Source organism: Vanellus vanellus (genome assembly GCF_965231255.1).
Source record: "Vanellus vanellus genome assembly, chromosome: 26".
Lineage (NCBI taxonomy): Eukaryota > Metazoa > Chordata > Aves > Charadriiformes > Charadriidae > Vanellus > Vanellus vanellus.
Window position 1 is genome coordinate 2,365,255 of NC_138931.1, and position 64,428 is coordinate 2,429,682.

The following is a 64,428-nucleotide window of genomic DNA, read 5'->3' on the forward strand; positions in this document are numbered from 1 at the left end:
ACGCTTCACCCCGCTCCGGTGGGGACAGACGCTTGGGGGGATGTCAGGGGGAGATGGCAGCCATGCCATCCGGGGCTCAGCCCCCTCCCCCCCCCCCCCAGTTGCCAGCGTAGCCCCGCACCCCTTCCCTGGGGGGGGACCACGGCCGCGGCCGGGTGAGCTCAGCTCAGGTCAGCCACGTAATTGCTGGGCTGGGGCGCTGCCAGGCGAGGGAGATTACGGCTTTGCTGACTGCAGCCTGGCACAGACCCGCGAGCTGACACAGCTGGGATCAGCGCTGGCACCGGAGGGGGCTGCCTCGGCCCCGGGGACGGGCTGCACCACCCCAGGCAGCTTTTGTCCCCTCCTTGGGTTTCTCTCCCTGGGGGTATACACAGGGCTCTTGCCAAAACAGGAGTCGGGCGCCAGGACTGCTGGTTCCCTTCCCAGCTGTGTCTTAGAAGTCGCCGGTGCTCGTGCCTCAGTTTCCCCACGCTGAGAAACACAGCGCTCCCCACTGACCTTCCGTCCTGGGGACGGGCGATGCTCAGGCTCCGATGCAAGGCCAAGTGCGGGGTCCTGCACGTGGGTCGGGGCAATCCCCAGCACAGCTCCAGGCCGGGTGGAGAACGGATGGAGAGCAGCCCTGAGATGGACCTGGGGGTGTTGGTGGGTGAGAAGCCCCCCCATGAGCCGGCAATGTGCCATCGCAGCCCAGCGAGCCCCCGGCACCCCGGGCTGCATCCCCCGCCGCGTGGCCAGCAGGGCCGGGGGGGACTGTGCCCCTCTGCTGCGCTCTGCTCTGGGGAGACCCCCCCGCAGCGCTGCCTCCGGCTCGGGGGGTCCCCACAGCAGAAGGACACAGAGCTGTTGGAGCGGGGCCAGAGGGGGCCCTGGAGATGCTGGGAGGGCTGGAGCCCCTCTGCTGGGAGGACAGGCTGGGAGAGGTGGGGGGGTCAGCCTGGAGAGGAGAAGGCTCCGGGGAGACCTCAGAGCCCCTTCCAGTGCCTAAAGGGGCTCCGGGAGAGCTGGGGGGGGACTCTGGGTCAGGGAGGGGGTCCATGGGATGAGGGGGAATGGTTTTACGTTGGAAGAGGGGAGATTGAGATGAGATATTAGGAAGAAATTTTTCCCTGTGCGGGCGGTGAGCCCCCGGCGCAGGGTGCCCCGAGGAGCTGTGGCTGCCCCATCCCTGGAGGGGTTCAAGGCCGGGTTGGACGGGGCTGGGAGCGACCTGGGCTGGGGGGGGTGGCCCTGCCCAGGGCAGGGGGGTGGCACTGGGTGGTCTTCAAGCTCCCTCCCAACCCAAACCATTCTGCGATGCTATGCTGCTGCCACCTCCCTGCCAGCACACCCCGCACCCCCCATCCTGAGGAAAGCCCCCCGCCCAGCTCAGCATCCCAGCCCCGGTACCCAGGGCGGGCAGGCAGCCCCAGCAGCCTCCCAGAGCTGTATCCTTGGAGGAACCGCGCTCCTTAAGCGGCTTTGGGGGGATTACGGGCAGACCCCTGGCCCTTGCGCTGTCCCCACCCAGCCTTCCTTCTCCGCTGCTTTAAGTAATCGTCTCTGAGACAGTTTTACAGGGCTAATCCAGCCACCTCCACCTAATCTGCTCCAACACCCCTGCGTGCCCCGGGCCACCCCCCTGGCCAGGCTGCATGGGGCCAGGGGGGGACACGGCTGCCTCCCCCGGGAAGGGGGGCTGCAGGCAGGGACAGACGCTCTACCTGCCCTGGGAAGACACCCCCCACCCCCCCCCCCAAAAAAAAAAAAGGGCAGAAAGCAGCCAGGGGCTAAAAATAAAAGCTGGCCCGAGGGGCGAGGGCAGGAAGGATTGGGAGCGAGGGGATTGATGCCAGAGAGGAGGGCACTGGGGGACAGGAGGGCTCCCGGGGGCACAGGGATGGGAGAGGCAACACGAGTGGCATTGTCACCTTGTGCCTGCCCCACAGAGGCTTCGTGCCCCGCGTCCTCCACCGGGACAGGGGATAAATCCCCGAGGGACAGAGCAAAGGGATCCCCCGGCTTGAGATGGGGGACCCCCGGCAGGGAGAGGGAAGCTGCCCATGGCCGGGACGGTCAGGACAAGCCACAAGCCGGGGCTGGTGGCCAGGATGGGGACATGCGCCTGCAGCCCTGGCTGCGTGCCGGGGGGGGGGGGGGGGGAACCTGGGTGTCCCAGCGGGGACACGGCTGCTGCTGCCACGCCGTGGGGGAGGCGGCTACTGCAAGGAGGGGGCTGAGATGCATCCCCACACCCCAAAGCCCACCTTCCTGCACCCTCAGCCCTGCTCTGCCCCACAGGAGACCGCGCACTGCCCCCCTCCCCACAGCCCCACGGAGCCCCAGAGGGTCCCACGCAGCTCCCACAGCTCTCGGCGGGGGCGAAGGGGATGACTCCTGTTTGTGAAAGTCTGAAATGAAATTTATTTTTTCCATGTACAAAAAAAAAAAAAAAAAAAAAAGCCCCCGTCTGGGAGGGGAGAACATTAAAAGCCGTGTGGTGCCAGGCAGGGCACGGTCGGGCACCGGTGCCCCGGTTTCAAGTATGGGGGTGTCAGCCTATAGCTGGTGGGGGTGGGGGGGAAGCCCCCTGGCCAGGGGCTGTGTCTTTGGCTTCAGAGGACAGATGGGACAAGGCACGTCCCCTCGCTGGCTCCCAGGGGAGGGGGGATGGGGGGAGTTAAGGCATCATGGCAGTAGGAGAAGGATGGGAGGAGGAAAGAGGGGGGGTGCAGACCCCACGGGAGAGGTGCCGACCTGCAGCAGCGGGGTCTGGGAGGGGGTATGGCCGGGAGCAGCGTGGGGGCCGAGCTGCCCACCCCTCCGTGAGACAGCCGGGAGGTGCACAGTGCAGCCGGGCAGGCACAGAGGTCAGAGAAGGTATTTACAGTGTAATGCAGGGGGGAAGGGGGGGTGGGGGGAAAAGCCCCATCCCCAGGACCAGGGATGCACGAACCGTCGCTCCCTCCCCGGTGCTGCAGCAGCAAACTCGTGTTAAGACTTGTGGCAGAGGGTTTCCCCGGCGTCATTAGCTGTCCTGCTCCGGCGCAGCCGCCTTCTTCCTGACGCGGCTGCGCAAGAGCCGGGAAGAGCCCTGGGCAGGGAGAGAGGGATGGGTCATGGCCCCCTGCCCCCAGCCCCACGCCATCGCGTTTAACCACACACACACGGTACCTCTTTGCCTGGCGCAGTCTTCCTCGCTGCGCGCAGGCTCTGGCTGCGGGAGAGGGGTTTGGAGTCCCGTCCGCGGGGCGGTTTGGGTGAGACCTGCGAGTCCGACCAGAGCTCCTCCTCATCCTCCGTCTCGCTCTCGTACTGCCGGCCGGCCAAGGGCAAGGACGAGCCGTAGGCTGGGGACAGGGAGGGGGGGGCACACGACAGCTCCCGGCACAGCCCATTCGCCCACGGACCTCATTTGGGGCCCCCCCCAACACTGTGATTCCCCCCCCCATCCCCAGCTCACCCAGCAGCTGCCTGCGGCTCTCCTGCTCCTCCAGGTAGAGGGGGTCGCGGTAGTGCACGGGGGCTTCGTCGGGGATGGAGCGCAGGTCCTGCATGCTGAAGCTGCGGAGCCGCCCGGCCAGCACGCCCTGGCTCTGGGGAGGAGGAGGAGGAGGAGGAGGAGGAGGAGGAGGAGGAGGAGGAGGAGGAAGGGAACACAACAGAAAGGATGGAATTCAGCCCCACAACACAAACCCCAAAAGCAGCGGGGCACCCAAATTTTGGGCCAGGGCAATGGAATCCCACCAGGCAGCGCTCTGCGCCCAGAGACCCCTCTCCTGCCACCCGAGGCCACCCACATCAGGGTGGGAGTTTTCTCCCGGCTTCCCTGGGGGGTGAAGCATCCTCAGGGAAGCGGAGGAGCCTTCCCCCGTTCCCGGTACCTTGGCGGCCGCCTGGACCGCGGCGGTGGCTGCCATGTTGAGGCCCCTCTTGCCGAAGCGCACCATCGTCTCGTAGCTGCGCTCCCTGGCCTGGATGATGTACGCATCGATCTCCTGCCGAGACAACCGCAGCGGTGCTGAGCGGTGCACAGCACCACGTCCTGGGGCATCACCAACCTGGGGTCCTCAGAGGGCTGAGCATCCCTCCCCCCGCCAAGGGGCACATGGGACCCCCCCAACCCAGAACCAGGGTTACCTTCTCCTTGCGGGACAACGTGGGGTGGATGAATTTGCGGTAGAGCAGACTGGCCCCCCGGGTGTAGGGGGAGAGCAGCCACACGACAAAGGCCATCTTAATCTCGTAATAGAAGGGAAACCTGCCGGAGAAGGTGGGGGGAGAAGATGGGGGTGAGGAGATGGCGGGAGAGGATCCAAGGACACGTCCTGCTCCCTTGTAGGGGGGACGGTGCCCCTCACCCAGGAGATGTGGGTCTGCCCAGAGGTGGGTGGGCAGTGGGGCAGCCCGTGCCCCTCTCCGTGTAGGCAGGGCAGGGGGGGGGGATGCCCTTTCCTCCCCCCCAGGGCACGGGGACCCCGACAGACCCGCAGCCCAGCCTCACCAGGAGATGAGCAGGTCGGTGAAGGTCTCCGTGGCCATGAAGAGCGCAAAGACGATCCAATACATCATCCAACGGACCTGTGGGGAGCGGGTGAGCCCGTCAGCCTGGGGCTGGAACACGGGGAAAAGAGTCGCCTGGACACCCTACTCACATATTCCCGGATGTTTTTGGTCTTCACAGCCTTGTAGGAAGCGTAAGCGGGGTACAGCATCCCAAAAACCAGCCTGTAACGGAGAGGGGGGGTGAGGCAGGCGGGCCACCCCGCATAGAGCAGCAGCAGCGTGGAGTAGCAGAGCTGTTTGCCCCAACGCCGCAGTTTGGCCTTGAGCCCTTCCAGCGTCATGCCGGCCCCAAATCCGCCGTGGCGGGGGCGGGGGGGGGATAAAAAAAAGGCACTGCGATCACGGCGCCGCTGCCACCAATTTGCCCACCTTCGCGGGGACTGGCCCGACCTGTCGAGGCGGTGGCAGCAGCGGCAGCAGCGGAAGGCACGGCGCAGGCTCGGTTCCCTCCGAGGGATGGATCAGCCCTGCCGGAGCGCCACCGAGTACCAACCTGCCCGCTGCCCGTGGGCGATGGGCCACCCCGCACACCCACTTGGTGGCCCGGTGGCTCAGGCTGCGGGCCACGGGCAGGGAAACGGCCTGCCTGCAGCACAGCATCCCTCCTGCCTTCATCCCCCCCCACTCACATCAAGCCCACCCGGGGACAGGGCCGTGGGTGCGCCCACACCTCCCTCTCTCCCCACGGGGCACGCTTGGCCACCGGCCACCCAGCCCAGCTGGCCACAGCGTGGGAGCCAGGCAAGCAAGCGGGGCTGGGTGGCAAGGATCCAAGGCCAAGCTCGCCCTCCCCCGGGACGGGCTGGGGGGCCAGCAGCGACTCCGGGATACTTGCCCATCTCCGACGGGGCGGGGTGGGGGGCGGACTAGTCGCCCCCATACAAGCGCATCCCGGGTCGCCCACCATCAGCCCCCCCCCCCCCCCCGCCGGGGCAGCTCCGCTAAAGCGGGACCGGCACAGGGACCCCCGCGGAAAGGCGGGGGGGGGGGGGGGGGGCTGCCCGTTAACGGGGGACCCCCGGGGGGGCGTGGCTGCTCGTTAAACGGAGACCCCCGGGGAGGGGGGGGGGGGGGCTGCCCGTTAAGCAAAGACCCCCGGTGGGGGGTCTCGGCTCAATTCCCGCAGCCCATCCCCGCAACGGGCACAGCCCCCTCCATCAGGGACGCCCCCCCCGGTGGTACCGGGACACTCCCCCCCCCTCCGGGCCCCCACTCACACGATCACCCGGCTCAGCATCCAGGACACCATGGTGCGGGCGGGCCCGCAGCCCCGCGCCGTGCCGGGCAGCCCCGGGACGGCAGATCCGCGTTATCCTCCCTCCCCTCCCCGGGTCCCCCCCGGTTCCCCCCGACGGCGGCGGCGGCAGCGAACGTAACGAACGACTTGAATACTGCAGCCACCGGTTCTGCGCATGCGCCCTCTAGAGCCCCACCGCTCTTAAAAGGGCGACGACGAGTCTTAAAAGGGCGACGGCTACTCTTAAAAGGGCGACGACGGCTCTTAAAAGGGCGACGGCCGCTATTAAAAGGGCGACGGCCGCTATTAAAAGGGGTGCGCCCCACAAGCGGCTCCCAGCGTTTTGTGTCCTTGACCACCAAAATCGTAGGATTGTGTAGGTTGGAAGGGATCTGTAAGATCATCGAGTCCAACCATGAACCTTGACACTGCCCAAACCACCACTAAACCGTGTCCCTCAGCACCACGTCTACCCAGTTTTTAAATCCCTCCAGGGATGGCGACTCCACCACGTCCCTGGGCAGCCTGTTCCAAAGTTTGATAGCTCTTTCAGGAAGAAAATTTTCCTAATAACCATCCTAACTCCCCCCCGGTGCACCTTGAGGCTGTTTCCTCTTGTCCTTGGGAGAAGAGACCAACCCCCCCTTGCTCCAACCCCCACTCAGAGAGCGAAAATCGTTGGGTTTGCATCATTGCTTTTTTTTTAGAGGCAGGGAAAGGAGGGAAAAACCCTTAACGTGATGCTGGGGACTTCATTTGGGTTTTGGAGGGGGTGTTTTTGTCGTGCTCAAGCGGGGCACATGAGCAGCGTAGGGTGTGCCGATCCCCCCCACTGCCATACCGGGGGTGCAGGAGGGCAGGGAGGGAAGGGCTGCGGGAACCGAGGGGGGGGGCGGTGGGTTGGGCTGCAGTGGGAGCGCTGCTGGGTCATGCCAAGGCAGTCAGATGTGCTGGCAATCACCCCGAGGTGTTGATTCAGCGGGGTTTACCCTCAGCTGCTGCAAAATCCCCTCCCTGGCGCTCCTCACCTGGGTTTACATGTGCGCTTAACCTTAAGCACCCGCCGAGGCGTGTTGCTGAACTGGGGCCAGGGCTCTGCGGCGGGTGTGGATCCCTGGGCAGAAAATAGAAGCTGCTGCTTCTTCCCGGAACAAGAGCAGGGCTCAAAGTCCTCTCCGGTGGACCTGGCATCGCCTCTCTGGGCTACCTTCCCCTTGGCTGTGTGTCCCCAGCAGTGGTCCAGGGCAGCCCAGCTCCCCTATCCCGCTTGCGGCCACTGTCGGGGTGCCAGCATCCCTCTGCACCGCTCCCTGTGCATCCCACCTGGATTTAAAATCTGCCCTTTCCCTGCAGGGAAACTGAGGCAGAGAAGCATGGCAATGCCCTGCTGTGGCACCAGACATGTGGCACTCACGGCAGCGCCGGATCCGGCTGCGGGGCCACGTCAGGGAAGGAACCGGGTTCAGGCTCTGTAGCCGCCGAGGTCAAACCCTGCTCCCAAAAGCCGGCTGTGCCCCGGAGGTGCCTGTTACCTTTGAGAGGATCTTTATTTGTGAGCTTAATTGGTGGTTTTTCGCATGCATATTTATACACCTTGGGGGACAGGGAAACGCTCCCCTGGAAAACCAGCCGGGCGGCTGCCGGGGGCTGGCGCAGCTCGGGGTGCAGCTCGGGATCCAGCTGGGACACCCCTCCCTGGGGAAACACCTCCTGCTTCCCCTTCCCAGCCATGGGCTGAGGCATCTGCGGCAAAAAAAGAGCAGGCAAGCCATGTGCAGGGCCTGGAGGACCCTAAAACAAAGGGTTCCCTCCTCCTGTGCTCAGTGGGGCTTGTGCAGCGGGACCCCAGCTGGAGTGGGACCCCCGGGCAGGGGGATGCCAGCCGTGGCCGGACGCAGGGCGGCCGTGGGCAGACGCAGGCAGGGTGGGATGTCACAGTGTGTTTATTGTGGGGAGCGTTTCGGCGGGCGCGTACACCTCGGGTACGGCTGGCACGCTGGGTCCTGCCCGGCAGCGGGACCTCAGGGAGCCATGGGCAGAGGGAGCCGCTGGACATGCACGGAGGGGGACGGGAGCAGGCCAGCCCTGCTTCTGGGGGTGGTGGCACCGCCTCGGCAGCATCCCACCAGCCTGGAGCATCCCACTGGCCTCGAGCATCCCATCCTCCTCAGGGCATCCCATCCGCATCCTTGGAGCACCCTTCTGGCCTTGAGCATCCCATCCTCCTCAGGGCATCCCATCCGCATCCTTGGAGCATCCCTTTGGCCTCAAGCATCCCATCCACCTCTGGCAATCCACCCACCCTGGAGCATCCTATCAGCCTGGGAGCACCCCAGTGTCCTGGGAGCATCCCATCCAGCCCTGTAGGTCTGTCTCCGCCTGTGCACATCCCTGCCTGCCCCCCCGCTCTCCCGTGCCCCCAAACCTCCCCGCCCCAAGCCTCCAGCCCATTTCCCAAGCGGGCAGAGGCACCCATGCCCCCCCAATGCCCCCCCAGTTGGTCAGTGCCACAGAGCAGGTACCCAAGGGCATCGGTCTGCAGAACAAGGAGTGTCCCACCCTCCTGCCCGCATCCCACGGGCTGCTGGATGGGGTGGCTGTGGGTACCAGGGGGAAACTGAGGCCCGTGGCATCCCCCCGCAGTGGGGCCGTGGGGCTGAGTGCTGCCCCGGGGGCACTTGGAGGGGTGGGTGAAGGTGGGGGGCGGGGAGGGGTGCTGGCGCCGGGCTGTGAGCGCGGGGCAGAGTGGGCTGCAGGCAGCAGGAAGGGGCTGGTGGGCGCATGCGTGTCCTCGGGTGGGAGCAGGCAGCTCTCGGGGGAGGCGAGAGCCATGCCGGGGCTACACGGGCAGCCCGGGCTCTGCCTCCTTTGCTAGAGGCTGAGGTCCACCACCACGTGCCGGTAGACCAGCGTGTTGGCTTTGAAGCTGGGAGCCAGGAGGAGCTGCACGTCGGCAGCCGGCACGTAGCGGAAAGCCCGCGGCGCCTGCACCGACAGCTCCTGAAACTTGACGAATTTCTGCTTCTCCTCTTCCCACAGGTAGACGTGGGTGAAGGAGAAGTCACTGCCCAGGGCCAGGTACTGCCGGTGCTCCACCGAGAAGGGCTGCATCACCATGGAGCCGCGGGACGGCAGCGTCTGGAGCTCGATGAAGCGCTGCCCTTCCCATCGCACCACCTTGGAGTCGCCGATGTAGCGGCTGAGGCAGAGGAACTGGTCCCGCTTCACCCTGAAGTGCTTCACCATCTGCACGTCCAGCATCTCCCCCACCTCCCCCTGGGGCGCGAATTGCTTCTGCGCCCGGTTCCACTGGTAGATGACGGGGGCTTGGGAGCTGCTGGAGATGATCAGCCGGGGTTTGCCGTCGTTCTCCACGTATTCCACATCGGTGTCGCGGTGCCAGGCGTGGAGGGCTTGGTGGGAGTAGAAGCCGTTCTGGTTGAGGCGGTAGAGGCTGGTGGAGCCCGCCTTGGAGCTGTCGGCGATGACAAAGTACCAGTCGCCTTCGATCTGGAAGGCCTCGATGTCGTTGGGCTTGCGGGTCTTCTGGCTGTCGATGTCCTGGATCTTGATGAACTTGTCCACGGCGGTGTCCCAGCGGTAGATGTAGGAGCCGCCGAAGAGCTGGGCCACCACCACGTACAGCTGGTCCTGCGCCACGATGGGCTTGCAGTGCACCGCCGAGTGAGCTGCCGGGCAGGACCACGTCACGCCGGGACCGTGTCCTTCCCCGGTCACCCAAAATGGGGGTCCCAAGCGGGGAGAGGACCCCAGCCCGCGTGCCTTACCGGGGATGCGGTCGAAGTCACGCAGCTTGCGCTCCACGTAGTCCCACTTGAGGATGGCGCAGCTGCTGGCGCCGGGCTGTGCCAGGGCGACATACAGGTCGCTGGCGTAGGTGAAGGGCTCAGCCGACACCGACTGGACGGGCAGGACCTGGTGCACCACGAAGTCTGTGGGGAGAGGTGGCGGTGAGGGTCCGGGCACCCAGGAGAGGGGGTGATGGGCGGCCGCGGTCCCTTACCCGTGGTGATGCACTGGAAGTCACCCAGCGCCAAGTCCCGGATCCTCTGGCCCTCGAACTGCCCGGGGCTGCTGCAGAAGACGGCGGGGACCGTGGTGTTGGTGTTCTCCAGCCACTCCACCAACCACTTGATCTTGCAGTCGCAGGCCAGCGTGTTGCCCCGCAGGTCCCTACCGAGGACGGCACCCGGTCACCCCCAGCACCCGGTCACCCCCAGCACCGAGCGCCCAGCCTGAAGCCAGCACAGCACCCTGCCCCAACCCCGAGCGCCAGGATGTCACCCTCTCCCCAGCCCCGTGTCCTGGGCATCCCCGGTGCCACACGGTGCAGCCTCACAGGTCACTCAGGATGTCCAACGGCTTGAAGAGGTCCCGGGGCAACGTCTGCAGGTTGTTGTTGGCCAAGGACCTGGAGGGGAGAAAGAGGAGCCCTGGCCACAGTGAAGGGGCAAGAGCCACCCCGGGTGTCCCCGGGGAACGCAGGACCCCCCCGGTACTCACAGGTGGGTCAGGGACTTGAGCCCGCGGAAAGTGGCCTTGGAGAGCGCCTGGATGTCGTTGTTCTCGATGAACCTGAGATGATGGGGTGAGTCCCCCACGGTCCCTGTGGATACCCCTCACCCTCCCCATGCCGCCCCCATCCCCGTGTCCCCATCCCCATCCCACGCACAGGTACTGGAGGTGCGAGAGGCCGGCGAAGGCGTTGTCCCCGATCAGCGTGAACTTGTTGGAGTTGAGCAGGCTGCAAAAAGAGGGGGAGGGGGAGGCATCAGCACCGGGATGGGGCACGGTGGGCACCGGGGGGCACCGGGATACCCGGCGGCGGGCGCAGGAGACCTACAGGAACTGCAGCGAGGGGATGTGGGCGAAGGCTGCCTCGCGGATCTCCGTGAAGGCTGCGTTCACCATCGTCCTGCCGGCGAGACGAAGCTTTAGGGGCTATGCGGGAGAGGGGACAGCAGCGGGGGGGCGAGGGGGGGCTTCGCCACCCCTGTGCCCCTCGGCACTGTCCCTGCTGTCACCCGCTGCGTGGCAGCGCAGCCCCCCACAGCCCCCCACTCACCCAGGGAAGGGTGCTGTGTGGGGGGGGAGGGGGGGCAGCCCCAGCACCAATCCTGCCCGCTGGGGGTGGCACGGAGGGGACGAGGCAGGCATCTGGGGCTGGCACCCACCCCACACATGCCCATCCCGCAGCCCGAGTGCACACGCGCACACACACATGTACACACATACACACGCATGCATCCACCACGCACACGCTCGCATGTCCGCACGAGGCTGGGGGTGTCCCGCTGCGTCCCCGCAATCATGCGCAGGACCCTCCAGCCGTGTCCCCTTGGGGCTCTGGTCCCCAAGGTCACGGCAGACGGGGAGCGCAGCAGGGACGGGCTGCAGCCCTGCTCCATCCATCACTGACGGGCGGCCGCCTGAGCAAGGAGACCTGCCACCGCCGCAGGACGCGGGGACCAGTCCCGGGGTGTCCCCAGGATGCTCTGTCCCCCCTAGAGACACCCCACCCTGCCCGTACCCCCACACTGCCACGTGTTTGCCCCCCATGCAGCACAAAGAAAGAGGCTGTCCCTGCCACCCCCAGCCAGCCCTGCACCCTGGGGACGTGACCTGCTCCCTGTCCCCATCCCCATCCCCGTCCCCATCCCCATCCCCATCCCCATCCCCATCCCCATCCCCATCCCCATCCCCATCCCCATCCCGCTGCCTGGGTACTCACAGCGAGATGACCTCGGGGGGCAGGTTCCTGGGCACGGCCTTGGAGTCCACGCAGAAAGCTGTGTCCCGGGTGCAGGAGCAGCTCGGTGGGCAAGGGGGTGGCCGGGGGGGCCGCCGACCCCCCGCCGGCAGCCAGAGCCAGGCCAAGGCGAGGAAGAGGAGCAGAGCAGAGAGCTGGCCCCTCGGCATCCTCCTCCCGCGCTGCAGCTCCATCATTCCCTGGCCTAACCCTGCTCTTTTCCCCGGAGCTGGTCCTTCTCCTCCTGCTGTGCCCGGGAGCGGCGGTGAAATCTTTTCCTCTCCTTCCCGGGAGATTTCAGCATGGAGGGGAAGCGGCGGTGGCGGCGGAGGCTGCCGGCATCCGACCCGCTGCTCTGCAGCGCACCATGCTCCTGTGCTGCGGGAAGGAGGGAGGGAGGGAGGGAGGGATGCGGCTGAGTGGCAGCACGAGCATCCTCCGTGGCCGCGTGTCCTCATCAGCGTGCGGGCGTGCAAACGCGGGGGTGCACGCCGCGGCAAAGTGGTGGTGGTGGGGGGAGATCGGCCACTGGGTGCTCTCGGGGTGCACGGGGATGGGGGGCCAGGAGGGGGTTGCAGGGGTGATGCCACCGCGGCTCTCCCGCCCCGTAGCTTCACCCGGGGCGCCCGTGCTGCAGCGCTGCCCATGCCAGCTCCCAGCCCGGCCTGGCAGCAAGCGCTGCCGGGTGGTGGGAGGCACCGGGTGCCCGTCCGTCCCGTCCCAGGCACGGCTCTCCCGGCCAACAATGAGCCCAGCCAGCTCCTTCCCCACACCGGGGTGGGGGGGGGCACAGCTGCCCGTGCACGGGGCTGCAGGGATGGAACAGGGGCGCAGCACCCCCGAGACGGTGTGCTAAGGGTGCTGGGTTCTCGGCCAGAGCTTGGGGCTGGGTGCGGAGGGCAGACACGCTCTCCCTACCCGCTGTTTGCCTTGATCCCCCCCCCCACCCCACGCTGCCAGCCAAATGCCGGGAAAGGGCCCTCAGAAGCTTCACACCCCCTCCTCGGCTCCTCTCCCGGGCTCAGCAAACAGAGCACAAGTGGCACCTTGGCAGCCGGGGTGGCCCCAGCCTCCTCCCCCCCACCCCGGGGTCCCTATAAATGCCCCCGGCTCCAGCTGGCAAAGGGACAGGAGCCACGCAGCCAGGGAGGACGAGATGGACGGCAACTCCAAAGAGGCGCTGATGGAGGAGGCACCTCCGGTAAGGAGCAGCCATCACCCAGCCCGGGGAGCTGGCGTTGGAGCTGAGCACCGGCTGCCTCCCCCGGCCCCGCGCCGGCAGCTCAGCCGGGTGCTCCCCTGTGTCCCCAGAGGTACACGGCCTCCCCCCGCCTGCCCTGCATCCCCCACCAGCTCAAGTGCCTCCTGATCGTGGTGGTGGTGGTGGTCATCCTCGTGGTGGTCATCGTTGCCTTCCTCCTCCTGGGGCTGCACATCACCGAGACACACGCCGAAACGGTGAGGCGGTGCCGGGGGGGGGGGGGAACCACGGTGCCACCGGCTCCGGTGATGGATTTGGGAACGGCACCGGCTGCCGGCACTTTGCAGGGATGGGGTTTAGACCCCACAAAGCTCCCTGATCCCCTCCCCTCCTGGCAGGTCTTGCGAATGACCATCCATGGTCTGGATGGTGAAGGGACCCCCCAGCACCTCTCCATGAGCAAGAAGGAAAGGACCGGGACGTTCGCCGTGCGGGATGGGCTCAACGCCTCCGCCATGGTGGTGTACGACTACAGCAAGGTAGATGGGGATGGGGCGCCGTGGGGCGGGCGGTGGCGGCGGGGACGGGGCTGAGCTGACCCGGGTCTGTCTGCAAACAGCTGCTGGTCGGCTACAGGTCCTGGCGTCACCGCGCCTGCTACATCACCCGTGTGGATAAGGACAACATCCCGGGGCTGGACGCCGTCACCGAGACCTTCCAGCGCCGGCAGGTGAGTGGTGGCCACCCTGTTCGGATGGGATGGGGGTGAGCCCAGCCGAACCCCCGCGTACTGGGCAGCCGGGACCAAGCGGGGGGCTGCTGGGCTTGCGGCAAGCATCTGCTGGAGGGGAGGATGCCGGCAGCCGAGGAAGACAGCCCCCTCTCCATCTCTCTCCTGCAGGCTGAGGTGAAGGAGGCTGGGGACACCGCCGTCCCCTTGGCCGACCGCTCCATCCTGGGCACCACCGTTAACATCCTCTGCAGCACCGTCCCCGTATACTGGGCGTAGTTGGCTCCCGGGGGGGTTACGGGATGGTGAGATGGGGATGTCACTGTCCCCGTGCCCCCCGCATTGCCTTCCAGGCGGGATGCCCGGGCATCTCTCCTCCTCCACGGCTCCATCCCACCTGCGGCACAAGGGGTAGCTCCGTCCACAGCCGCGGCTTTCCCGCAGCACTTGCAATAAACAAGTGGGATTTGCTTTGGGATTCGCGCTTCTGTCTGCCAAGTAAAGCCTGTCCCCCTGCCTCCGCGTGCTGCTCTCCTCCTTCCCCACCCCGTGCCAGCCAGACACCCCTTTCCCGGGGTACTGGGCGGAGGTCCGCGATGCCCCACGCATGTCTCCGGCGTGGGTGGACGCATCCCTCGTGTCGGTGTGCTCAGGGGAAAATCCCGGTGCAGACCCAACCAAGGAGCACCCACCTCCCGGGGCGGCAGCGCACACCCCCACGCCACACACGGGGCTCTGGGGCTGCGTGGCCGTTGTGTCCCCCCCCCGCCACCCTGTGCCCTCCCGGTTTGAATGGGGGGAGGACGAGATGGCGGGAGCAACCTCCGTGTCTCCTGCCCACAGGCACAGGCAGCCCCGGCACCCCCGTGGGGTGTGGGCCACCCCTCTGGGAAAGGTCTCCGTCCCCGTCCCCTCCTGGTGCAGATGGGGACAGAGGGGACCGCGTGGCACATCCCCAATGAGCACCGAGCCCTGGGCTGAGCCGGGCATCCACGCGCACTGCGACGCGCTCGCTCCCGGCTCCCCTCTGCCCCCCGGCCCCATCAGCTCCAGCTCCTCTGCCCCAAAGCAGCATCCCTGGGGGGGGCACCTCCAAGTGCTGCACCCCAGAACAGCACTGGGAGGGAGAAGAGAGACCCCAGGAGGACTCGAACCAGCCCCCCCCCAGGAGCCCAGCAGTGCCGGGCAGTGTGATTTAATCTTCCAAGGGGTGAGAACTCAGGGTCGTCCCTGCGGCCACCGACACGGGCAGCGAGGAGGGGTGATGCTTTGGCCGGGAACGGGAGAGAAACTGCACATTGCCATGTTTCGACATGGGGGTGCCGGCAGCTCTGCTCCCCAAAATGCCCTGACCCCCCCCCCCCTTTACCCTGGCAAGGAGGAGGGTACGTACAGCTGAGGATGGTGACAAAGGTTCCCGGGGTGTCGGAGAGCAAAGAGCCAGGAGCCACTCGAGGGTCTCCTCGACACCCTGGGACAGGAGACAGTGGGCAACAGGGGGGGGCGCACCCTCACCCCCGCACCCAGCTGCAAACATCTGGGTTCCCGGGGGGCTGAGGAGGGGGTCCGGAGGTGGCCGGAGATGTCCCAGCCTGAGCCCAACTGCAGGAGAAACTCTTGTCCCGGCAAAACCAAAGCACAGCGGTGTCACCCCGTCGAGAGACATTAGTTGTTTAGCTTAAATAAGTAAGTTTTAATCAGAATAAATTACTCAGGGTGTAATAGGGCGTGATTCACGCCGTTCGCCTCGCTTTGCTCAGCGCGAGCCCCTGCATTTGCTGAAGCCTTTTAGGCCACGGTAGTTTTCTTAGCGATTTTCCCAGCAGCCGGCACAGGGCTGCGTTTAGTATTTTAGCGTAAGAAAAAACGTTGATAACACGCTGATGGTTTTAGGCAGTGTTTTTTCCCTAAGTCCGGGACTTTTCGGTTCCCCACGTTCTGCCAGCGGGCGCAGGTGCACAGGACGGGTAAACCAGAAGATAAGGGGGCTCCAACCCTCAGCTGAGGCTGCGAATCCACGAGATAAGAGCAGCCGACGGCCGGCCCGGGGGCGGGAAAAGAGTCCAAGAAGGTGTTAGAAGACCAAAAAATCACCGCTGGGCTAAAAGATGCGGGAGCAGCGCGTGAGGGGCAGGCGTGGGGATGGCAAGGGGCTAATTTCCCCCGGGGGATTTCTTTATTCCCTCCCTTGTCGGAAGCACCCAGCCCAGGGCTGACCTTGCTGCTGTACCTTTTGATTAAATTACTTATTTTTATAAAATCTGACACCTGAAGCTCTGCTGCGGAAAACCCAGAGTCGAGCCTGAGGAAGGAGGGACTGTGCCTGAGATAAGTGTGTGTGTGTGTGTGTGTGTGTGTGTGTGTGTGAGGAGTGGGAAGGGGCACCCATGGGCTCCCCGGGGGTCTCCCGCGGCGAAGAGACCCCTCTCCTGGCAGTGACAGAGTCGGGTGGTGCGTGTGGCTCCTCGGATGGGGTGTGAATGCTCGGGGACAGCTTCTCCTTCTCTCCAGCCGGCATCGCTGCCGGCCCCGAAAGCCCCAGAACCGGTAACACCAAGCCCCCACGATGCCCGAGCATCCTCAGGACCGAGGTTGCGGAGCACCCAGCCCATCCACGGTCTGGGAATATGTTCCCCACCCCATAGCGACCCCGCTCCCCCCCCCCCCCCCAGCCTTGTGGTTTGTGGGAAAGCTTTGATGTCCCGTTCACATTTCGCCCACCTCGAGCGGCTCCAGGTGCCCGAGCTGGCGAAGGGACGCGGGCACCGAGCCCGGTCTCGCCTTGACCGTGGCCGTCACCGGATGCTCCACCCTGGAGAGCCGCTCTAACCCACACAGGAGGGTTTGCTTTGGCCCTGACACCTCGCTCCGGGGCAGCAGAGAGGTCCCCGTGCTCAGGGACAAGTGCCCTCAGAGCCTCTTGACCAGCGGGTTCCCAGGAGAATCCAGCCCCGGGGAAGGGGGTCAGCAAACACAAGTGAAGTGGACTGCACACCCGGAGCCTGATTGCACACCGGGGCCACCTTCACAGGGGCCGCCCCGTTCCCCCACCCCAGCACCCCAGTATAAAGCTGGAGAAGCCCGGGGTTGGGAGGAGGAGGAGGAGGAGGAGGCGGCGGTGGTGGTGGCCATGGAGAGCAGCGAGAAGCAAGTGGTGGTGGTTGAAGAGCCGCTGGTGAGTCCCTGCGACCCGCAGCGGGGTGGCACGGTCACGCTGGGGGTGTCCCTGTGCCCAGCGGAGACGCTCAGCACAGGGTTTTGCCCGGTTTATCCCGGCCAGGCACCGAGGCACGCGTGACGGAGCGAGATCCCGCAGGGGATGCTGCGTCCCCCTGCCCGCCCGCATCCCCCGCCTCCCACCTCCTTCCCGTTCACCCCAGTTCTCCACCTTTCCCGTATCCGCAGGACCCGGAGAAGTGCTGCGGCTCCGGCTGCTGCCCCCAGGGCTGCTGCAAGCTGGGCTGCTGCTGCCGGCCCTGCGCCCTTTGCTGCGCCAAATGCTGCATGCCCCGCTGCTGCAAATGCCCCAGCTGCCCCGGCTGCGGCTGCATCAAGCGGTCCCTCTGCTTCGTGCCTCGCCTGCTCTGCTACCTGCCCCGCAAGCTCCTCAGCTGCCACCACCTCAAGTGCCTCCTCATCGTGGTGGTGGTGGTGGTCCTGCTGGTGGTCATCATCGCCGGCGCCCTGCTGATGTGGCTGCGCGCCGACCAGCGGCACGCCGACGCCGTAAGTAGGGACACCCCCCCCCCCCCCCCCCCACCGCCACCCCCCGGGGGAGGACTGCAGAAGGCGGTGGGGTCCCTCTCCACCCTGTGTGTGTGTGTGTCTCCCCTCTCCAGGTCCTGCGGATGGGGCTGCAGAGAGGATTGGCTTGGGAAGAGGACACCGCCACTTTCTACCTGGATGGTGGGGATGGAAACCCGGCCACGGTCATCTATGATTACAAGAATGTAAGCGGGGAGCCCTGCGGGGCTGGAGGGGGGGGGGGGGGGACAGGGAAAGGGGTGATGGGGCTGAGCTGATGAGGGTCTGTCTGCAAACAGCTGCTGGTGAGCTACAGGTCCTGGCGTCACCGCGCCTGCTACGTCACCCGCGTGGACAAGGACAACATCCCGGGGCTGGACGCCGTCGCCAAAACCTTCCAGCGCCGGCAGGTGAGTGGTGACCGTCCTGCTCGTCTGGGCTGGGGCAGGATGGGGTCTGGGGGGGACACGGCAATGCCCCGGGCACGGTGCCTCGTGCAGCGCCCCCACCCCCCACCCTGATGAAGAATTGGGGTGCAGCGCTGCGCCGCTGCTGCCTTGTTTTCCCTTCTCTCCCCTCGCCAGGCTGAGAAGAGGCTCGCCGTGCCCCTGGCTGATCGCTCCCTCCTGGGCACCGCGGCGAGCATCCTCTGCAGCATCGTCCCCGTCTACTGGGCTTAGCCTCGCTGGGTGAGCGCAAAGGCTCCCGCTGCCCGCAAAGGGGCGGGCGGGGGGCTGGCAGGGAGGGCTGGGGGTCTCCGACCCACCCAGCGGCACCCTCACGCTGCCAGCTTTGCCTTGCAGCATCCCCGACGGACGCGGCGTTGCCGCAGCCCCTCCGGGAGCATCATCACCGACACCTCCGCAGCCGCCCCCGAGAGCAGCCACCCACTCACCCCAATTTCGGGAGGTGCCGGGGCCCACGCGACGCCGTGGGGCTGAGCGAGGGGTTGTAGGGTCGGGGGGGGTGGGGGGTGGTGTTGGAGGGGTGTGGGGGGGTGGGGGGGGTGTCTGCTTTGCCATGCAGCGCCGCATCCCTGCTGCGACGGCGGTGCTGGGGGGGGTGTGGGGGGGGGGGTTGGAGGCGGTGGGTGGGTGTCTGCTTGGGCGAGCGCCACGCCGCGCCGGGGGACAGCTGGTTTGTCACTTAAGTCTTCTCAGCTTCGCCAAACCCAAGTGCAAAAATGAGCTTAAAAAAACATGACATTTAAAGAAACAAAAATTCTCCGTTCCAGTTCTTCGCTCCCTGCCTGCCCGGCTGCCGGCAGCTTCCTTTGCCTTAAAAAAAAAACGCATTTTAGGGGCTCTGAACGGCGTTTAGGTGAATTTTTGCTGCAGCCACAGCCTGGGGGCTCACGGGAGGCACCCCCTGAGCATCGCTCAGCGCTGGGGCACGGGACCGACCTGAGCTGCCCTCTCCTCCTGCCAGAGCCAAGGCTGTCCTGAAAAATGTATCTGTCCTCTCCCGCACTGCAGAGCTGAATAAAGGATAAGGGGAAGAATCAGGTCTCGGATCTATTCCTGGTGATAGCCCGTGCCGGAGGCGGCCACGGCTAACGGCTGCTGCCTGAGGACAAGGATTATTAGGATATTAGGACCGGGATGCTGCTGTTATTAGGATTGGGTGTTATTAGGACCAGGATGCTGCTGTTACTAGGATCAGGCATTATTAGGTCCGGGGTGATGGTGTTATTAGGATTGGGCATTATTAGGACTGGGATGCTGCTGTTATTAGGACCGGGCATTATTAGGACCGGGATAACAGTGTTATTAGGATTGGGTGTTATTAAGACCACAATGCTACTGTTATTAGGATCAGGTGTTATTAGGACCACAATGCTGCCGTTATTAAGATCAGGTGTTATTAGGACCAGGATGCTGCTGCCATTAGGATCAGGCATTATTAGGACTGGGATGCTGCTGTTATTAGGATCAGGTGTTTTTAGGACCAGGATGCTGCTGTTATTAGGATCAGGTGTTTTTAGGACCAGGATGCTGCTGTCATTAGGATCAGGCTTTATTAGGACTGGGATGCTGCTGTTATTAAGATCAGGAGTTATTAGGGCTGGAATGCTGACCTGGGGCTGAGCATCCAGAGCAGAGGGGGGGCGTGTGGAGCAGCACAGCCGCAGCCCCCCCCCAGGGACAGAAGCCCGCCAGCAGCACAGCTGCCTCCCGCCGGTGCCGCGGCCATCCCGGGGTGGGGGGCCACAAGCACCCCGCCACCCCCGCGCCTGGATCCGGCCCCCGCTCCTGGCGGCCGGGGAAGCTGCTCCCCGCAGGGAGCGCGCAGCTGCGGCTGGATGGGATGCGGGGCGCCCGTCCAGTGCCTCCCGTGGCTCCGGAGCATCCACCCCCAAATTGTCATCCTTCTGCAGCCCAGCTGCACCAGCGAGTGTGAAAAGTGGTGTGTTTTTTATTTAAAGGTCTCCCAGGCTGAGCAGCCAGCCCTGGGTACCAGCATCCTCCTGGAGCGGCGGATGGCGGTGGCGTGCGCAGAGTTTTGCAAGGGCTCAGCCCTCCCCCCCCGCCGCCCCTCACCCCGTGACGGAGCAGCAGCTGAAGATGAGCTGTCAGGAACTTGGCAGGACCTTGAGGTCCTTGTGCAATAATCCCGGTGTCCTCGTTTCTCCAGCCTGCGCAGCCGGGGGCGGGCGAGGTTAGGGGAGGGCGAGCGCCGCACCTCCGGGTACGGCATCCCAAGGGAGCGGGGGGCACCCTGGACCCCCATTAGGGGGTCGGATGTCAACCCCGGCAGCCGGGCGCAGGGATGCAGGCAGAGACGTTGGCAGGGCGAGGGGCTGGGGGGCTCACCCTGCCCGGGGGCAGGCAGGCAGCTTCGCACTGCTCCCGGCTCTCGAAGCGGTTACGGCTGCCGCCGCAGCCCCCGTACCAAAACAGCGAGCAGCGGGGGGGTTGGCGGCCCTCGAAGAACCACTTGGGTGAGAAGGAGCGGCAGGGCCCCGCGTCCCGCGCCTCCAAGCAGGCGGCTGCAAAGGCGGGTGGCACGGCACGCTCGTGGCACGGCCAGAGTGCCGTGGCATGGTTGCGTGCCGGGAAACGCACCCCACCACCCAGCCAGTACATGAGCCGGCAGCCCTGCCTGCCTCCCTGCCTGCTCTCTGCTCACAACTCACACCCCCCACCCCCACCCCCCTCGAAGAAAAAACCACCAATCGACCCCCCTTTGCATGCTTCTCACCCTGCGTCACGTTGCCCTCGCCCACGCCGGCTCCGTCGAGACCTGCCCGGGATGGTCACGGCATCACCGAAACACCTGCCCAGGCTGGGGGCACCCCATGGTACCCCCCCAGGTCCCCGAGGGATGCTCAGCCTCACCTACCCGGGTCCACGCAGGCACGGATGCAGTCCCGCTCGCTGCTGAAGCGGTTGGCGTTGCCCCCGCAGCCCCCGTACCAGAAGCGCTCGCAGGACCCCGTCTCCCGCCGGTGGTACCACATGACGGAGAAGCGGGCGCAGGCGCTGCCGGGGTCCTTGTCCAGGGCGCACGGTCCAGGGACAGCCACAGCCCTCCGGCCCTTGCCGGGGCCATGGGATGCCACGGGCATCCCGGTGGGTGGCACGGTGGGGACCTCTGGGGTCCTGGGGATGGGGGGGGGAATCAAAGCAAACCCCCCAATACGTGCTGGGGCAGATGACCCCATCCCCGGGAAGAGGAGGTGCAGCCCCCCTTGGCCCCCCAACTGGTGTCACAGGGGATGGAGGGATGCGCACGCAGGGGGCAGCCCCGGTGCCGCTCACTCACTGCGCAGGGGTCCCTGGGGGGGGCTCGCTGGTGCCGGCGTTGAGGGGGGGCAGCTCCCGGGGGCACCCCGGTGTGCCGGGGCGCTGGCTGCTCTCCACTGCGGAGCAGAAGGAATAGCAGAGGTGTGATGGAGGTGCCGGCAAGGAGGTTTTGGGGATCTAAAGCCGTCTACCCCTGGAGCAGTCAGGGATGGGACCTGGAGGTGCTGCAGCCCCCCGAGACCCCCCCCACCCCGCTCACCCCGCAGCCTCCTGAGGAATGCCAGCGCCGTCCTCTCCGCGTACCCCATCTCGGGCGGGTGGACCGAGCCCAGGCGCAGGCAGTGGTACCGCCACGCCGGCAGCATCTCGGGCACGGCTGCCTCCGGTTGCTCCGTCCCGGCTCGCCCCAGGGAGAGCACCAAGACGCCGAAATCCTCGCACCGGGCGAAGGGGGCCAGCGCCTGCCGCGCCTCCTCGTCCCACAGCACCGCCGTCCCCATCCCCACCACGAAGAGGACGCGGAGCCGGTTGCCGGAGCTCTGTGGGAAGACGTGCCGGAGGGTCCACGCCACCGTGCCGCCGGCCGATGCCGCGGCCGTCCTGGGAACCAGCGCGAGGCGGAGGCGCTGCCAGAGCTGCTCCCCGGAGCCGAGCATCCCAAAGGGGACCTCGGCCAAGCCCTGCCCGGGGGCAGAGGGACCCGTCAGCACCAGGGCGATGCGGGTGCCGTGCTGTGCCGGATCCGGTCCTGCGAGCTGCAGGTGCCCCAGGAGGCGGTGGAAGAGTTCGCCGACAGCCTCCAGCTGCTCTGCTGGCATCCCTGGGGTTGCGTTGTCCACCACCAAGGCCAAGTCCACGTCCAGCGGGTCAGGGGATGGCACAGCCGCGGCGCAGCCCTCGGGGTGGCAGAGGTCTGGGCACGGGGACAGATGGAAGCTGAGCCCCGGAGGTGGCCGGTACCCATTCCCGCTGCCACCCCAGGACTGCCTACCAAAGCAGAGGACGCAGGGCAGCACCGCATCCCGCAGCACTGCCGCATCCCCAGACGGCTCTGCCGCGGAGAGCTGGACCACTCGGAAGAGGCTGTTGACCTGGAGAGGAGGGGGGAGGCAGACCCAGGGGGTGGGGGTTGAGGGCTGGGGGGGGGGGGACAGGGGGAGCAGCCGCCGGCCCCGGGGCTCACCTGGAAAGCCCGCACCACCTCGGGCAGCGGGCTGAAGGTGAGCACCGCCGGCACGATGCCCAGGGCTTCGTACTGCAGAGCAGCCTCCCCGATGCCCTCCAGGTCCTGGCTCTGGCCGCTGGTGACAAAGAGGACCACCATCCTACCCAGGGTGGCCGGCCGGACCCTCTTGAGCACATGGTGACCCACGAAGCGCATGGCAGCGGCCAAGCGGCCGCGCCGGGAGGAGCGGGTGGGCGAGAGGCGGCGGAGGTGCCGCAGCAGCGCGGCACTGCTTCCCGCCTCCCCGGCACGCAGCAGGTATGTGGGGGTGGCCGCATAGGCAAGCACGGCCACCCGGGCCCCCGCCGGGCAACCCAGCGGGGAGACCTGCACGTCCCGCAGCAGCAGGGCCAGCAGCTCCTTCATGCGGGAGAAGAGGGCTGGCGGCACCGTGGATGAGGTTTCCAGCACCAGAACCAGCTCGGTGGGGAAGAGAGGGCAGGAGGGCGAAGCGGTGACTGCGAGGGGATGGTGGCATCTCAGGGGCTGCTGGAAAAGCCCCCCTGGGACACCCCATGCTCGTGGTACCCATGCCCACCCATCCACCACAGCATCCCTCCGGGCATCCTCCAGGCATCCTCTGCGCCCCCGCCATCCAACCATCCCTCTGTCCCCTCCACTGCAGTCCCCCCCCCCGAGCTGGTCCCCGTCCCCTCCCTGCCGTCCCCGTCACTGTCCCAGGCGCTCACCGCAGCTCCGGCGGATGAAAGCCTTGAGCTCGCATGGCTGGAGGGATGCACAAAGCGGCGTCAGTCCCAGCTCTCCCACCCAGCTCTTCCCAGCACACCCAGCACAGCTTGCTGGGGCCAGGCAGCCACCGAGCTCCTCGAGGACACCCCTTGAAGCCATGTCCCCATCCCCATCCGGCCCTACACCAGCACCCCGTACCGTGGAGGGGGGAATGCCTGGAGAGCCTTTCGGGCCCTGGAGCAGCAGGAAAAGAGAGAAATTAAGAGGAAATCGGAACAAGGAACACGTCCCCGAGCAGCGGGGCTGGTTGCAGGTGGAAATGTGGCAGCAAAAGGGGAATTTGCAGGGAGTCACCATCTCTCCTGGAGGTCCCACGCTGCCGCGGTCGCCCGCTTCTCCTGTGCTCCCGGGGTGGCCCTGGAAAACCCCGTGGAGTTGAGGCGGTGGGCACGGTGCAGGGGGGAGCGGGGAGGGGGCCGCACCGTACTCACCCTGCGCCCGGGCAGCCCTCGCGCGCCCTTGTCCCCCGGTGGTCCTCTCTCGCCCCCATCACCCTGAGGGGGGACACTCGGAGGATATCGACCCCGTCCTTCCCAACGCCCCACAGCGTGGACGGGCTGAGAGGTCCCTGTGCCCCCTCCTGCCCCCCCACGCACTCACCTGAGCCCCCGGGTGTCCTGGCAGGCCCCCAGCGCCCTGGGGGAAGCAGCACACGTGAGCGGGGCCGGGACCCCCGGCAGCCCCATGGGCTCTGCCCCACGCTCATCCCACCCGCCCCCATCCCCGCTCCCTGCTGCCAGTACCTTGGCACCCTTCCTCCCCGGAGCACCCCTCCGGTCACAGCCGTTCTCACCCTGGGAGGGGAGAAAAATCCCAAAGCAGTTTATTGTAGGACCTACACAAACATCCCTCTTCCCAAAGCTTCCTTGGCCACGGCTTTTCCATGCCTTCCCCTGCTGCAGTGCCCCTGGGGAGGATGCTGCGTCCCCGAGGGACACCGCCTTACCGGGGCACCTTTGGGTCCCCGCTGTCCCCCGTTCCCCTTCTTGCCCCCGGCTCCCGCCTGTCCCTGGAAGAGAAAGCAGGGCTGCAGGCTGGGGTGCACTGGGGGGGGGGGGGGGGGGCACTGTGAAATGCCACATCACGGGGTCACCCACCTTCTCCCCTTTGGGACCGACTGGTCCAGCTGCTCCCTGGGAGCCCTTGGCTCCGGGCAGACCCTGGGTAAAAGGGAAAGGAGGATGAAGGATGCTTGGGAGCACCGGTGGGGTGGGCAACCCACCGGCACGGCCACCAGCTGGAGGTGGCCACCGGCACCCACCGGGTACCCCAGCACAAGGAGGGGGACGGCACCTGAAGTCCTCTGCTCCCCGGGCGGCCGGTGACACCCTTCATCCCGCGCGGCCCTGGCAGCCCCTACAAAGGGAGAGCGGGGAGGGGGCAGTGGGGACACCCGTGGGGGTCCCGGGGCTGGCAGGGGGTTCCCTGGCCTCACCTGGGCACCTCCATAGCCCTTCTGTCCCCCGGGACCGGGGCTGCCGCGGTTCCCCTTCTTGCCCTGTGAGAAGACGGGATGGCTCAGGCTCCAGTGGGGAAATGTCCCCAGTCCCCGGGACAGACGGACGGACCCCCGTGTCCTCGAGCGCTGCCAGCCCTACCTGCACTCCCCGCTGCCCTTTCTGGCACGAGGTCTGCGGAGGGAAGCGCCATCAGCAGCCACATCCCCAGCATGGGGACACGTGGCACAGGGTCACCCAGCGCGGACCCTGGTGCCCCCCCTGCTCATGGCACCTACCGGGTGAGCGGGTGGTCCCGGGGGTCCCATTGGCCCCGGGGGACCATCCTGGCCAGGGTCTCCCTGGAAATCACGGGTGTTGAGAGAGGGGCAGAGCTCCTGGCTGTCCTCCCCGCACATCTCATCCCCAAAAAGGGTCCTGCCAACCGGCTGCTCCACCGCCGGGCACAGTCCCGACCCCTGCCGGCCCTTACCTGGGGACCCCCATCTCCTCTCCACCCTGGGGTGCCGGGCTCGGGACTTCTCCTCCCGGGTGGCCCCTGGGGAGCAGAGAGGGGGCTCAGCGAGCCCCCCCAGCACACCGTGGAGCCCTGGGGCTGTAAGCCTGTACTCACCACCTCTCCGCGAGGGCCTGGGGGTCCCTTCTGCCCCCGGGCACCCCGGGAGCCTTTCTGCCCCTAGGTGAAGGCAGGAGGAAGAGATTTAGCAACAGGGCAGCGGGCGAAGGAGGCAGCGCTTTGCCGAGGCTCAGCCGTGCAGTGCCACACCTGCCGCCCCCGGGACCCCTTCTCTCCGGGGGGGCCGGGGGTTCCCGCTTCACCCTGGGGAGGAGAAAGGAGGCTGTGCCCATGACGGTGCCCGTGCCAGGCTGTGCCGGGATGGAGGGGTGATGCACCGGCTGGTTGGTGCCATGCCCCGCTGCGCAGCTCACCTGCTCCCCATCCACGCCGTCGTAGCCGGCTTCTCCGGGAGGTCCCTGCAGGGAGGTGACTCGGTCTGATGCCAAGTCATGCCCCATTTCCCCCAGCACCCCCAGCCACCCCATCATGACCATCTCCCATTCCCCTCCCCGGATCCCTCTCTTCCCTGCCCATCCTCGAGGTCTCCCCGCCACCGCTAGCTGCCCATGGCCTCGGCCACCATCGGTGCCTGCGGGAGCCACGGGATAAACCACAAGGCAGGGACATACCTGCTCCCCGGGGTGACCCACGGAGCCCTGCAAAGAGACGGAGGAGAGCAGCCAGGGAGCGGTGGGCGCCCACGCTGCGGGACAGAGCCACGTCGGGTTGGGACAGCCCCTCACCTTCGGTCCACACTGTCCTGGACATCCCTGCATCCCTTGGTTGCCATGGAGACCTCGCGGTCCCTGCTCCCCCTGCGCTCAGGAGGGGAGAGGGGGGTGTCAGAGGACGTGGTGACAAGGATCCCCTCGCCCATGGGGCCACCCTCTCCCACCCCCAGGTGGCCCATGGCTACTCACACTGTGTCCGTGCTCGCCCTCGTCTCCAGCGCGTCCCGGGCTGCCTGTCACCCCCTAGGGCAGAGAGACCCTGGGAATGGCAACCGTGACCCCCCCGGCCCGATGCTGGACCCCGGGCTGGGAGCCAGCGCGGTTGGGCTCCCTTCCCAGCTAGGGGAGGAAGGGCTTGAGCCGAGCCGAGCTCCCAGGGCTCCTCTTGGCCCTGGGAAAGGGATCCGGGGCTGTGCATGCAGCACGGGGGTGCAATTCAAATGGGGGAGCATGGTGAGACACACACACACACACACACACACACACACACACACACACACACCATTCCCTTAGGTTTCCCCCTGCTTTGCTCAGCGCTTCGACACCGCGGCATCAGGGCGGGCACAGCCCAGCCTCAAGGTTTGCGCTGGCAGCCCGGCTGGGCGATGCTGAGCCCACACATCCGTCCCGGCAGAGGGGGACGGGAAGGATGGGACCTCTCTCCTGCGATCGTGGTCGGGGGGGGAACCTGGGGAAATATCCCCTCTGGCTGGGAAGGGAAAGGTCTCAGCCCCGCTCCGGGCTGTCTGCAGGGCTGGGCATCCCTCCCGCATCCCCCCGCATCCCTGGCCCCTTACCTTGCCCCCCCGGGGACCGCCGGGACCTCGCGGACCTGGCAGCCCCACGCAGGTGCAGGGACACATCTGGCAGCACGTCCGCTCTGCCAAGGCCAGCTGTGGGAGACGTGGAATCCCCACTCAGAGCCTGCGGGGACCCCACCACCCACCCCAGCACAGCCCGTCCTCACCAGCTCCTGCGCCACGTGCCCGCCGGCCTCCGGCATGTCCACGGCGAGCTGCTGCCCTCTGCCCAGCCATCGCCCGAATTCCACCAGCCGCAGGTCCCCCAGCCCCGTGGAGTTGTTCACCGCCACCGTCACCAGCAGGTCAGCCTGGTCTGGAGGGGACGGGGGGCTGTGGGGTGTCGCACCGTGCTGGGTGGCCCCCAGCTTTCCCCGCTCGCAGTCCCACCTTGCAACCAAGCCGACGTTGCCACCTCCTTCATCTTCCCTGCGTCATCGTCCAGCCCATCCGTGAACACCAGCAGCACCTGGGCGAGGAGGGGGGGTCTCCAGCCATGCCCGGTCTCCCCCCAGCCTCACGGGGAGCGATGGGCACGGCTGTGCCGGTGCCATACCTTGGCATCGGCCGCCTGCTGTGCCAGGGTGCCGAGGAAGCTCCGCAGGGCGGGCTGGTTGAAGTAGGAGCGCTGGAAGGCGTGCGCCCGCGCCAGGCGTTGCAGCACGTCCGGCCACGGCTCCTGCAGCCGCTCCTGGAAGAGGATGTCCCCGTCCCGCTGCGTGCTCTGCAGGCTGAAGCTCAGGACAAGCGGGCTGCAGGTGAGGTGGTCCAGCGCCGCCAGGTCCCGCAGGACCCGCTGCAGGTAGGGCTGCAGGTTGGACTGGTGGTAATCGGTGACATCCAGGGCCACCAGCACGTGGAGGGCACACGGTCCTGCGGGGCAGAGCAAGGAGACCCAGCCGGGTTACGTGGGATCCCAGCGGCGTGGGCTGGAGCGTGGCATCATCCCCCCTCCAACGGGGACACGCGTGCCCCACAGTGGGACACCTCCCCGGCACGGCCATGCACAGGGACGTCCTCACTCACCCGCCTCCCGGCTCCGGACCCCTGCGGCTGCGAGGATGAGCAGAACCGCGGGGAAGCAGACCCCGCACGGCCCCATGGCCACGGCACGGCTCGGTGGGACACCGGTGGTCACCAGCGAGGAACCGGCTCCTCCCGTGCCCGGCGGCTGCAAGGCGTGAAGGCAGGGCTGCGGCAGCGGCCAGGCGGCAACGGGCAGCGGCGAGAGTGGAGCACCGGCCTCGGCGAGGCGGCGGGCCCAGAGCTGCCTCCAGCTCTCCATCCATCACTGCTGACAGGTCCTCCATGGAGCGCAGCCCAGCCCGGGGCCACTGCGGCCATCCCAGCCGAGCCAGCGCTGGCCTCATCCTGCCCGCCTGCTTGGCCGCTTGCAGACGGCGCCGGGCGCGTTTTGCTCGCCGGGGCTGTGAGTGCTCGCTCCCGCTGAGCTGCGGGGCGGCTGGAGAGGGTGCGGGGACGACACGGGGCAGGACACGGGGGTGCCGAGCTCCTGATGGAGCTGAACCCCTCCTGTTAGGGCTTTGGGATGGGTTTTGCACCTGGAGCTGCGAGGACACCCATGCAGCCCACTGTCGTCCCCCCCCCCCCAGTTCAGCCTTTGGGGTTGTGCCTCGGGCAGCACCGCTGCGGAGATGCAGCTTTTCCGAGAGTTTTGGGGATGCCCGTCGGAGCTGGGGCGGCAGCCGTCCCCCCGCCGTGCCGCAGGCAGGGAGCGGAGGCACGGAGCGATGGAGCAAGGATGGGGCCATGCCTGCCCGTCCTGCCGCACCGGGTGACCTGCCCGCTTTGCCGATGAGCCGGACACAACCCACCCCACGGCCTGGCTGTGCCGGAGCAAGAGGGGAAAAGGCGGCCGGAGCCCAGACCCTTTGGGAATGACCAAAGTGAGGGACCAAAGAGCTCAGTAGGGGTCAAACCTACGGCATCGCCACAACCCCACAGCGATGGGGGACAGGGGAAACCCCCTTACCTCTCCTGCGCCTTGACCAGTGCGGGGGGGTCCGCGGTGCGCAGCCGGGGCAGTGCCGGACGGTGCAGCTGACCGCGGGCTGCCGGAGCTGGCCGCCTGCGTGGGAGGATGTGCGTTTGGGGGCTTATTTATTCCAGGGCTCAAGAAAACATCATATGTCCGACACGTCAGGGGGAGCTGCCTTGCAGGCAGGGAAGAGGCTCCGGGGCTCCGTGGGGCTGGACCTGCCGGAGCAGGCAGCTGCCCACCGTGGGGCACAGGACCACGGCACCCCACGGCCGCCACCGCCTCCTGGGAAGGTGCAAGGAGCTCGTGGGGCAGGAGACCGTCGATGGTCAAGGGAGATGGTGGTGCTTGGAAAACCACATCTGCAAGGGAGCCGGGTCCCAGCGTGGGAAAGCCGGGCTGGTGCAGGGAGGGGGGGGGGGGGGGGGGGGGGGAAACTCCACCGAGAGCCCCGGGTCCGTGAGAAAGGGGCGATATCAGGGTGGAAAGCAGCGGCCAGATCCTGACATAATGGTTTTACATCATCCGGGGACTCAGCCCTCAAACATCCTTCCCAGCAGAGGGGTGGAAACAGAAAGTATTTCAAAGCCCGGCTTGTTTTTCGCGGGGGATCTGTTTGTTTTCTCCGGAGACCGGCTAGGGGTTGGAGCCGAATGAGGCGGTCGCTCCCCACGTTCCCATCCCGGGGCTGCGCCGTGTGGGCTGGGGACGGCGTGGGGAAGCAGAGCGAGACCAGTTTTCAGGAGTTTATTTATCTGCGTGAAGGGGGAAAGGTTTACTGGATGCGGGTTTGGCAATGCCGGGCTAAGGAGCAAAACACATCCCGAGACGATCCGCTGTCCGGGGGAGGAAAATAACAACCCGAGATAAGGCGCGAAGGAGATTTCCCCACGATCTGCCCGTGCCTGGTGGGAACCAGCCAGGCCCTGAGCGCGGGAGGTCCCTGAAAGCAAAAGGGAAAGAGGATTTGGGGGGGGGGGGGTCAGCGGGCAGGGGAGGGAGCGGAGCCCGGATGCCTGTGTGCATCCAGCGTGTCCCCGAGGCAGGAATTGTACGCAGTAACACGGAACACTTAAAAAAATAATGTTAAGGCAAGTTATGAGAATATCGTAAGTAAGACGATGGGGTTGTGTTTATCCGGGAGCAGCGAGAGCGGGCTGCGCCGCACGGGACGATGAGCCAGGAGCCGGAGGGGGCCCCCCCTCCTGGGGCTGGGACGTGCAGGAGGGACACTGCAAGGGGACAAGGGACGTGCACGGGGGACAGGCAAGGGGACAAGGCTTTGCCCCCCCCGGGCAAAGCAAAGCTGAGCTCGGAGGTGTCTTTAGTGGCAAGCGGGCGGCTGGACCCCGCTTCCCTCCCTGGGCTGGGGGCACCCACACCCCGACCTGGGGGGGACGCAGCCACCCCGACCCCCGGCACCGGCTCGCCGGGGTGGGCAGCTGGGAGCTGGCAGAGGGCAGTGAGCGCGGTGGCATCCCTCGGAGCACCGCGGTCACATCCCACCCTGTGTCCCATCACGTCCCCAGCACGGCCCCCACCCGCCCCGGGGTGCCCAGGCATGTCCCGCTGCGGAGCTGGGTGGCCCGTGGGGACCTCGCCGTGACGGGGCTCTGCTGAAATGGCAGAGCTTTGACGGCAGGTGTCACTCACAGACCTCGGCGCACACGCGTGGACACGCGTGAACACACGCTTGCACACGCGGCCACGCGGCCCAGCCGGGGCTGCTGGCTGCCTCTTCCCTGCCTGCTTGTCTGGGCACCCCATGGCCACCCTGGGGGGGCTCACCCCACCCCAGGGGTGCTCGCCCGCCCTCCCTGTGATGCTAGCCCAACTCCTGGGGTGCTTGCCCTCCCGCCCCAGGGTGCTCGCCCAGCTGCTGGCAGGCCTGTGACCCGCACAGGCTGGGTGCCTCTGGGTGCCAGGGCTGCCTTTGGGGTTGGGGAGGGATGGCAGAGGGAGCACCGGCTCCACACTCCCAAGGAATGCCAGGGTTGGGGGGGCTCCTGGCTGCACCCCCCTGGGAGGAGGCAGCCTCTCGGGGTGCTTCACCGGAGGTTTGCAGGGTGCGGGCAACTTCTCAACGCCCGCGCCGGGGCCTGGAGCTCACCCGTGTTTGGGAGGAGATGCTGCCGCCTCCTCCTCCTCCTCCTCCTGCTCCGGCAAGGCTTGGGAGGATGCGGGATGTGGGGTGCGGGGTATGGGGTCCAGGACCAGGAGATACGGGGTGCAGGGCTGGGGAATGTGGGGAATGCAGGAGCGGGGCTGGGAGATGCGGGATGGGGATAGGGGGGGGGCATGGGGGTGCGGGAAGGGGTGTAGGATTGGGGGCTGTGGGGTGCAGGACCGGGGCTGCGGGGTGCAGGAGCAGAGTTTGTGGGGTGCAAGACTGGGTGCTGGGTTGTTTGGGGGGTGCAGGAATGGGGTTGGGGAATACGGGATGGGATCGGGGGAGGGAAGGATCAGTACTGGGGGATATGGGACGGGATCAGGGGGGACAGGATCTGTGCTGGGGGATATGGAATGGGACTGGGGGTGCAGGATCAGTGCTGGGAGATACGGGACAGGACCCGGGGTGCAGGATTGGTACTGGGGGACACGAGATGGAGACCGGGGGGGGACAGGATCGGTGCTGGGGGATACGGGTAGGGACCGGGGTGGGGCAGGATCGGTACCGGGAGATACGGGACGAGACCGGGGGGTGCGGGACAGGACGAAGAGGGGCACGACCAGGACCAGGGGGTGCAGGACCGGCTGCGGGGGCAGGAGCGGGGGCTGCGGGTCGAGTCCCCCGCAGCAGCGCGGCTCCGCCGTCGTTTCACCCCCACCATCCACACCCCCCCCCTTATCCACACCACCCCCCCCCCCTCCTCGGCGCTGGCCCCGCTCCCAGCCCTGCGCCCGGGGCTGCAGGGGCCGAGCTCCGCGCTTGAACCCGCCCCCGCCAGATCTCATTTCCCTAAAAAAAAAAAAAAAAAAAAAAGACGGGAGAGAGAGGAGGGGAGAAGAGAAAAAAAAAAAAAAAAAAAAAAAGGGAGCGAAGAAGGGAAGGAAAGAGGGGAAGAGAGGGAAAAAAAAAAAAAAAAAAAAAAAAAGCCGCCCGCCCTCCCCTGCCCGCCCGCTGCCCGCGGAGCCATGGCCGGGCTGCGGACCTGCGGGCTGCTCCTCTGCCTGCTCCTGGCCCGGGCCATGCACTTCCCCGACTACTCCTACGTGCTGGAGGAGGAGGAGGAGGAGGACGCGGAGCCCCTGGACTACAAGGACCCCTGCAAAGCCGGTAGGACCGGGGCGGGGGGGGGGGGATGATGCGCGGCGGGGGGCGGCCGGGCAGACAAAGGGGAGAGCGGGGGGGGGGGGGGTGTGGGGGGGGGGTGTTGTGTGTGTTTGTGTGAGTGTTTGTAAGTGAGTGTGAGTGTGCTCCGCACTTCGGGGCTTTGCACGGGGAAAGTTGGTTCGTCCCGGGGGGCTCCCCGCTGCCGGTTGGGGGGGGTGGGAAAGGGGGGGGCAGCGTCCGGCCCCGCTCCGGGATGCATCTGGTTGTACTTAGGGTGGGGAGCGGCGGGATGGGGTTGGGGGTGGGGGTCTGGCCAGGAGCCCCTCTTTTTCTCCCCAGCTTTGGCCGCACCGGCAGCTGTCAAAGGCGGCGGGTAGTTCCCCCCCCATCCCGCCCCCAACCCCCCATCCCACCCCAGAGCCGGACCCACACTCCGTGCCCCTTCGGCTTTCTCCTTCTCTCCTAAACCGCAGCCAGAGAAAGCTCATTCCCTCCGGGACCCACCGGGCTGCATCGTCCCGGGACGCCCGGGCCAGGCTCAGCCCGGGGGGGGGAGGGGTGGGGGTGTTTGCCCCGGGTCGGGGGTCCCTCTGTGCTGGGTGAGGGGTTTGCTGAGCTGTTCTTCAGATTTTGGAAGGGCTGGGAGCAGGCTGGGCGTTGGGGGGGGGGACGACAGTCCCTGTCTCCCAGAGCGAGATAAAGGAGACGGAAAGATTTGGCGGTGGAGGGGGGGGGGGGAAACTGAGGCACGGGAGGGACACCCAGGGCTGAGCGCGGAGGCGAGGGCTTGGGTCTGGCCGGAGGATCACGTTTCTCTTTAATGGCATTGTCTGCACTGGAAGGCGTCTGTTGATATAACTCTGTCTACACGAGGGCTTTTTCTGGCCAAAAATCCTTCCCTTCCTGCCCTCCCGGGCTGAAACAGCTCGGCTTGCAAAACTGTCCGGGCAGAGCCGGCTGGAGCCTCCGCTCCGCTCCCGCTTCATCCAGCCACACCGCACGGACGGACGGGGCTTCGCCCGCTGACGAGCCAAACTCATTAAGGGATGACTTTGCCAACGGCCGAGGGCCCCCGCCTCACCCCGCTCCCGCACGCCCCGAGACCCCCATCGCCTCCCGGGGCCGTCGAGGCGGCTGTTCCCCCCCCCCCCCCCCGATATTCCCCGCCTGCCTTTACGAGATCCTTATGTGACTAATTTAATTACGGCAGCTCTTCCCCGGGGGCCGGGGGTGGGGGGGGGATCAGGCCCTGCCACGCACCGCACGAGCCGGGGATTTACCCCCGGTTGGGCTCCGCGGGACCGGGATGGTGCGATGTAGCAGTGGGGGCTGCTCGGTGGCCGGAGCCCCCCCCAGCATCCCCCCCCCTGACCTGTGCGGGGGCTTGTTTTCATTTGGGGGCAGTGAATCCCCCCGGAAACAGCTGAGCGCCGAGGCCTCGCCGCCACCGCAGCTCCCGGCAAGCGCCGGGAGAGGGATTTGGGTTCCTCGGCACAACTCATGCCAGAGGTATCCTGAGGCCGCCTGCCCAGGCAGGATGGGTGCCGGCAGCTCGCCGGCCGCCCCGGTGATGCCACCCGTCTGCACCGGTGCCAACGGGCCATCCCTGCCGTGGCAGGGGAAGAGCCGCCCGTGCCGCCGCCTCTCTTCCAAGGATGCCAAAATGGGACCGCTGGGAGATCCGGCCCTTGGACCAACCCCCGGGGCAGCCGTGGAGGGAGGAATTAGCCGTGGCCCTGGTTTCCCTTTGCCGGGCCAGCAGGATATCCAGGTCTCGGTGCCCAGCGTTGAGGAGGGCAGCTGCCGGGTCGGCTCCTGGTCGCGTCTCCATCCGGGAAAGGCGGTCGGCATCGCTCCCACCGCCCCCCGCCGCGCTGGGGAAGCGGCTCGGCCGGAGCTCGCCGTGTTTGCAGAGCCGGTGCGAGCGCTACCCAAACACGTCCCCGGCCCGCGGGTTTGCTCTTGCCTCGTCCTGAGGGGCTCAGGGGGGTTTGGTGAGCGATTTGGCCGCGGGAGCTGGGACCCCCTGGGTGCCCCCAGTGCCCAGGGAGGGATGCAGCCCACCTCACTCCCCGTGTGTGGCTCCACCATCACGTTTTGGGGGTGCCTGGCTAAAGCAGGGGGGCTGGCATGCTTCTGTCACCCACAGCCATGCTGTCACCCTGCTCTCCCCGCTCGTGGGGAGGGGGAGATGGGGGCGAGCAGCTCTGCGGGGCTCACGCAGCCCCCCCCCGAGGTGGGTGCACAGGGGGACATCTCTCCCGGACTGTCCGGGGAGGGGATTTCAGCATCTCCTGCCTGCGGGGAGATGGCAGAGCCACGGGCAGGGGTGGCACGGGGTACATCACGGGCACGGATGGGGCTGGGGGCCGGAGCCCCCCACCCCGGGTTATACGAGCTTCCCAGCCGTGCCTGGAGCGCTCTGGCTCCGGCTGCCCGGCTTTCACCTAGATTACACTTTCCAGGCGTAGCCAGCGGAGGCTACTGGTTGCAGTCACACTTGTCAAGCTGCCCAAAAATATTTTCCAGCCGTTATATGTCACTTATTCATGCAGGGTAAAAATCCACCCGCGGAGCCGGGGCCGGCGGGAGGCCTGCGGTTCAGGGCTCGGGACGGCACAGAAACCTTGGAAATCTCAGGCCGATCCCTGGATCTGCTTTATCTTTGTGTAATCACCCGTTCGGCGCGGCGGCGTGCTCCGCCGGGGGGGCCGGGTGTGCATCGGCGAGGATGGGGGGCTCGCTCGCCCGCCTGCCCGCCCGCCGTCGCTTGCCCTCCCCTCCCGGCTCCTGGGAAACCCTTCGGCTGCTGATTCACGCCGGCGGGTTGTGGCGAGGGGGGAGACGGCGTTTCCTGAAGCTTTATCCGCCGCCGTGCCGGGGCTGGGAAACACATGGGATGGGGCGGCCTGTGGGAGCCACGGCCGGACCCCCGGGAGAACAAAGCAGCCGGGAGGGATACAGGGAAAGGAGGGCGGATGGCTCACGGGTGGTTTTCCTCGAATTTATCATCTTGGCTGTGCTGCAAGGAGGGGGTGGGGGGTGTTTTCGGAGAGAGAACGTGCCCTCTTGGTTGCCCGCAGCGTTGCTGAGGTTTGCTGGAGGTCTCCGGCGTCGTGGCGAGGAGAGAAAAGAGCATCCTCCCGCCGAGCTGCGGAGAGCGCGTGTCCCGCGTCGAACCTGACCGGGGGCTGCAGGAGAGCTGATGGTCACCACTGTCCCCTCCAGCCCCGGGGGGGGGGGGGGGGGGCTTTGCATGGCAAACCCTGCTCCACACACGTGCAAAAGGCGATGAGAGAATCCCCCCACCGCCGCTTCTCTCGAGCCGCGGGAGGGTTTCGGCAGCCTGGCCGGGGAGCCGCAGGCAAACTTTGGAAGGAGTTAATCGGTGCCTGGGGAGGGCTGGGGAGGGGGGGGGATTGAGCAATAAAAGCATGAGGGGGGCAATATATTTGCAGCCAGTGCCCTGGGGCAGATGCGCAGAGGTCTGGGAGCCCTTGGGAGCCGGTGCCCCTTGGCAGAGCCGGTGCCGAGCGCGGCAGGGATGGGCACAGCGCCGAGCCGGGGGGTTGGGGGGGGTTGCTGGGGCGGCCGCCCCGTGCCGTGAGAGCCCGGGTTACCCCCACCTGTGCTGAGCTGGCTGTCGGGGCACCTTCCCGTCCCCGATGGGCTCCGGTCCCCTTTCTCTCACCCCGCCGCCGCTGGGCTCCCCTCCTCGCAGGGGAATGCAACAACAAACCACCCCCCGTCCCCGTCCCCTCCGTCCCCTTGGCAGAGCGGTTTGCAAATATTTTCCTTTCCAGCAGCTCTCCCTTTCACAAGCGACCGATGCCGCTGGCCCGGGCTGTGTTTTCCTCGGCGACCTGGCTTTGCAGAAGGGAGGAAGGGAGAGCCCGTTCCCCACACAGGACTCAGCGACGCTCCTTCCCCAGGGAGCGGGGGGGTCTGGCATGCCTTAGGTTTGGCATCCTCCACACCAAACCCCAGAGGAGTTTTGGGTTTTGTTGGTTTGTTTTTTTTTTTTCTCCCTCCGTTCGCTGTCACGGAAGAGGAGCAGAAGGAAAATCCTCCCCTGGAGTGATCCAACCGTCCCTCCTGCTCCTGACCTGCCCCCGGATGTTCGTTAGCTGGAAGCAGTTTGCTGTGTTTATTAGAGGCCGGGCTCCGCCGGGCTGATTTCACGCGATGCTGCGGCGTCGCCCGACACGGAGCGGGCAAAGGGCTCGAAGCCCCCACCCCGATGCCCAGGGCTGCGGAGGGCAATTGGACGCGGATGCCCGGGAGACGGGTGCTGCCTCCGGGCGGGATGCGCCTTGCACCGCAGAGGGATGCGCAGGGGAGACAGGAGGGGAACTGGGGAGGGGGATCATCCCGCTGCCTCGGACACTGTATTTTAGCATCTCTGCCTTCCCCGGGTGCCTGGATGCTGCTTTCTGCCTCCACCCTGGGGAGAGGAGGGCAGGAGGGCGTCCGGTGCCGGTACAGCCCCGGGTCTCACAAAGGCACCAACTGGGACAAAGATGCGCCGGTGAGGAAACAGCGGGGGGGGGGACAACGACGCGGTGACCGATAGCAGAGCGGCTGTGTGCTGGGACCGGCTCTTCGGGGGAGGGGGGAGAATTGCCAGGCGCTGATGGGTTTCGTCCCCCCCCCGTTCCCCCCACCTCCTCGTGCCTCAGTTTCCCCACTGGTTGCGGAGGGGCCGGGATCTGGCCTGGCTCCCAGCCTGGCTGCCGAGGCTGAATTCCTGCTTTGTGCCTGCTGCGCTCGTCGGAAGGTGCTCTGGGAAAGCAAATATTCCTCGCCCCGGCGTTTACGGGCTGGCTGCTCCCTCTCTCCGGCTGCCGGCGAGGGGCACCGGGAGAGGGGCTGCTCCGCTGCCGGGGGGAGAGGAGAGGTCCCCGTTCACCTCCGCTGCGTACCTCCGTCCTCTCCCCACTGTCCTCGGGGTCTCTGCGAGGCCACCGGCTGCTGGCAGGCTGCGGGGAGCGGGGGGCTGCTCCCCCCACCCCAACGGCCCCTGGGATGCTCTGCATCCCTCCGCCTTTGCACCCACGCCTCCGCCCCAGGGCTCTCCAGGCGGGACAGACCCCCGAGGACTCGGTGGGACCCCCCCAGCCGTGACCAGGCTGGGTGCCCGCTCCTCTTCGCCGTGGCCCTGGCGTGTTTGGCCGTGAGCGGAGCTCGCAGTGGGGCGCAGCTGGGCTGGCGTGCGGGGGCGAGGGGCGGCGCGAGGAGCATTCCTCACATATTTAACGGCTCTGCCGAGCCAGTGGGACGCTGCTCCGGTGACTCCACGGCTTTACGATCCGGCAGCTCAGCCGAGGCCGGGATGCACCTATTAAACCGCTCTCCTCCTATTTAACTGCTCTCCTCCATCCCTCCCCGGTGATGTCTCCGTCCCTGACCGGGGCAGAGCATCTCGCTCCCTGCCTCCTCGCACGCTCCGAACCCTCCCCTCCGCTCCCTGCCTCGCACCGGGAGCGATGCTCATGGCTCAGCATCGCACGGGGACTCACAGCGGCTGGGCCGGAGATGCTAAGGTGGCGAGGGAAGGCTGAGCTGAGCCTTTGCTCCCGAGCAGGGGATGCTGCCCATCCTGCCGGAGCCGCAGGAGCCCATCCTGCCCACTGCCACTTGGAGGGCCGGCGGGAGCCACGCAGGGACAAGGGTCCTTCCCATCCGGCACCACGCACGGAGGCTCGTTTGCCCCAGACTGACCTGGAACATGATCCCGTCCTGTTTATCTGCCGCCCTCCCCTGCCAAGGCTTCCCCGCTGCTCTGTTTGCTTTTGCCTGCTCACCAGAACATCGCGTTCACGCCCCGGCCTCTTCCCGCGGGTTGTTTTGGGTTTGATTTTTTTTGGTTGTTTTTTTTTTTTTTTTTTTTTTTTTTCTCTCTCCTGCGACACGGTTCCCAACCTTGGTGGAGACCGAGGTCAGGCTCATCCCAAAATCCCAGCGATGCCGGAGAGGTCAGGCCCACGGGTACCCCTCTGCGCTGCTTGCCTCGCCCAGGGGCATAAAGGATGCTGAGCGGCTCCTGCATCCCTAGCGTGCCGCGGCGAGGGGGACAGAGGGACCCCGCAGGGACAGCCACCGCGCCGTGCGCGGGCAGGAGGTGCCTGCAGCGTGGGGATGGGGTGCTGCGGGGGTTGGCCCGGGTCCGAATGAAAAACCTTGTTTGTCTAAAGCTTCAGCCCCGGGGGTTACGTCACCGTTCCAAGAACCCGAAAAAAAAACCACATAGCACAAAAAGTCAAACAACAGCGGAGGGCTGAGTTATCTCCTGCCTTCGGGGGGGTGGGGGGGGGTGGGGGAGGAAGAGTTTGGTGGGAGCTTCACCGGCAGGTCCCAAACAGCTGGTTGTTTTCTGGGGGGTGGGAGGGATGTGCGTAGCCGGACGCTCCCCCGCTCCCGTCCCCGTTCCTCTCTGGCCGATGGGGACGAGGATGGAGCCATCATGTCCCCGTGGCTGGTGCCTGCCCTTGAAGCTGGTGCCCCACTGGCACCGCATCTTCCCCGCTGGCACCGCCGCGGCTCGGACCTTGCCCCCCTCCCCCGGTGCCTCCACGGCCAGCAGCACCGGGGTGAGCGGCACCCATGGCAGCGGGCTGGCATCTCTCCTTGCCCCCCGGCACGACGCCTTCGCCCTGCCAGCCCCCCGCTTGCAGGGGGTCCCCTCCACCTTGGGGGGAGGATGCTCGCTTGGCGAGCCGCTGCGGGGTGAACCTGGAAGGGACAAGTGGCAGCAGCGTGGCAGCATCTCCGACGAAGCCCCTCGGGGAGGTTAACAGCATGGGGGGGGATTTTGGTGAGCAGAGACACCCCCACCACCACCACCAAAACCGCCCCGCGTGTCGCCCGGGCCACGGCGCACGGGGAGCGAGTGGGAGGAGGACGCAACCAGAGCCCACACCAACGTGGAAGTTTCTCAATCCAACGCTTGGGGCTCGTCCCCAACGTGTCCTTACAGGAATCGCTGCTGGGACACCCCCTCACCGCCGTGCCACGGCTCCCGTGTCCCCTCCAGGAGCAGCAAGCCGCCTTCCCCCCTCCTCCTCCCCGGGGCTGGGGATTTCGGGGGGAGCCGAGCTGCCTCGCACCGCCCGGGGAAAACAGCCCCACGTCCCCGCGCTCGCCTGCCCGGCTCTCTCACGTATCCCAAATCCCTCACATATGGTTTCTATATCACTTGGCTCTGCCGGCGCTTGCTCGGCTGTAAGCGAGCTTACTTTCCCTTGTCTTTCCATGCAGCTCTTGGCACGGGATGCTCGTCCTTCTCCCCGGCCCTGGTCCTCCCCCGCGCTGCCCGTTCGGACACGTCTCTCCCGGCCCCGGGGAGGGTGCGGGGAGACCGGGGCCGGCTCCTGCCTCTGCTCTACCCTCAAATTGTAGCCTGGCCGTGCCAGCGGCAGGTCGGTGCCAGGGGAGGTGCTGGCCCCAGCTTGTTTGCTCTTCCCTTGGCTTCGCCGCGGGTCTGCTCTCCACCCCGGGGCTTCCTCTGCTGGGATGCGCCCACCAGTGCCGGGGACAGCCCCAAAACGTGGCTCTTTCAACCCAAAATGCTCCACGCCGCCGCCGGAGCATGGTTTGGGCTCGGTGCCATACAAAGGCACGGGGTCGGGTCGAGCTGGGGCTGGCCGGGCTGGTCCTCTCACCCTGCGCCGGTTGTTTTGGACTTGTCAGGGTTATCCTAATTGTCCCGCCTTGCTTTCGTAATTAGTGGCTCTTTTGGGACCCACTTGCTAATTGCTTGGAGCGCGAACTTGGCGCCGCTCCCCCCTCCTCAGCCCCTGAGCTGCTCCAGCCACCCCGTTCCCCACCGCCGCTGGTCCCCTGCCCGTCCCCGGGGGTAGGGGGTGCCCGGGACCACCGGATTCGCCCCAGGTGCCCAAAAACCCCGTGAGAGACCCAGCTCCACCCTGCGCTGGCCGCATCCAGAGCCTCTGTGCCGGCGCTGGCGTGGCGGCGCGGCATGACCTCAGCCAGCCCTCGCGCTCGGGCCGCGGCGTTTCCGCAAAAGCCGGGTCCCCCGGGGCTCAGCGCCGGCCAAGCGCCGAAGCCGGGAGCCGCATCCTGCAGCGTTGACTCACGGCGAAGGCCGTGGTGCGCGGGAGGGCAGAGAGCAGGGCAGGAGGAAGAGGAGGAGGGAGGAAGGGCTGTGCAGGGTTATGTCCTCCAGCGCCGTAATGCCAAAGCATCTCCGCAGCCTTCAGCCCCGCGGGAGCCGTGGCAAAGCGGTGCCGGAGGGGCTCACGGCCACGGCAGACGGACGGACAGACGGACGCCCCCTCGGCCGGCTCCGTTCCTGCGGGCGCTGGGCGCAGCGGGAGCTTCCCGGGCCATATGGCTTCACTTCGTGGTGGCAGATGACTCGGAGGTCGTTGGAGCATCCCGGGGCTGTCGGAGCTCGTACTGGGCTGGGGGGGGGGGGGGAGGGCAGGAGCTGGGCAGGAAGGGGGTCCCGAGCCCGGCGTTGGGTTTCGCAAAGCGAAAAGAAAGCAGTTTTGCAACGCAAATAATAACAGAAACCCTAAAAAGTGACGGACCAGGCTTTATGCGAACCAGATGTCAGCGCGGGGCTGGCTCCGGCTGCTGGGAGAGCCGACACGGCGGCGGGCTGGGGAGCGGGGGGAGCCCGGCCGGCACCACGCTCGCTTTCCCTCCCGGCCCCCGGTCGAAGGAAAGAGGGAAGAGGAGGAAGAGGAGGAGGAGGAGGAGGAGGAGGAGGAAGGGCTTGCCTTCCTCTTCAGGGGCTTGTCATGTGCGGAGGGGCCGGGGAGAGGTGGGTCGCGGGGAAGCCAGCCCCGATGGGGTTTGGGGTCCCCCGGCATAAGCGTGGGGGGGCTCATACCTCCTCCCACCCCGCGCCCCAGTTGCCTTCCTGGGAGACATCGCCCTGGATGAGGAGGACCTGCAGCTCTTCCAGGTGGACCGGGTGGTGGACCTGGCACGCCGCACCATCACGCGCCTGCCCACCAACTCCTCAGGTACCGCCGCGGTCCCAACCCTCCCGCTCACCTCCATCCCGGTGGGGGGGGGGGGCTGCCTGTGCTCACCCCCCCCTTGCCCCTCCTCCTCTTCCTCCCTGCAGGCACCAACGCCACCAACGCCAGCCCGCAGCCGGGCCACCAACCGCACAAGCGGGGCCGGCAGCGGGCACGGAGCCGCCGTGCTGCCACGTCCCGGCCGGAGAGAGTGTGGCCGGACGGGGTCATCCCTTACGTGATCAGCGGCAACTTCAGCGGTGAGTGCAGGCGAGCCGGGGGGGGATGCTCCGTCCCCGGCGTGCCTCAGTTTCCCCATACCGGGCTGACGGCCCCCGCCGCCCCCTCCCGCAGGCAGCCAGCGAGCCATCTTCCGGCAGGCGATGCGGCACTGGGAGAAGCACACCTGCGTCACCTTCCTGGAGCGCAACGACGAGGACAGCTACATCGTCTTCACCTACCGCCCATGTGGGTACGTGGCGGCAGAGGGGGTCCCAGGCACGTACCGGGACCACCTTGCTCCTTGGCTCTCGCGTTGCAAAGAGGGAGCGCGGCATCTCATGGGATGCTCGGCTGGGTACCGAAACACCCACGTCGGTGTGTGCGTGGCGCTAACGGGCTGGGCCAGACCCGCTGGGTTTTGTGGAGGAGCGGAGAGCAGAGGGGACCTGTCCCTGGGGTCTGGTCCCTGCGGGTGGTTGGGGCACAGGAGGTCTCTGAGCCGCCGACCTGCGGCACTTGCCGCCACGGGCCGGGGGCTGAGGTCGGTGGCGCGGCACCAGCCCGGGCTTGCAGCGGGGCTGACGCCAAAGGAAACAGGGGTTTGGAAGAGCTCAGCGTCTTCACGCGTCAGGGCACAGCCCCAGCCAAGCAGATGGTGGTTAGGAGGAGGCTTTCCCCTGGAACGGGCTGTGCAGGATGGCGGGGGGGGTGCCGGTCCGCGCCCCCGCGCCGGTGCAAGCCCTGAGCCTGGGTCTGGCAAAGCGCGGTGGGACCAGCCAAGCTGCCGGGTGTGGGCAAGAGTCCACCCAGGGTGCAGGATGGGCACCCATGGGAGCAGCGCCATGGGATGCTGGGGCCGCCTGCAGCCATGCTGTGCCGTGCCGTGCCGTGCCAAGCTGTGCCGTGCCGTGCCAGGCAGCCCAGGGGCAGGAGCCGAGCTCTCCCGGTTTCCAGGCGGAGCTGAGGTTGGAAGCACAGCTCGAGCTCCCCGCGTGGGCAGGACGGCTGAAGCTTGCCGCCAGCCCAGGCAGCAGGGATGCTTCCCAGATGCTCCACGCCGGGCAGTGCTGATGCTCCCGGCCCGACTCACGTCTTTACCCAGGGAAGCACCGGGATGCCCACGCCGCAGGGGTGTCCCCCCCTCTCCGGACAGCCGGGGCTCAGCCGGTGCCACCCATCTCCCCCCCTCAGGTGCTGTTCCTACGTGGGCCGCCGAGGAGGGGGACCGCAGGCTATCTCCATCGGCAAAAACTGTGACAAATTCGGCATCGTGGTGCACGAGCTGGGCCACGTCATCGGGTTTTGGCACGAGCACACGCGCCCCGACCGGGATGACCATGTCTCCATCATCCGGGAGAACATCCAGCCAGGTAGGGAGCAGCCTCCCTTCTCCTCCTCTTCCTCTTCTTCCTCCTCTTCCTCCCTGCCGTGGGGTGCTGCCGAAGCCGGGGTCCCCCCTGACGGCCTCCCCGTCCCGCCTGCCTCCGCAGGGCAGGAGTACAACTTCTTGAAGATGGAGCCGGAGGAGGTGGAGTCGCTGGGCGAGACGTACGATTTTGACAGCATCATGCACTACGCCAGGAACACCTTCTCCAGGTACGTGGCCGGGGTGGCTCGCCCGCACGTCCCCGTGGCCCCGTCCTCCCTGCAGTGCCGGGGATGGTGGCACGGCGTCCCCAGCCCTGGAGGACAGTGGCACCAGGTTAATGGACTTGGTGCACGGCCGCCCGCTCCACCGGAGCCATGCCACAGCACGCCGGGGCAGGATGAAGCCCCACAGCATCACTGGCCAGGGCAGGGACGGTGCTGTCCCCACGGTCACCTCTGCCGGGGACACGTCCCCGCTGACTCACCGGCCCGCAGGCTTTAATTAGCCGGGCTGTTTTTAGCATCCTTCCCCCGGTGGCGGGGAGCAGCCGCAGCCCCGGTGCTTTCCAGCTCAGCCTCTCCCTGCTCTCGCCCCAGGGGCATCTTCCTCGACACCATCCTGCCCAAGTACGACGTGAACGGGGTCCGGCCCGCCATCGGCCAGCGGACGCGTCTGAGCAAAGGGGACATCGCCCAGGCCCGCAAGCTCTACCGCTGCCCGGGTGAGTGCCACCGGGACGGCTCTGCCGGACCCTGGGCCGGGGCAGTGTGTCACTGCCGGGGGGCTGGAGCGGCCGCCGGGCGCATCGGCCCGGGGTGAGCGTGCACGGGGCCGTATCTGCCGGGGAACGGCTCTGCTTTCACCCCGAGACTTGACAAAGGAAGCATCGCCCCGGCTGGATCCCCTGTTTCCAGTGGAAAAATGCTCTTTGGGGGTCCTCCTCGCCCTCAGACCCCCTGCAAGGAGCACGCACGTTGCCTTTCTCCATCCACGGCACTTTTCTGGGGTGTTTGTGAGCAGAAGCTAAATGCGAGACCTCGGTGAGCCACGCGGAGAGGCCCATGTGAGCAAGAGCATCCTCAGCTGCCCTCTCCTCCCACTCCGCCAAGAAAAGAGCGTCCCCTCCCTAGAGCATCCTCCAAGAGCGTCCTCCCCAGAGCATCCCCCAAAAAGCCTCCCCTAAGAGCATCCTCCAAGAGCAGAGCATCCCTTAAGAGCATCCTTCAAGAGCAGAGCATCCCCTGAGAGCATCCTCCGACAGCATCCTCCGACAGCAGAGCATCCTCCGACAGCATCCTCCAAGAGCATCCTCCGACCCGTGCCATCAGCAAGAGGGTTTTGGCTGAGGCACAGCCGGCCGTTACGCAGGGCTGTTACCGGCGGGATGGGAGACCGGGGTCCCCCCCAGGACCGGAGCAGAGCCAGGGATGCTCAGCACCACCAGCACCTCGAATGGCGCTGAGGACCACGAGTGGTGGCATTATCCTGGGCACTGGGGGGGCTGGCACGAGTCATGTCCGTCCGTCCGTCCGTCCGTCCCCCCGCCAAAGCTGCAGGCACGTGCTCCGGGGCTGCACTGGCAACATCTGCAAGGAGTTTGGCTCCCGCATGCTCCCGCTTAATTCCAGCAACTAATTAGCAGCCTGGAAGAGAGACGTCTTTGTGAGGGGCCCCGGCAGCCAGCCGTGCCGCGTTCGGGGGCTGCAGGGGAGCGGGGCGGCGAGCGCGAGCAGGAAAAGTGATTAATTTTGAGGGAGGGTGGGGGGGGTCAAGACCCAAAAAAAAGAGCCTGGCTTTCCCTTCCCTTTGTTTCCACTGTAAAGCAAGGAGGGAAAAAAGGCAGCGAGCCCAGGTTTCAAGCCGCCTTTTTTTTTTTTTTTTTTTCTTTTTTTTTAACATTTCACCTTTCATCTCGCCGTGTGTGTCTCTCCCACCCCCCCCACCCCCACCCCCGAGTGGGGGGCGGGAGGGGGCGGCAGCTTTGGCCCCGCAAAAGCCGGAGCGAAACGCCGTGTGTGCCGTGGCCGCGGCATCATGTGGCTTCCAGATGGCAACGCTGGGTCGGATCCAGCCGCGGCCGCCTAAACCTGCCCGGAGCCCGGGCGGCGAGCCGGGCCCCTGCGGCGTGGCGTGGCACAAAGTGGGGGGGGACACACACGGGACGGCTCCTGCCCCCGGGGTTTGGTGGCCGGCCGGGGGGGCACGGTGCTTGCGAGGGGGTGCTGGGAGCATCGCCAGCCGCCCCCGGTGAGGTTTGGGGCTTTTTGGGGTTGCTGCAGCGAGGCGGGGATGGTTTTTTTTTTTGCAGAGCTGTGCTCGGGGCTGGGAATTTGAGTGGGAAAAGGGGGCGGGGGGGCTGGGGGCAGCGGCTGCTCCGAACACGCCACCCATCCCGATACTGGGAGGGGGGGGGGGCTTCCCGGGGCTCTGACCCCCTTTTTTCCCCTTCGCAGCCTGTGGGGAGACGCTCCAGGACAGCCAGGGCAACTTCTCCTCCCCTGAGTTCCCCAACGGATACTCTGCCCACATGCACTGCGTCTGGAGGATCTCCGTCACCCCCGGAGAGAAGGTACCAGCCGCCGGCGCAGCACCGAAGGCACCCCGCCTCCTCCCAGCCCTCCTCTCCCTCCTCGCCCCATCTCCTCCCCCTTTTTTTTTTTTGGATGCCCTTAACTCCAGCATCCCCGCGCCCGGTGCCTCGCCGCGGCTCGGGATGCTGCCGGGCATCCCCGCGCAGCGGGTCCGGGTACCATCGGGACCGCTGGCAGCCGGCAGAGCCGAGCACCGCGCTCCAGCAGGCAGACACCCCGCAGGGCATGGCGGGGGGGCTCACCCCATGCTTTTCCCCCCACCCCCCAACCCTTAGATCATCCTGAACTTCACCACCCTGGACCTCTACCGAAGCCGGCTGTGCTGGTACGACTACGTGGAGGTGAGAGACGGGTTCTGGAGAAAGGCCACGCTGCGAGGTAACCAACCGGGAGCTCTTAGCCTGGCCGGCCGGCGCTGCCTGCCCGCTGCCTGCCTGCTGCCTGCCCGCTGCCCTCACCTCCTGCCCCCCCGCCCCCCGCCACGTGGGGATGCTCCGGGTGCAGGCAGCGGGGCGATGGGCTCCCCTCTGCCTGTATCCCTGCCTGACCGCCACGTGCCAAAGCCTTTGGGTGGGTTACGGGAAGGGCGGATCGCCCCGCAGGGGTCGTTGCGGTGAATGGGGCTCCCAGTTTGCTGGAAAACCAGTCGAGCTGACCCACCAGCGCATCTCTCCCCGGGGAGATGGCAGCATCTCGGTCCCATCCTCACGAACTGGATGTTCCCCAAGTCCCAGTTGACCCCTCACTCTGAAAGGACCAGCCAGAAAAGCCGGAGGGGAGCGGGGAAGGGGGGAAGAAGCAGCGCTTTCCCTTTAGGATGCTGATGGGGGGCGGGGGGGGGAAGAAATGGGATGTGGTGGTGAGGAAGAGGAGGGTGCCCGGCCAGCGGCAGCCCAGCACACCTTCATCCCCAGGCAGGTTCTGCGGGAACAAGCTGCCCGAGCCCATCGTCTCCACCGACAGCCGCCTCTGGGTTGAGTTTCGGAGCAGCAGCAACTGGGTGGGCAAAGGCTTCTTCGCCGTCTACGAAGGTAGGGGTGGGCAGGGAGGGGGCGCAGGGCCAGCGGTGGGGTTCGGGGGGGGGGGGGAGGGCGCTCAGATGGCTTCTCCTCCCTTCCAGCCATCTGTGGGGGGGACGTGAAGAAGGACAACGGGCACATCCAGTCCCCCAACTACCCCGACGACTACCGGCCCAGCAAGGTGTGCGTTTGGAAGATCACCGTCTCGGAGGGTTTCCACGTGGGCTTGACCTTCCAGTCCTTCGAGGTGGGTGAGCATCCCCCGCGCTGTGCTGGTCCCCCCGTCTGCATCCCTGAGGCAGGAAGGGGAAATCTCCCCAGCAGCATCTCCCCGACACGATACGCCCCACGGGACAGGCGTGGGGCTGCAGCGGGGCTGTTGCTGCCCTTGCCCGGCTCCCCGCATCCCCCACTGCCTCTGTGCCTCAGTTTCCCCACGCGGCAGACCGGCTCCCTTGGCTGGTCGATGTATGTGGGACTGGGAGCGCGGGTATCAGGAAAGGGGCAGGCAGGGTTTGGGGATGCTGGGGCCAGGTTGGCATCCCCCAGTGCTAACGTTGACGCCCCCCTCCCCTCCCCAAGATTGAGCGTCACGATAGCTGTGCGTACGACTACCTGGAGATCCGGGATGGCAGCAGCGAGTCGAGCAGCCTCATCGGGCGCTACTGCGGCTACGACAAGCCGGACGACATCAAGAGCACCTCCAACAAGCTCTGGATGAAATTCGTCTCCGACGGCTCCATCAACAAGGCGGGCTTCGCCGTCAACTTCTTCAAAGGTAGGAGAAGCACCAGGGAGATGGGTCCGGGTGGGAAACCGGGGACGGGGACGGGGGCGGGGGGGGGTTGGCATCCCTCCTGCCTGCCCGCTCAGCCCCCCCTGCCCCTGCCCAGAGGTGGACGAGTGCTCGCGTCCCAATAACGGTGGCTGCGAGCAGCGCTGCGTCAACACCCTGGGCAGCTACAAGTGCGCCTGCGACCCCGGCTACGAGCTGGCCTCCGACAAGCGCCGCTGCGAGGGTGAGTGTGTGTCATCCCCCCCCGTCCCCCGTCCCCACCCCCCCACCCTGTGCAGCATCCCTGGTCCCCGGGGAGCCCGGGGACATGACGGGCGCTGGGTGCCTCCCGCCCTGCAGCCGCCTGCGGAGGTTTCCTCACCAAGCTCAACGGCTCCATCACCAGCCCGGGGTGGCCCAAGGAGTACCCCCCCAACAAGAACTGCATCTGGCAGCTGGTGGCCCCCACCCAGTACCGCATCTCCCTGCAGTTCGATTTCTTCGAGACGGAGGGCAATGACGTGAGTCAGCCGGGGAGCAGCCCCTCTCCATCCTCCGTGTGTGTCTGTGCGTGTCCCTGACGCCGCTGGTGGCTCGCGGGGTGGCACGGCTGTGCCACCAGCCCCGTGTGTGTAGTGTTCCCCCCCCACACACACACACACATCCCCCATGCACCCCGCAGGTCTGCAAATACGACTTCGTGGAGGTGCGCAGCGGGCTGACGGCCGACTCCAAGCTGCACGGCAAGTTCTGCGGCGCCGAGAAGCCGGACGTCATCACCTCCCAGTACAACAACATGAGGATCGAGTTCAAGTCCGACAACACCGTCTCCAAAAAGGGCTTCAAAGCTCATTTCTTCTCAGGTAGAGCTGCCCGACACCGGCACGGGCATCCCTCGCCCTCCCTCGCCGAGCCCACCCTCTCCGCACCCCCGAACCGCCGCTAATGCCTTCCCTCGCCTGTGCCAGGGGTGCAGCCCCCGGTCCCAGCCCGGTGGCGGGGTCTCTGTCCCGCATGGTCCGAATTCTCCAGCAGCACCTTTTGCTGCCTCTTGGAGGTTTTTTTCCCCTCTTTTGGGGGGGGGGCCGAATGGGTCCTACTTCAGATGCTGGGGTGCTCCCGGGAGGTCCCCCAAATGGCCAGGGGGCGCTGGGCTCCTGCTGCATCCGCAGAGGCAGGGGGAAAGGCGCTGGGGACAGGGATGTGCTCAAGCCCTGGAGGGGTCAGCGCTGCTCAGGGGGGAGCAGCTTTTCGCCCCCAGCCCCGTGGCGGGCCGGGCACTGCACCCCTCGCTCTGCTGCCTTCTGCGCTCCCCCACCCCGCTACGCTGCACGGCCACGGGCTTCCTCCGCTTCCTGCGCGGGGCGCTCGGCATCGCCGAGGTGGGAGGGGGGGGGGATATCGGCATCCAGCCCCCACCATGTCTCAGGTCTCCGGAGTGGTCCCTCCTCCCAAAAAACCATTACCTGCTTATCCCCGTCTGTTCTGTGGTCCTCTCTCCTCTCCCGGGCCACCGCGCCAGGACATGGTGTCACCTTGGGCTGGGTCTTGGGGACATAGGGATGGGGAGACGGAGCGAAATGCATCACCGGCCACAGCCAAGCATCACCGGGGGCCGGTCCCCGGGCTGGGGGCTGCTGCGGGACTCTCATGCAAGAGAGGGTCCCCCTCGGCTCGGCTCGGCACGGCGCGGCGCTCCGCGCATCAGCACCGGCAGCACCTCCTGGACAGGCTGGGCTGCACCGGACCACAGATGCCATGCACCTCCCGCTGCTTTTTGGCCCCATCAAGGCCGTTTTTGAGGGGCAGCGTGGCCGCTCGGCTGCAGAGGGCGGCGGGAACCGACGTCCCCAAGAGCTCTCGGGGGTCCCCGAGGCAGCCCGGTAGCCGGCCGGAGCGGCAGAGACCCGCGGGTCGGGGGTAGAGTATCTCTGCTTTATTTTTTTAATTAAAACCAAGGCAAGTAAGGTGGCCCAGCGGGGCCCCGGCCGTCGGGAGCTGGCACCCTCCAGCAAAGCGAGACCTCCAGAAAGCCCAGCGGCCGAGCGGCAACGGGACCGCGGGGCAACCGGGTGAGTCTCCCCCCTCGCTGCGCTTCGGGCTCCTTCCCTCTCCCCTTTGCCATCCTCTTCCTCCCACTGGGATGTGGGGTGGTCCCGTAGGGGCTGCCACCCCATCCCAGACCACCAAACCCTCTCCTCCTCCTCTCCCCGCTTCAGGTCTCGGTTTTTCCCGGCAGCAGGACCACGCTGGAGGACTTGGCCGCACCAGGGTCCCTCCTCCGGTCCCCCCCCCCCCGCCATCGGGGTCGCTCCCGGCCAGCCCTGGGCAAAGCATCTCCCGTGCGGCTCCTTTTTAGCTGCAGAGGGTCTCTGGGCTCCTTCCCCGCTGCTCCGAACGCATCCAGTCGCCGAGCCCTGTCTCTCGGTGCGGTGGGCAGCCTGGCCGCCTGGGTGCCCATTTTCCCCTGGCGAAGATGTGGTCCCTTCCTCTTCCTCCTCCTCCTCCTCCTTCTCCTCCTCCTCCTCCTCCTCCTCATTGCGGGCCGGGGCGACGGGAGGCAGCAGCCGGCTCCGTCGGCTCGCGCCTAAGGATGCGTTCGCCCGGGAATCCGCCACGATGTCGGCACCCAGGTATGTGTGTCCCCCCCCCCCTCCGGCTCTCCGCCGAGCCCCGGTGCACGGGGGGTCCGTAGCGGGGCGATAGGTGCAGGCGGGGGCTGCGGGGCGGTGAGCAGCCCGGAGCCATCGGATGCACGGCGGGATTAACGGTGAGCGCACGGCAATGCCGGGTCGCGGCGAGCAAGCTGGTTAGAATAAAGGATTGCTAAAGACACCGACCCGGTGGGCTTCTTTCCTCTGCCAACTCTCTCCGCTCTTGTCTCGCCCGCCCCAGGCTCCCTCCGTCCCGCCGGGGGGGCGATGCTGTGCACGCTCCCCCCCAGCGCTGGAGCTGCTCTGAGCCTGCCCGGCCCATCCGAAGCCCCTTGCCATCCCCAAACGAGCTTTTCCGTCTCCTTTCCTCTCTCAGACCCAGGAGACGTCAGGTTATAGCCTCCGGTTGAGAGGCGGCCGCGGGGCTTGGGGCTGCCCCGAGGGGCTGGGGGGGGGCTGGGGCAGGACCCCCCTCGCTGCTGCTGCTGGCTGCAGGAGGGATGCTCTTCTCCAGCATCGCTATGAGCTCGGAGAGGGATGCTCGGGGTGGCGGGTGCCCGCTTGCTGCTGGCTTCCCCCCTCCCCCATTCCCCAAACCATCGCCCCATGGGGAGGGGGAGCAAGGACGGGCAACGGGCATCCCATCCTGGCCCCAAAGTGGGGGCTCTGGGGGGGGGTTGGCGAGCTGTGGGACGCCGGCAATAGGGACCTCAGGCAGGTGGTGGGCGCTGGGAGGTAAGTACGGCCAGCCCGAACCCCTCCGCTGCCATTCCCACGCCTCCCCCAGCCCGGACACCCCCAGAAACCCACCCAAAACCCATCCTCATCCTCCCAGAGCCAACCACGCCACCTCCTCCTCCTCCTCTTCCTCCCCGCAGAGCCGCTCGCCGCCGAGCCCCGGTTGCACGAGGGGCTCGCGGGGGTCCCCTCCGCCTCCTGCTTCCCCGGCTGCCGCTCTGCATGCCCCGCCGCCCCCCCCAGCCCCCCCCGCCGCCGCCCCCCGCTCCCCCCATCGCTCCCCCCCTTTCTCCCTCTCTCTTCGCAGAGAAGAAGCAGCAGCTGCAGCCCCCGAAATCTCGCCCGCCCGGCCTGAAGTTTCGCCTGCAGAAGCGGCCGCGGGGCCCCTCCTGAGCCACGCCGTCCTCTCCATCTTTCTCAGGAACGCCGCGGCCCCGGGAGCCGTGCGGGAGCACGCCGGGGCCGAGCCGAGCCGAGCCGAGCCGAGCCGTGCCGCCGGCCACGGCCGCCCCTTGCTTGACAGAACTGGTTGTTGGCCTTATTTTTAATTTTTTTTTTTTTTTAATTTTTTTTTATTTTGGTTGGTTGTTGTTTTGGTTTTGGTTTTTGTTTTTTTTTTGGTTTTAAGCACCCACCACCACCCCCTGCCCCATCCCCGTTGTTTTTTGTCATTGACCAGCTGACCTTGGTTTTTGGTTTGGTTTGGTTTGGTTTGTTTTTTTTTTTTTTTTCCCTCCCGATTTTTACCGTGTCTGTGACATTTCCCTATCGATGAGTAAAGAGGGACTCCCGCGTCCTGGTCTTTCTTGTGCATCTTTGGTTGTCACTGTGTGTTTTTCTGCCTTCCCCGTCCGTACCGTAAGCAGGTAATGGTTGTGCCCGTGGGTAAAGCCCGGGGAGAGGAGGACCCATCCCGTACACCCGCGGGGGCTGCCCGGGGACGGCGGATCTGCTTGCTGCTGGCCGTAGGCGCTTGCTTGGCTGGTCGCTCCCCGGAGGGAGGGCAGCGGCGTGGGGCTGAGGACCGGCACGTACCGGGACGTACTGTGCCGTGCCGGGATGCCGGCGCCCGGGATGTCCCACCCGACTCAGCCGCGGTCCCTCTGTTCTCTCGGCAGATAAGGACGAGTGCTCCAAGAACAACGGGGGCTGCCAGCACGAGTGCCTCAACTCCTTCGGCAGCTACGAGTGCCAGTGCCGCAGCGGCTTCGTGCTGCACGATAACAAGCACGACTGCAAGGAAGGTGGGTCCGTGCCCCAGATCCCTCCCCCCAGCCCGATCCCCCCAAACTTGCATCCCTGACCCCCCCCCCCTTGTCCCTGCAGCCGGCTGCGACCATAAGGTGACGTCCATCTCGGGGACCATCACCAGCCCCAACTGGCCCGATAAATATCCCAGCAAGAAGGAGTGCACCTGGGCCATCACCACCACGCCGGGGCACCGCGTCAAGCTGGTAGGGATGGAAAGGGGGGGACCGGAGGGGGTGGGCAGCACCGGGGGGGGTCCCCTCCACCTCCACCTAGCCCAGCTGAGCGCCGGTGGCTCCACCGTCGCCTCCGCAGACCTTCTCGGAGCTGGACGTGGAGGCGCAGCAGGAATGTGCCTACGACCACCTGGAGGTCTACGATGGCAAAGATGCCAAAGCCCCGGTGCTCGGCCGCTTCTGCGGAGCCAAAGAGCCCGAGCCCCTCGTCTCCTCCGGCAACAAGATGTTCCTCAAGTTCGTCTCTGATAACTCCGTCCAGAAGAAGGGCTTCGAGGCCACCCATGCCACAGGTACCACCGTAGGGCTGGGGGAACCTGGGTGGGATGGGGAAAACGGACCCTCCTAACGCCACCCCCACCCCGCTGCCGGCTTCTCCCCCAGTGTGCGGGGGCCAGGTCCGTGCCGAGGTGAAGACCAAGGACTTGTATTCGCACGCGCAATTCGGGGATAACAACTACCCGGGGGGCTCGGACTGCGAGTGGGTGATCATGGCCGAGGAGGGCTACGGCGTGGAGCTCATCTTCCAGACCTTCGAGATCGAGGAGGAAGCCGACTGCGGCTACGACTACATGGAGCTCTTCGACGGCTACGACGGGACGGCCCCGCGTCTCGGTCGCTTCTGCGGGTCCGGGGTGAGCTGGGGATGGGGGGAGCGGTGGGGTGGGTTGGGGGGAGTGGAGAGGTGCCAGGCTGGAGGGGCGATGGGTGAAGCCAAGCCAAGCTGGTGTAGAGAAATCCCCGAGGAGGGGGGGGGAGATATGGGGTTGTACACGGGGCTGCAATGATTTTGCACCCTGCCCATCACAAATCCCCCCCCATCCATGCTCGCGCATCCCGGGGATGCTCATGGTCCTCAGCACCCCCCTCCCTCACCCCGGCAGCCCCCGGAGGAGGTCTACTCAGCCGGAGATTCGGTGATGATCCGCTTCCACTCGGACGACACCATCAACAAGAAGGGTTTCCACCTTCGCTACACCAGCACCAAGTTCCAGGACACGCTGCACACGAGGAAATGAGGGCCGGGGGTCCCGGCCCCCCCGCAGGGATGGGAGGAGGAGGAGGAGGAGGAGGAGGAGGGCAGGGAGGAAGGAAGGAAGGGGGGAGCGCTGCCCCGCACAGACTGCACGGAGGAGCACACAGCCAACCTCAGCACTCAGACACGCACGGAGCCCCCGGGGCTCGGGCGCCCCCGGGCACAAGGGCAGAGGTACGGGGAGGGGGGGGGGGGTCCCCTCCACCAGTGGCTGCCCCCCAAACCCCCCGCCCCCGGTGCTGGGGGGACCGAGCGGGACCCGCTCCCCTTCCTCGCCCCGGCCGAGTCGGCCGCAGCTCTCTGAATGTACAAACCAGTAACCGGGAAGAGCCCAACACACAGAAGGTGCTGTCTCTCTCTTGTACCGATGAAATAAATACACTTGTACTTGGAGGGGGGCAGCCCCGGCCTCTTTCCTTCCATCCCAGCACTGCCCCCCCCCCTCCCCCCCCAAGGAAAACAGCATCCGAAACCGGGGGGAGAGCATCCCCGGCACCCTGCGGCGGACCCCCATCCTCGGGGCTGCGGGAGAAGCAGCTGAAAGGAGCAGAGCGATCAGCTAATTGCAATCTGCTTCTGCCCTGATGAGGGGGAGGCTGGACCACCCCCCGCAGGCGGGTGGTGCGGCTGAGTGGTGGGTGTCTCGCTGGGTGCTGGGTGCTGGGGTCTGTCGCTGCAGGGAGCCGCCTGCTCCCCCCGGGACCCTGCTTTGGGCAGCTCTGCAGGTAGGTGCTCACGCCCAACGCCTTCTCTTTGCACCACGTATCAGCCAGGAGAGCAACCATCCCAGGAAGAGCATCCCAGGGGAGCATCCCAGGAGAGCATCCCAGGAGAGCATCCCAGGGGTGCATCCCAGAGGAGCATCCCAGAGGAGCATCCCAGGAGAGCATTCCAGGGGTGCATCCCAGAGGAGCATCCCAGAGGAGCATCCCAGGAGAGCATCCCAGGGGTGCATCCCAGAGGAGCATCCCAGAGGAGCATCCCAGAGGAGCATCCCAGGAGAGCATTCCAGGGGTGCATCCCAGAGGAGCATCCCAGAGGAGCATCCCAGGAGAGTATCCCAGGGGTGCATCCCAGAGGAGCATCCCAGGAGAGCATTCCAGGGGTGCATCCCAGAGGAGCATCCCAGAGGAGCATCCCAGGAGAGCATCCCAGGGGTGCATCCCAGAGGAGCATCCCAGGAGAGCATTCCAGGGGTGCATCCCAGAGGAGCATCCCAGAGGAGCATCCCAGGGGTGCATCCCAGAGGAGCATCCCAGAGGAGCATCCCAGGGGTGCATCCCAGAGGAGCATCCCAGGAGAGCATTCCAGGGGTGCATCCCAGAGGAGCATCCCAGGGGAGCATCCCAGGAGACCATCCCAGGGGAACATCCCAGAGGAGCAACCCAGGAGAGCATCCCAGGGGTGCATCCCAGAGGAGCATCCCAGAGGAGCATCCCAGGAGAGCATTCCAGGGGTGCATCCCAGAGGAGCATCCCAGAGGAGCATCCCAGAGGAGCATCCCAGGAGAGCATTCCAGGGGTGCATCCCAGAGGAGCATCCCAGAGGAGCATCCCAGGAGAGCATTCCAGGGGTGCATCCCAGAGGAGCATCCCAGGAGAGCATTCCAGGGGTGCATCCCAGAGGAACATCCCAGAGGAGCATCCCAGGGGTGCATCCCAGAGGAGCATCCCAGGAGACCATCCCAGAGGAGCATCCCAGGGGTGCATCCCAGGGGAGCATCCCAGCCGAGGCGGTGAATGGCCCCATAACAAGTCCCTGGCGTGGGGCAGACGGGCACCATGTGCCGCAGCCACCGTGTGCTGCAGCCACCGCGTGCTCCAGCCCCGTCCCCACACCGCGCCGTCCGCCCGCGCCCGCTGCGAGCCGGCGGCAGATGGCTGGTGGGCTGCGGCGTGGGCCCCCGCGCCCGCCTCGCGCTCCCTCGTGCAGCTTTGCTGTCCCCTCCTTCATCCTCGTGTCCCTGGTGGGGCGACGGGGATGGCTCCTCACCACCATTTGCAGCGGGATGCTGGGGACGTGCAGGCGTCAGCGGGGAAAGCGGGGACCCTGGAGTGGGCTCTGCCCGGATGGGACGGTGATGGGCACTGATTTGTCATCCAGAAGGGTTTGCAGCCCCGGCGATGGGTGAGGAGGTGACAAACCCAGAGTTTGGTGGCTGTCCCGGGGCTGGCGAGGGGAGCAGGCTGCCCACGGCTGTGCCCTCGCTGCCGCAGCATCCCTCCATGCCACCCCGTTCCCCCCACTCAAGCCCTGTCCCGTCCCCCCCCCCTCCCTGAGCTGGACCAGGGTCTGGATTCGCTTCCCCGGGTCCCAGCGGGGGACAGAGGCGCGTGACACGGCCGGTGGCGACCGCACACAGTTTATTGATACACCGCCAGCACAGCACAGGGATGCTCGGGGACGGGGAGGTTGTTCTCTTCTACCGTTACAGCGTGCATCGGATACACAGAGACGGGGAGCGGGCAGCCCGGGGGGGCCGGCACGCAAGCGCCATGCTGCCGACGGCTCATGCGGGGGGCGACAGAGGGGGGACACGGGGTAGAGGGGGGGTCTCAGCTCCTTCTCCCCCCACCCCAGCTCCTCCGGCTGCCTCCTGGGCCGCGGGGCCGGGGGATTCGGGGCGGCACAGCGATGGCTAGAGCAGAGAGCGAACACGGCACAGCGCTGCACGACACGGGGGGGGGGACACCGCCGGCGTCCCCCGGCACCACTGCGGACACGCGCACCACGACTGCAGCCCCGAAGCGGTGCCGGCGGGAGAGGGAGGGGGATCCGGGGGGTCCCTGCCTGAGCACCCCTCCATCCCCAGGGGTGCGTCAAAACTTGGGGGGTGCTTCCAGCCTCTCCGCCGGACCCCCTGGGGTGGCCGGGGAGCCCCAGCCCCGGTTGGCAGGACCGGGGCTCCCCGGGAGCTGCGCCGCCGCCGGTGGGGGGGTGAGCCCTGGTGCAGGGGACCGGGGAAGGGGGGGATGCAGGGGATGTTGGAGGGGAATGGGGGGATGCAGGGGATGTCGGAGGGGAAGGGGGTCCCGCAGCGGCCGCGCGGCGGAGGGCAGAGCGCGGGGCTCACGCCAGCGAGGATGATGCTGGTCGGCCAGTCCAGGAGATGAAGGCTTCTTCCTTCGGGGCGCAGAGCGGCACGGGCTCTGCCTCCGCGCTGGGCGAGCATCCCGCCGGCTCCTTCCCCAGGCAGGCAGGGGCACAGCCAACGCCGCTATTTACACCGGCCGGGTCCCCCGCACCCACGCGGGTCCTCCACCCAGCAACGTCCGTGGGAGAAGCCCCCGCGGCGGGCACCCGTCCCCCTCCCCGGCCCTGCCCGCGTCCCACCCTTAACGCCCCACGCTGATGTTGCACGTCTTGCAGCTGGGGTCCTTTTTGGCGTTGGCGGTGGAGAGGCTCATCAGCTGGTGCCCGCTGATCTCCCCCAGCACGCCGAGGCTGAGGTCCACCGGCTCGGTGTATATGACCTCCAGGATGCTGTCCTGGGCATGGCGGTACACCAGCTCGCCCTCCTCCACGCAGCACGTCAGGAACTTGTTGGAGGAAATGTCCAGTTGGGGTAGGCGCTCCCGGCAGAAGAGGTCCCCCGAGGAACCCTTGGGTGCCAGGACCAGGACGACGTAGTGGTAGGCGGTGTACATGCAGTAGAAGTCCGCGAAGTAGAGGTTGGTGTTGGGGTTGAAGAGACGCTGAGCCGGGATCTGGAACCGGTACCGACCGTAGGGCGAGTCCTGGGGGGGCTGCCCGGTGTTGAATTCGGTGTTGCAGCTGAAGAAGATGCCGTGCAGCATGCCGCTGGTGGGCGAGCCGTGGCTGCCGCTGTTGTCCTTCAGCGACGGCTTCATCACGTTCCCGCAGTGCATCCTGCGTTGCGGGGGCCGGGGCAAGGAGGAGGAGGAGGAGGAGGAGGGACACACACACGCAGGGTCAGGGGACACAGCCCCAGCGAGGACCGGGTGGTCCCGGGGGGGGTGGGGGTGAGCGGGGATGGGGGTACCTGACGTGTTGGAAATACTCCTTGTGCTGGTTGCGGTAGAAGACGGAGAAGCGCAGCATGCGGCCGGCGATCAGCTCGGCTTTCTCCTGCAGCTGGGCCAGGTGCTCCTTGGCGTAATCTGGGGACAGGGACATCAGGGCGTCTCCATCACCCCCCCCCCGCCCCCCCTCCCCATCTCTGGCAGCCCGTCCCTGCCCGCAGCACCCCGCTCCCCACACCTCCTGCCTCCCACTCATCAGCTGCCGCTCCAACCGGCCCGGCTTGTGCAAGCTCACGGCATCGCCCCCGTCCTCCCGGTTCCCGGTCCCGGCAAGCGCCGGCTCGGCCGCCCCCGCCGCGCTCACCCCCGGTGCAAAACTCCACCGTCTCGCTCCAGCCGGACACCAGGTACTCGCCATCGCTTTGCTTCACCGCCGTCTGCACCGCCACGCTGTACTCGGTGCGGGGGCTCAGGAACCAGTGGCCCCGCACCGTCATGGGCAGCGGCACCGCCTTGGCCACCAGTTTGGTGGGGACGTCCTGCGCCAGGGGGGTGATGGTCAGGCAGGGGTGGGCATCCCCCCAAACATCCCTGCCCACCCCCGCCCGACGCCGAGGGGATGATGCCGGGTACCGCACGCTGCCAAACATCCGCGCCGGCGCCTTTGCCGGGGTTTGCGCGGCACTGAGACACCCCCAAAGCAGCGTGCTGCCATATCTCCCCCCCCTCCAAATCCAGCCCCCGCAGCGCTGCCTCCTCCCCGGCTGCCCGCACCGGCCCCCAAACACCTCCCAGCAAAGCCGATACTGGGACAAGGGATGAGGGGTGTCCCCCCCCGAAGGGGGGGGGTCTTGGGGACCCCCCCTCGGCTCCCGGCGGCATCTCGCGGTGTCAATAGGCCACCGAGCAGCACCGCAGTGCAGAGCCGTTTCTGTGGCAACGGCGGATGCTGAAGTCGGGAGACACAGGGGAAAAAAAAAAAATCCCACCCCACCCCCCCCACCGCCGCCCCCCCCTTATTATTGGGGAGGAGAAGAAAAAAAAAATAATGTTAAACATTAAATAGCATCACCCTGGCAACCGCGCTGCTAAAAACGGCCTGAATTAGTGACTCGCATCCAGGGGGAGGGGGAGCGTGAGCGGTTTGCCGTTCTGCTCCCCCGCGGGGGCTCGGGGGGGTCGATCACACCCCGGTCCCGGTCCCCTCTGCCAGCTGTGTCCCATGGGGGGATTTGTCCCCAGGTCAGCGTGGGAATGGCCTCTAAACCTGTTTCCCCCCCCCCAAAAGCCCCTCTCCTCTCCCTGGGCGGGGGGGTCCCGCATCCAACCCCCCCGGGCTCACCCGGTGCTTGAACTTGTTGGAGTTCTTGTTCTCCTTCTTGTTGAGGTCGATGAAGTAGTGGGTGACCCTCTCCAGGTCCCCCTTCTCCATGGCCCAGGAGATGCGGAAGGAGTCGCAGGTGATGTTGTTGATCTCGATATTTTTGGGGGTGGAAAGCAGCTCCATGGCCGGAGGGGCTGAGCTCCTGCGGGCAGAGGGGTGCTGAGGGCGGCGGGGGTACCCGCTGCCCACGGCGGCAGCTGCCAGGCGGGCGGCTGCCCGCGCCGGTGTCCCCCCGCGGCAGAGCAGATGGCACCGGGGTGGAAAAGCGGCCGGCAGCCAGGAATAGGCAACGCAGGCAGGAGCAGGCAGCGGGAAGCCGGGAACAAGCCCGTTCGGGAAGCGGCTGCGCGGGGGCCCCGGCCGCTCCCCCGGGATGCCGCGGGGCTCCGGCTCGTCGCCAGTGGGTGTTTCGGGGTTTGCTCAACACCGGGTGGGGAAAGAAAAACAAGGGGAGCGGAGGGAGTGCTGGGAGAGGGGAGGGTTGCACGCAGGCGGCTGGCACTGGAAAAGCTGGATCCGCCTTTGCCCTGGCCCGCGGCCGCCCCGTGCCTCAGTTTCCCCCATGGATGGGGCTGTGCTCGCCCCCCTGCGCCCTGGCAAAGCCCTCTGCAGGATGGGTGCACGGGGGGCTTTGCACCCCGGGGTGGGGGATGCACGGGCGCAGCAGATGCCGTGGGTGGCACGGCGGCGCGGGAACCAGGGGGTGCACGGGGGGGAGGGTTGCCCCTGCACCCAGGTAAAGCACCCCGAGGCTTGTGCAAGCCCTGCAGGGACCAGCGGTGCCGTGGCAAGCACCCGTCCGAGCCCCGTGACACCATGGGGCTGCCAACGCGCCCACCGCCCCCCACGTGCGCCCACGGCGGTTGGCACACGCGTGCCCACGGCCACCCACGCCCGGGCTCATCTGTGGTCCCCTGTCCCCCCCCCCACCGCTGCACAGCATCGCAGCCACCGCCGCTGTACCGGTGCAAACACCACTTGGCATATCCACGCCCCCCCCCCCCAAGCGTGGGCACCCGTGGGCACGCTCCCACGGCCACCCACGGCCACGCGTGGCCCCCCCCCGTCTGCGCAGAGCCATGGGTGCCGGCGGGCAGGCGCAGCGCGCACCGGCATCCCGCGGCAGGGCGCTCGCTTGCCCCCGCAGCCCTGCGGAGAGCCGCACCGCGCACCCCCACCCTCCCCCAGCACCCGGAACGGGGTGTCACCCCAAGAGCATCCCCCCACCAACACCGTCCCACCACCACCACCCTCGGGCAGAGCAGAAGGTCACCGCTTTGGGGACAACATGCCACCCCGTTGCCCCATTCCCGTGCCCAGTGGAGGTGCGGGGGCTCTCATCCCGCAGCGGCAGCTTTGCAGCCACGTCGTGATGCCCCACATCAGCGTGATGCCCCATGTCACCGTGTCCCCATGTCCCCATGCACCCCATGTCCCCTAAGCAACCCTCGCCACCGTTCAGCCAACGTCGTTGGGAGGTCGCCGGTAGCACCGTGGCGGTGAGGCCCTTACCTGGCCGTGCCGGGGGGCTGCCGGGGTGCGGTGGGATGGCGGTGGGGTGGCAGGGCAAGGCAAAACAGCCCCCCAGTGGGGCCGAGTTGAGCAGGAAGGGCAAAGGATGCCCCCGGTGAGAAAGCGGTACCCGACGATGCCGCGCTGCTGCCTGCGGCTGCTGCGACTGGGATCCTCCTCCCAACCAGCTGGGAAATAGCAAACACCCTCCAGAGGAGGGAGAAAAAAGCAAGGAAAAAAAAAAAAAAGGGGGGGGGGGGGAATAGATATCTAAGCAGCTCGGAGAGGGGTGGGAAAATAAAACGCCAACGAAGCCGCCTTCTCCTGCCGCCAATGGGGTGGCGGGTTGCGGACGGCGTCAGGGGATGGAGGCAGCACGGCCGCTGCCTGCTGCTGCCTGCGAGAGGAGTGGGGTGGCCGTGGGTGCGGTTTGTGGGTGGGTGGTGGGCAGCTCCTGCTTGAACCCCCTATTTTTTTGGGGGGGTGGGGGGGTGGCCCGGTTGTGCCGGGGGTGGTTCCCGGCCCCGGCACAACCGGGCCACCCCCCTACCCCCCCCAAAATGGGGTGCACTGATTGTAGGGGGATGCTGGTACCCACCCAGGACCCCCGTGGGAAAAAGATGCTGGTACCCACCCAGGACCCCCGTGGGAAAAGTGGGTGCAAAGCCCAGAAATAACGGGGGGGTCGCTGCTTCGCTGCTGGTGATGTGGGGGACCCCTTTGTCTAGGGGTAGGCAAGGTGTTATGGTTTCGGTGGGGTTTTTTTGGGGGGCAGCACCCCAAAACATTTCATTGCCCCCCCCCCGAGTGTGCGTGGGGTGCCCATACACGTTCCTCCCGTGGGGCTGCAGGCTGGTTGGGACCCCCCCCTAAAGATGCAGGGGACACTGGGGGGGGCTGCACCCGGGGGGGGCCCAAATGAAGGGTGACACCCCCACACACACTGTCCCCCATCCCCGCACTGTGCCCGGTCCCAAGCGCCGGGCACTGCCCGCCACAAAGATGGCGCCGCCGCCTTCCACCTAGGGCCGGGCAGTGCCAAGCGCAAAGATGGCGGCTCATTGGCGAGCACTGCGCGCCCGGAATAAAGATGGCGGTAGAGGCGTCTCCACGGGAAGGTCCGGTTGCACGACACGCATGCGCAGTGAGGGCGGCGAGCCGGTGGTTGCCCGAGCAGGGTGAGGGGTGGCGTGGCGTGGGGCGGGTGCGTGGGGCGAGCGGTTTGGGAGGGGGGCGAGTGGGCCCGGGGGGGCGCGCGTGGGGGGCTGATCCCCCTGGGGAGGGGGCTGTGAGTGGGTCCTGTTTGGGGGTGCATGGGGGGGGGAGAACACCCCGGGGAGGGGGTGCGAGTGGGTTTGGGGGGGGTCCATGGGGGGGGCTGATCCCCTGAGGAGGGGGGCGAGTGGGTCTGGGGGTTGCGGGGGGGGCTTATCCCCTGAGGAGGGGGGCGAGTGGGTCCGGGGGGAGCAAACCTTGGGGAGGGAGTGCGAGTGGGTTTGGGGGTTGCATGGGGGGGGGTGTGATCCCCTGGGGAGGGGGGCGAGTGGGTCCGGGGGTGATGAGCGCCCTGGGGAGGGGGGTGAGTGGGTCTGGGGGTGGAGAACACCATGGGGAGGGGTGTGCGAATGGGTCTGGGGGGAGCTGAGCACCCTGGGGTGGGGGTATACAAGTGGGTGCTGTTTGGGGGTGCAGGAGGGGGGGCTGACCCCCCTGCGCAGGGCGCTGGGGGCCCCTTACCGTCCCCTGTGTCCCCCCCAGGGCCAGGCCGAGGATGGCGGAGGGGGGCTCGGGCGACACCGGCTCACCGGGCAGCCTGCGGCCGGGGCTCCCCGGGGCACGGGGGCTGCTCGGAAGGCGCTCGGCCGCCCCCCCCCTCACCCCCGGGCGCCTGCCCTCCATCCGCTCCCGAGACCTCACCCTGGGAGGCGTGAAGAAGGTGAGGGGGGGGGGGGTAATCCCCAAACCCATCCCTTTTGGGGTGACCCCGCCTCCTGCCCCACCGCTTGGGGGGTGGGAGCGCGGGGACCCCCACAGCGTAGGTGGGGTGCGACCCCAGGAACGGCAGCCTGGGGGGGATTTCGGGGTGCTCCAGGGGGGGGAGCTGGTCCATGTGGGACGCAGCCGTGTCCCCAGTCGCCTCCTCCAGCCCCTGCGGCCGGTTGGGTTTCTGTTGCTTATCTCCGCTCGTGCAGTGACTTGTCCCTCTGCTCTCGTTTGCAGAAAACCTTCACCCCCAACATAATTAGCAGGAAGATCAAAGAAGAGTAAGTGGCCTCGTAAGCGTTTCTGCGGGGTGCGGAGGCGGTTTTGCTGGCGGGTACCTGCGCACCGGGGTCTCGGTGGGCAAAACATGCCCTGAGAAGGGAACCCGCTGCCAGGGGGGGTGGCAGGGGACATCAGTGGGGGTGACAGGCCACCTCCCCGCTCCCCAGGCCCAGAGAAGATGTCTCTGTCAAGAAGGAGAAGAAGGACCGGGACCGGGACCGGCAACGCGATGGGCACGGCCGGGGCCGGGGCCGGCCCGAGGTTATCCAGTCCCACTCCATCTTTGAGCAGGGCCCTGCCGAAATGATGAAGAAGAAAGGTAAGGGGAGCTGCCCCCCCGGCTTCCCGGGGGTGAGGTGGGGGGTTTCGGGGCATCCCACCCCTCTCAGGGCTCACCCCGGGGCTGCTCCCCCCTCCCCAGCAGGCTCCTGGGACAAGACGGTGGACATGTCGGACTTCGGCCCTTCCCACATCATCAACATCAAGAAGGAGAAGAGGGAGACGGACGAGGAGACGAAGCAGATCCTGCGGATGCTGCAGAAGGACGATGTGAGCGGGGCCGGGAGGGGTGGACTAGATGATCTTACAGGTCTTTTCCAATCTAGGAGATTCGGTGATTCTGGGTAGCTTTGGTGGCACCGAGCTGATGCTGAGTGTCCCCTCTCCCATCCCTGCAGTTCCTCGACGACCCGGGGCTGAAGAACGACATCCGTAACAAGCCGGTGCAGCTGCCGCTGGCCCACTCGGGCTGGCTCTTCAAGGAGGAGGCGACGGAGCAGGAGGACGCCCAGCCCTGGCTGCCCAGCCCCAAGGAGGAGAAGATGGAGCTGGACCCGCCGGCGGTGAAAGGTGCGCTGGGGTGGGGGGAATCCCGGTGGGCAGGGGCTTGGGGGTGGGGGGGGTTGTTCCCTCCATCCCCGTGCCCACCCGCCGCCTCTCGCCCCCGGTGCCAGTGAAAGAAGAGCCGTGCGATGAGGACCCCCTGCCCAAGCTGACGCAAACCAAGGGACCCCCCGGTTTTCCCCGGGACATCTCGGTGGCTGAGCTGCTGCAGCGGCTGAGTTTGTCGGCCGAGGAGGAGCTGCTGTTCCTGCAGCTGCCCGACACGCTGCCCGGCCAGCCGCCCACCCAGGACACCAAACCCATCAAGACGGAGCTGCAAAACGAGGAAGGACAAGTGGTCGTGGTGAAGCAGGAGAAGAGCCAGGTAGGGGCTCGCTGGGGAGGGGGGAGCAGCAGGCTGGGACAGGGGGCAGCGTGGTGATGTGTGTCCCCCCTCGTCCCGCGGTGGCAGGAGGCGAGACAGGCGGAGAATACCTGCACCCTGGCCGACCTCCCCGAGGGGCAGGTGGGGAAACTGCTCATCCGCAAGTCGGGAAAAGTACAGCTGGTGCTGGGCAAGGTGACCCTGGACGTGACCATGGGGACCCCCTGCTCCTTTCTGCAGGTACGGGGGCTGGGGGAGTGCTGGGGACCTGATTTGTGGGGCTGCACCCCGTGATACCCCCTTGGGGGTCCCTGGGACCATCGGGGAGGAGCAGGGTCATGCTGGCCCTTAGGGGATGGGGCTGGTAGCCCATCCCTGTGGCAGTGAGGGGGGAAGGAGCCCGCTCCTGCCCCCAGGGTGTGGATAGCAGGGGGGCACATCTCCTCCAGGCTTTGTACCCCCCACAGTGGGCAGGGACCTCAGCCCTTCTCCCACCACGGTTAACTGGTTTCCCATGGGATTGGGCTGCTCATGGGTGTTTCTCCCCTCTGGAAAAGGAGCTGGTGTCCGTTGGCATCGGTGACAACCGGACGGGTGAGATGATCGTCCTGGGCCACGTGAAGCACAAGCTGGTGTGTTCCCCGGACTTTGAGGCTCTGCTGGAGCACCGGCACCGGTAGCCCAGGGGGAACCGGGGAGGGGGGGCCCAGCCCCATGCCCACAGCCCGTGGGGACGGTCCCTGCACAGCTCGGGAACCCTGCAGCACCCCGGCTGTGCCCTCAGTGCCTCCAGCCTTGCCTTCGGGACACGGAGAGGTGTCTTCTGCAGGTGTGGGTGCAGGGCTGGCTCCTACCTCCGTCCCAACCCTGCAGTGGAGCAGAACTGGGGCTGGGGGCTCTGGCTCTGTCCCCTAGACCCACTGCCCCCCCCTGCGCAGAACAGGCAGGGGCTGTGGCTGCCTACATCTCACAGTTTTCTGGATGTGCGGGACCCTGATGTCCCTCCCTGCTCTCCAGCCACCGTGCACACGCTGGGGAGAGCGGGACAGACGCCTGCGGGGAGAAATGTGGAATAAAAACTTCTTTTTCCCCACCAGCGTGGGGATGCTCAGTCTCATCCCGTCTCCTCCGTGGTGCCGCCGGCAGCCTTTGTCCTGTGCCGCCTGCCCGACCGGTTGCCGCCAGCCTGTTGGGCCCCATCCCCGGCGTGGCACGCTCCGTGCTGGCACATGGGGCCGCGTCCTCGGCCGCTTACTCACCTGCCGCTCCCTTGGGAGAGCCATCCCCCTGCTGGGGCCTCTCCTGCCCCCCCCCCCCAGGGCTGTGCTGTGGGGCTGAGCACCCCAAGGGGCTGCACAGTGGCAGGCAGCCAAGAGCATCTCCCTCCTCCATGGCGAGGAAGCAGCATGGAGGCGACAGGGTGTGGGA

General features: G+C 66.9%; 7 protein-coding genes and 3 long non-coding RNA genes across 11 annotated transcripts; 4 read left to right on the forward strand and 6 right to left on the reverse strand.

Moving 5' to 3' along the window:
- Positions 1-2,633: 2,633 nt before the first annotated feature.
- REEP4 (receptor accessory protein 4) lies at positions 2,634-5,032 on the reverse strand. The gene is made up of 7 exons (XM_082495705.1): positions 4,638-5,032; positions 4,487-4,563; positions 4,123-4,243; positions 3,867-3,980; positions 3,446-3,578; positions 3,157-3,332; positions 2,634-3,076 (listed from the first exon to the last, which is right to left on the reverse strand). The coding sequence occupies exons 1-7, from the start codon at positions 4,827-4,829 to the stop codon at positions 3,011-3,013; spliced, it is 879 nt and encodes a 292-aa protein (XP_082351831.1). The 5' UTR covers positions 4,830-5,032; the 3' UTR covers positions 2,634-3,010.
- A 3,624-nt stretch (positions 5,033-8,656) lies between these two features.
- Positions 8,657-11,752, reverse strand: LGI3 (leucine rich repeat LGI family member 3; the record flags this gene model as incomplete). The annotated part of the gene is made up of 8 exons (XM_082495733.1): positions 8,657-9,474; positions 9,574-9,738; positions 9,810-9,979; positions 10,146-10,217; positions 10,310-10,381; positions 10,479-10,550; positions 10,650-10,721; positions 11,538-11,752. 8 exons carry the CDS (start codon positions 11,750-11,752, stop codon positions 8,657-8,659), a joined length of 1,656 nt encoding a protein of 551 aa, XP_082351859.1.
- Positions 11,753-12,519: 767 nt separating this feature from the next.
- On the forward strand, positions 12,520-13,765 carry LOC309681816 (surfactant protein C-like; the record flags this gene model as incomplete). Its single annotated transcript, XM_082495782.1, is given in 8 exon segments — positions 12,520-12,570; positions 12,572-12,601; positions 12,603-12,638; positions 12,640-12,756; positions 12,867-13,013; positions 13,155-13,295; positions 13,376-13,486; positions 13,658-13,765. Coding segments are annotated over 8 exon segments (741 nt in total).
- Positions 13,766-16,616: 2,851 nt separating this feature from the next.
- LOC309681852 (surfactant protein C-like) lies at positions 16,617-17,910 on the forward strand (the record flags this gene model as incomplete). Its single annotated transcript, XM_082495818.1, has 5 exons — positions 16,617-16,661; positions 16,892-17,212; positions 17,326-17,436; positions 17,530-17,640; positions 17,815-17,910. The coding sequence occupies 5 exons, from the start codon at positions 16,617-16,619 to the stop codon at positions 17,908-17,910; spliced, it is 684 nt and encodes a 227-aa protein (XP_082351944.1).
- A 6,340-nt stretch (positions 17,911-24,250) lies between these two features.
- LOC309681807 lies at positions 24,251-24,713 on the reverse strand. Its single transcript, XR_014270067.1, has 4 exons — positions 24,687-24,713; positions 24,550-24,582; positions 24,387-24,449; positions 24,251-24,307 (listed from the first exon to the last, which is right to left on the reverse strand). It is a non-coding gene; the product is annotated as an uncharacterized lncRNA (long non-coding RNA).
- Positions 24,714-24,879: 166 nt separating this feature from the next.
- On the reverse strand, positions 24,880-25,231 carry LOC309681806. The gene is made up of 3 exons (XR_014270066.1): positions 25,175-25,231; positions 25,022-25,084; positions 24,880-24,946 (listed from the first exon to the last, which is right to left on the reverse strand). It is a non-coding gene; the product is annotated as an uncharacterized lncRNA (long non-coding RNA).
- Positions 25,232-25,339: 108 nt separating this feature from the next.
- Positions 25,340-25,782, reverse strand: LOC309681809. Its single transcript, XR_014270069.1, has 3 exons — positions 25,711-25,782; positions 25,597-25,623; positions 25,340-25,383 (listed from the first exon to the last, which is right to left on the reverse strand). It is a non-coding gene; the product is annotated as an uncharacterized lncRNA (long non-coding RNA).
- Positions 25,783-31,547: 5,765 nt separating this feature from the next.
- On the forward strand, positions 31,548-52,656 carry BMP1 (bone morphogenetic protein 1). Its single transcript, XM_082495771.1, has 20 exons — positions 31,548-31,774; positions 40,651-40,764; positions 40,869-41,021; positions 41,116-41,233; positions 42,175-42,353; positions 42,474-42,579; positions 42,949-43,073; positions 44,806-44,921; positions 45,219-45,321; positions 45,858-45,974; positions 46,064-46,209; positions 46,545-46,740; positions 46,856-46,981; positions 47,098-47,258; positions 47,420-47,600; positions 51,248-51,373; positions 51,456-51,583; positions 51,693-51,906; positions 51,998-52,248; positions 52,498-52,656. Exons 1-20 carry the CDS (start codon positions 31,633-31,635, stop codon positions 52,630-52,632), a joined length of 2,937 nt encoding a protein of 978 aa, XP_082351897.1. The 5' UTR covers positions 31,548-31,632; the 3' UTR covers positions 52,633-52,656.
- A 3,328-nt stretch (positions 52,657-55,984) lies between these two features.
- Positions 55,985-58,139, reverse strand: PHYHIP (phytanoyl-CoA 2-hydroxylase interacting protein; the record flags this gene model as incomplete). Its single annotated transcript, XM_082495764.1, has 4 exons — positions 55,985-56,519; positions 56,653-56,770; positions 56,997-57,171; positions 57,975-58,139. 4 exons carry the CDS (start codon positions 58,137-58,139, stop codon positions 55,985-55,987), a joined length of 993 nt encoding a protein of 330 aa, XP_082351890.1.
- Positions 58,140-60,688: 2,549 nt separating this feature from the next.
- POLR3D (RNA polymerase III subunit D) lies at positions 60,689-64,117 on the forward strand. 2 transcript variants are annotated; one of them, XM_082495755.1, is made up of 9 exons: positions 60,689-60,706; positions 61,287-61,464; positions 61,749-61,792; positions 61,961-62,112; positions 62,215-62,342; positions 62,471-62,642; positions 62,747-63,000; positions 63,088-63,240; positions 63,558-64,117. In XM_082495755.1, exons 2-9 carry the CDS (start codon positions 61,300-61,302, stop codon positions 63,678-63,680), a joined length of 1,191 nt encoding a protein of 396 aa, XP_082351881.1. In that variant the 5' UTR covers positions 60,689-60,706; positions 61,287-61,299; the 3' UTR covers positions 63,681-64,117. The 2 variants fall into 2 exon arrangements, with proteins under 2 accessions (XP_082351881.1, XP_082351882.1); XM_082495756.1 differs by having other exon boundaries at positions 62,218-62,342.
- Positions 64,118-64,428: the final 311 nt, after the last annotated feature.

What these genes read in the sequence shown, in the direction of transcription:
- REEP4 (XM_082495705.1), bottom strand. Translation starts at nt 4,829, where the DNA reads ATGACGCTGGAAGGGCTCAAGGCCAAACTGCGGCGTTGGGGCAAACAG. An exon ending in ACCGACCTGCTCATCTCCTG is followed by an intron (nt 4,244 to 4,486) that starts GTGAGGCTGGGC and finishes CTTCTCCGGCAG; the next exon opens with GTTTCCCTTCTATTACGAGA. An exon ending in CGGTCCAGGCGGCCGCCAAG is followed by an intron (nt 3,579 to 3,866) that starts GTACCGGGAACG and finishes CCTCCTCCCCAG; the next exon opens with AGCCAGGGCGTGCTGGCCGG.
- BMP1 (XM_082495771.1), top strand. Translation starts at nt 31,633, where the DNA reads ATGGCCGGGCTGCGGACCTGCGGGCTGCTCCTCTGCCTGCTCCTGGCC. An exon ending in CTTCTTCGCCGTCTACGAAG is followed by an intron (nt 45,975 to 46,063) that starts GTAGGGGTGGGC and finishes CCTCCCTTCCAG; the next exon opens with CCATCTGTGGGGGGGACGTG. An exon ending in CAAAGCTCATTTCTTCTCAG is followed by an intron (nt 47,601 to 51,247) that starts GTAGAGCTGCCC and finishes TTCTCTCGGCAG; the next exon opens with ATAAGGACGAGTGCTCCAAG.
- POLR3D (XM_082495755.1), top strand. Translation starts at nt 61,300, where the DNA reads ATGGCGGAGGGGGGCTCGGGCGACACCGGCTCACCGGGCAGCCTGCGG. An exon ending in CCCTGGGAGGCGTGAAGAAG is followed by an intron (nt 61,465 to 61,748) that starts GTGAGGGGGGGG and finishes TCTCGTTTGCAG; the next exon opens with AAAACCTTCACCCCCAACAT. An exon ending in AGCAGGAAGATCAAAGAAGA is followed by an intron (nt 61,793 to 61,960) that starts GTAAGTGGCCTC and finishes CCCGCTCCCCAG; the next exon opens with GCCCAGAGAAGATGTCTCTG.